Source organism: Cucumis melo, chromosome 7, assembly GCF_025177605.1.
Source record: "Cucumis melo cultivar AY chromosome 7, USDA_Cmelo_AY_1.0, whole genome shotgun sequence".
Classification (NCBI taxonomy): Eukaryota; Viridiplantae; Streptophyta; class Magnoliopsida; order Cucurbitales; family Cucurbitaceae; genus Cucumis; species Cucumis melo.
Window position 1 is genome coordinate 16,609,055 of NC_066863.1, and position 72,089 is coordinate 16,681,143.

The 72,089-nt window shown below is 35.8% G+C and overlaps 2 long non-coding RNA genes across 6 annotated transcripts; both read left to right on the forward strand.

The window, feature by feature from the left end:
- Positions 1 to 11,792: 11,792 nt before the first annotated feature.
- On the forward strand, positions 11,793 to 55,730 carry LOC127150283 (uncharacterized). Of its 5 annotated transcripts, none has more exons than XR_007822518.1 (6): positions 11,793 to 11,807; positions 12,099 to 12,265; positions 12,371 to 12,455; positions 12,542 to 12,641; positions 12,888 to 12,937; positions 13,743 to 13,970. It is a non-coding gene; the product is annotated as an uncharacterized LOC127150283 (long non-coding RNA). The 5 variants fall into 5 exon arrangements; XR_007822517.1 differs by lacking the exon at positions 11,793 to 11,807 and adding an exon at positions 55,626 to 55,730 and having other exon boundaries at positions 12,058 to 12,265; positions 13,743 to 13,985; XR_007822516.1 differs by lacking the exon at positions 11,793 to 11,807 and having other exon boundaries at positions 12,020 to 12,265.
- Positions 55,731 to 61,006: 5,276 nt separating this feature from the next.
- LOC127150284 (uncharacterized) lies at positions 61,007 to 62,940 on the forward strand. The gene is made up of 3 exons (XR_007822521.1): positions 61,007 to 61,243; positions 61,868 to 61,917; positions 62,722 to 62,940. It is a non-coding gene; the product is annotated as an uncharacterized LOC127150284 (long non-coding RNA).
- Positions 62,941 to 72,089: the final 9,149 nt, after the last annotated feature.

A 72,089-nucleotide genomic window follows, 5' to 3' on the forward strand; every position in this document is an offset into this window, starting at 1 on the left:
CTTTAATTCAAAATTAATTTATTTTAGAACAATATTTATTATTTGATGGGTATACCTAAATCAAATAAAAAAACTCATGGAAGGTGGCTCGAATCGACTAGAAAAAGTTGAAAAGTGTCTTGATGGCTTGGTTAAGCAAAAGAGAAGAGCAGACGCACTTAGCTAGGAAAAAAGAGGCATGACTAAGTCGGCTAACGTTTGGGAAGGTCGACTCGCAAAAGAAGGGGATACGCCTCGACATGGTTCGGACAAAGGTGGTGGCTCGAGAAAACTTCGAACGACTCATGTATGGAAGCTCCACGTGGAAAAGGCTCAGACATGAATGAAAATAAAAGAGAAACCAAACTCGACACGCAGCTTCGTAGAGGCTACGACTTAGACAAAGAACAACTTGCGATCGACGCTGACACAGAGGAGAAGCTCGAACAAAGGGAAGTCAATGTAGGATGCACGACGCAGATTGATGCTTGATTTCACGATGATTGAGATAGCGACTCGTCTTTGTTTCAGATAATGGCAGACGACAAAGCAACCAAAGGAGACAACTAGACGAACGGCAGTGGTGAGTACAGGTGGCAACTAGGGTTTGGGTTGAGGAGATGGGTCACGCACACAGATCGAGGGTCCCTTTTATAAAAATTATATTTTCTCTCTCTTTCTCTTTTTTCTTTCCTTTTACCTTTTCCTTCAAATAAATAAATTCCAATTTCTCTCCTTCCTCATTATCTCCTATCAAATCAACTTTTTCTCTTTCCAAAAATATAAATATCTTTCACCATAATTATATATTTTTTTTACCAATAATCTAATTATTATCTACCCTTCAACTTAATTAAATTCTCAATAACACCAAAAATTAAATCTTCTAAGTAATTAAATAATCATCGAATAAATATTTAATTTATTCTAACTTCCACACAACCAAACACTTCTCAATCAATTATCTCAAAATAACCCCCAATAAATTCATCATAAATAAATAAAAATTAAGATTACTAAATCCAAAATTACCTTAATTTTTGGGGCATTGTAGTTATCCATAGTGATAAAGTATTTTTTGGAAGGCGGGTGAAAACATTTAAAACCACGCTAATGAAGGGTATACCCAATAAACACACAGGTTTGAGCCCTAGAGGTAAATTTGGTCTGATTAGTGCCGAAATTATGGATATATGTGGTAAACCCAAACACATGAAGGGGAACCTTAGAAATTAAATTTGTAGAAGGGTAGGACTCCTTAAGATAATCTATGACAGTCTGAAGATGGAGTATACGAGAAGGCATTCTATTGATTATATAAGCTGTTTTAAGAATGACATCTTCCCACAGTTATGAAGGAAGGGAAGTAGATAACATAAGAGAACGAAATACTTTCAAAAGATGACGGTTTATTTGCTCGACCACTCCATTTTTTTGTGGTGTGTAGGTACACGAGCTTTGATGAACAATCCTCTTGGAGGCTACGAACTACTAAGGTTATGCTCCGCCCATTATCACTCAAAAGAGTTGCAATTTTTATATTGAATTGTGTTTCAATGGTGTGGTAGAAGTTTTGGAAAACAGAGGAAACCTTAGATTTATCTGTAAGAAAGATTAAGGTAAGACAGGTATGATGATAAATGAAAATTACAAACCACCATTTCCCAAAGGAGGTAGTGACTTTGGATGAACCTCAAACTTCCTTATAGATAAGGGTTAAAAGTTGTGTGGGTTTATATGGTTGTTAGGGAAAGGAAAATAGATGTTGTTTTGCTCGAATACATACATCACAAGTTAAAGTTAGGGGTGTGTTCACACGAGATTTCCGAAGAAATTTGATTCGTGGAGTTGAACTTGTGTTGATGTTGTATTTACGTTGATTTGATGCGATGTGGTTCGATCTCTAGAATTTGATCCTCTGATTCTCTCTCGACTGGATGCTTATGCTTGATTTGAGGAAGCGAAGCACGTGATATTCTTGAAGTTTGAGTCTCAGAAGAAATCTTGTATCTTCAAAGGAGCTTCAACGTTCGAGGGTGTTCTTATAGTTGGAGACTTGGAAGAAAGCTTGTATCTTCAAAGGAGCTTCGATCTTCGAAGGTGTTCTTGAAGTTGGAGACTTGGAAGAAAGCTTGTATCTTCAAAGGAGCTTCAATCTTCGAGGGTGTTCTTGAAGTTGGAGACTTGGAAGAGAGCTTGTATCTTCAAAGGAGCTTCAATCTTCGAAGGTGTTCTTGAAGTTGGAGACTTGGAAGAAATCTTGTATCTTCAAAGGAGCTTCAACGATCGAGGGTGTTTTTATAGTTGGAGACTTGGAAGAAAGCTTGTATCTTCAAAGGAGCTTCGATCTTCGAAGGTGTTCTTGAAGTTGGAGACTTGGAAGAAAGCTTGTATCTTCAAAGGAGCTTCAATCTTCGAGGGTGTTCTTGAAGTTGGAGACTTGGAAGAAAGCTTGTATCTTCAAAGGAGCTTCAATCTTCGAAGGGTGTTCTTAAAGTTGGAGTCTTCAAAGAAAGTTTGGATCTTCAGAGGAGCTTCAATCTTTGAGGGTGTTCTTAAAGTTGAAGTCTTCGAAGAAAGCTTGTATCTTCGAGGGTGGTCGACTTCAAGAGTTGAGGAGGCTTCTATTTTTTGGGAGAATTCTCTAAAGACCTTCTGGAGTCAAAAATTTCCAACCCCTGCAAATGAAGAGAACTCTTCTATTTATAGAGTTCCCTGGTGGGCTTTTATGGACTTGGGTTGGTCTGGTCCATGGACCATACCCATGCACTTAAAATCACATGGATTTGGGTCATATTTAATTTGGGTTAAATTAAGCTTATTTTTGGGCTCAATTGATTTTTAGCCCAACTAAATAATATTTAATTGAACAAAAATAATTAATTTGACCCAATTGTCATAATAAAGACACGTGACATCATTAGAATTGTCAAATTTGTCTTTAAATTTAATTTAGGACACATGCCAATTTTTAGTTAATCCCAAATATAATTAAATTAGAAAATGTTGTGGCAATTTGTGATTGGTTCCAAAATTTCTTATTCAACAAATGCCCCTTTTCGAGATTTATGCACGTGTATGAGTGGGTCAATCTCGAAAAGATAAATTTAAAGTCCAAATATGAGTATTTTTTTTTGCTCAATTTGGCATATCCAATTAATCAAACTATGAATTTAGTACATGAGTTTGATTTAAATTTGAAATAATAGTTGGGATACGACCGATCCTTAATTTAGAAAAATTTAAGGTTTTATCCAGAATTTACTTTAATTTGAGGATAAAAATTTGAGTTTGATGATGGTTTGATTTGATTTTAAGAATTTGGAACGACCAATTTTAAGATAAGATAATTGAATTTTAATTTCATTTTAAAATTTAAAATATTAAAATATGTTTGAATATTTTAAAACTGGAATCCGAGATTTTATTCCAAAATAAAATATCATAAGATAATTGGATTTTAATTGGATTTTAATTTTATTTATTATTAAAAATAAAATTAAAACCTTTCAAAATTCTATTAGGAATTGGACTTGTTAGCCTTATAAATAGACTCATACCATGATCATTCTTTTCTCATCAAGGAGAACAAAGGTATGAAAGAAAAAAGAAAAAAAATTTCTCTTCTCCCTTTTTTTTTTTAATAATAATATTTTTTTAACTCTCCATTTTCTTTAAGAACTAGAGTTATTGTCAAATGGTAAGGATTTTTTTATTTTTATTTTTTATTGTTTTATTGTTTTGTTTTTTTAAATCATTTGTAGAAGTAACTCCATCGTCAGCGATCTAACTTCTACTGGGGGACGATCGGGCTTTTGCCGTCAGATCCACCGCCCTGGTAGGAGCGATCAGACACCTTCGTCCTTTGGAGGGGTGATATTGCCGTCAGCGATCCAACTTTTATGGGGGACGATCGGGCTTTTGTCGTTAGATCCACCGCCCTGGTAGGAGCGATCGGGCACCATCGACGTTTGGAGAGGTGATACTGCAGTCAGCGATCCAACTTCTATTGAGGGACGATCAAGCTTTTGCCGTCGGATCCACCGCCCTAGTAGGAGCGATCAGGCATCTTCGTTGTTTGGAGAGGTGGTACTGCCGTCAGTGATCCAACTTCTATCGAGGGACGATCGGGCTTTTGCCGTCAGACCCACCGCTCTGGTAGGAGCGATCGGGCACCTTTGTCCTTTAGAGGGGTGATATTGCCGTCAACGATCCAACTTCTATCGGGGGACGATCGGGCTTTTGTCGTCAGATCCACCGCCCTGGTAGGAGCGATCGGGCACCATCGTCGTTTGGAGAGGTGATACTGCCGTCAGCGATCCAACTTCTATCGGGAGACGATCGGGCTTTTGCCGTCAGATCCACCGCCCTGGTAGGAGCAATCGGACACCTTCGTCGTTTGGAGAGGTGGTACTGTCGTCAGTGATCCAACTTCTATCGGGGGATGATTGGGCTTTTGCTATCAGATCCAACGCCCTGGTAGGAGCGATCGGACACCGTCGTCATTTAGAGAGGTGGTACTGCCGTCAGCGATCCAACTTCTATCGGGAGACGATCAGGATTTTGTCGTCAGATCCACCGCCCTAGTAAGAGCGATCGGGCACCTTCGTCGTTTAGAGATGTGATACTGCCGTCAACGATCCAACTTCTATCGGGGGACGATCGAGCTTTTGCCATCAGATCCACCGTTCTGGTAGAAGCGATCGGGCACCTTCGTCGTTTGGAGAGGTGGTACTGCCGTCAGCAACCCAACTTCTATCGGGAGACGATCGGGCTTTTGCTATCAGATCCACCGCCCTGGTAGGAGCGATCAGGCACCTTCGTCCTTTAGAGAGGTGGAGGCAAAATTGTACCATCGACGTCTTCTTGGAGAAGCAAAGGTGGAGTTGCACCATTGTCGTCCTCTCAATGCTACAACAGATTAGAATTGAGGTAGAATTTTTTTTTTAATTTTATTTATTATTTTTTTGTGCTGACATTTCTTTTAGAGGAGGCAAAGCCACCTCTACACCAATGAAGCCTATGGTCTTCAAACTTGCTTGAAAAGGCAATGATGAAGTCTTTATTTTATTTTATTTTATTTATTTTTGCTTGAAGAAGACAATACTTTTAAATTTAAATATGAGAAATCATCAATAATCCTTTGAGCTTGAATGTGAGGATACATCGATGAAACCTTTGATCTTGTACATGGAAAAATAACAGTACAATCCTTAAAGTCGGTGGAGCACTGGTGAAGTCTTCAGTCTTACATTTGAATGATCCTTTATGAAATTTTTGAACTCGAATTTAAAGAAATATCAACAAAGCCTCAAAATTTGATTTTGAGGAACTTCTAAACTTGGCGATGGAGTGCTGAACTTCAAAAGAATGATGCCACCTTATAAGTATCAACATCTTGCTCCTTGTGTCACACCTTTTTTTTTTAAATTTTGTTATATTGCCCTCAGTAAGGTATCTTCAACTTTAAGTTGATATTCTTTGATGAGAACGAAAACCATCAATTGCTAGTGCCATGCTTTATGTGATCATGACACTACTCTTGCTTTCCATTCTTCTCAATTGAGTTCTTTTTTTTTTTTACTAGACTGAACTTAAAGTTTCCCTTAAGCTGCCTACGTACCCTTTATAATATAGGGATCAAGTCATAACGTAGTTCAATTTTTTTTTCTACCATTCACCTTTTAAGCTCTTGTGGGCTAGGAGCACCATGCAGTTTAGGCTCCTGCGATAAGGAGATTTGCATATTTAGCAACTTTTATTTTCATCAAGAATTTTCTCATCTCCTTCGTTTATGGGATTGGTGAAGATAATGAATCTTGGTTTCACGGTCAAGGAACCTTCTGTATTTATGTCAACAGACAATTTCCTCTTCATGTGTGATGGGACACAACTGTGAATCTTATCGTCATCATTTTCTTCATGAAATGGTTTTGCCTTCAAAGATTTCATCTCTCTTTGTTGTTGATCGTTTGTCATCTTTAGACGATCAAAAGCAGATGTTGAAGGTCGATGTTTCTTCGATGTGGAGATGCTTAGCCTTTTGAAAGCTGAAGTTCGAGCGTAAGTAGACGTTGGACATTGGTTTTCTTCTTCTTTCGTGGCCATACTCAATCTTTGAAAGACTGAAGATCGAGTAGTTAAAGGCTTGATACGATCAAAGATAGAAGTCCTTTGCTTAATTTCATTTGAATTGTCTACTTCTTCATAAGAATCATAATTGTTGTCGACTTCAACTATGCTGGTAGTATGACATGCAGTGACTTCTAGTACTTCTTCTGGAAGATCCTCAAGGAAACTTCTTAGGAGGAATTCTGTCAAAGTTATCGACCGTCGAGGTTGGAGGAAGTCCTCGTCTTTTCCTTTGATGGGCTTAGGCTTCCACATCTTCTTGTTCCTTCTTCCCTTCTTTTTATGGGAGATGTTTCCTTTTGAATGCTTTTGATGGAAGTGGGACTTCATTTGAACAAAACTTGTTTGTCTCTCTTTTTTATGAGCCACGACTATCCATTCTTCGCCCTCATCCTCAATTGGCTCTTCTTTGTTTTGAGAGTTCAACGTCATGATCTTTTGTTGGAATCGAACAAGTATAGGTTCGAAAGTCCCAAATTGAATCAAACTTTCCCTTTGATCATAAAGCAGTATTGATGGCGAAACACTTGAAGTCATATTGACTGCAACATGATTTGTTTGAGCTACTTCATCAATATCCAGCTCAATCTTATTTTCACGAGCCAATTTTAGAATTAGCTCCTTCGACACGAAGCACTTTTCAACAGGGTGACTAATGATCCGATGATACTTGCAGTAGTTAGGATCATCTACTTTTTCTGCTTGCTCCGGTCGTTTACATTCTGGCAACTGAATAAGTTGCTTCTCTATTAATTGCTCCAACATGTCTGCAACATCAGAGTCAGGAAAGGGATAAACTTTTTTCTGTCTTTCTCTAAGAGTTGGGTGTCGCTTTTCATCGCCATCATGATTTCTTTCATGTTTTGTTTCTTTTCTTTTAGAGAGAGATTTCGATGGAGTCTCCTGAACAAGCATAGACTCGTTTAGAACATTATTTGCAATCTTTTTAGTGTAATTGATTTCATTCTTGTCACTCCTTGTTCTTTGAACCAAGAAATCTTTTGCTCCTCTGTTGGCTATACTCAACTCCATATCATGGGCGCGAGTTGCCAATTCTTTAAATGTGTGAGGTTTTATTCCCTGTAAAATATAGAGAAGTTCCCAATGCATACCTTGGGTGCACATCTCTACTATAGACAGTTCTGTGAGCTTGTCTTTGCAATCCAGGCTTAGAGCTCTCCATCGATTTATATAGTCGATGACTGGCTCTCCCTTCTGCTATTTTGTATTTGTTAACTCCATCATGCTGACGACACACCTAGTGCTATAAAAGCAGTTGAGAAACTCTATTGCCAGCTGCTCCCAACTATCAATTACTTCTGGCTCTAGATCAGTATACCACTCGAAAACATTTTCTTTTAAGCTTCGAACGAACTGCCTGACTAGTTGGTCTCCTCTTAATCCTGCATTTTCTCATGTTTCGACAAAGTGGGCGATATGCTGCTTTGGGTTGCCCTTTCCATCAAATTGCTGGAATTTTGGAGGTTGGTACCCAAGTGGCATTCTCAAGTTGTCGATTCTCTTGGTGTATGACTTAGAGTACATGAAAGAAGTATGTGGCGGTCCTCCATACTGAGCTCTAATGGAATTCGCGATCATATTCTGTAGCTGCTGAACTGAGAGAGAAGCAATAGAGACTGATTGTTGTTGTGGTAGGTTTTCCTGCACCACATTTTTCCATTTATCAGTAGGTTTGACAACAAAAGTTTGACTTGACTCAGCAGTTTCACAAGCCTTCATTTGATCTTTCAAGGCAGCGATTCATGATCTCGCTCCTCAACAACTTTCATTAGAAAATTTATTTTTCTCTCTATCTCTGCCATGGTTGCCTCAGCTGTCACATCTACCATCATGACAGACACTACTTCAAGGTGTGATTCTTTGTATGATAGATTAGAAGCAGGCGTAGAGTTGTTGAATAAAGGATTATCTCTGATGATGATCCCGCCTTTAGGAGATTCTATCAGTTGTTCCAAACTCTTCTTCTTGAGGACAAAACCTTGTTCTTGTTCTTGTATGCTTCTCTTTAAGTGACTTTGGGTGACAAGTCCAATGTAAGAGTCACTTGCAGCAGAAGATTTGGATGCAACCTTATTTGTTCTATTGATTTTCTTGTAATTGGATGATGAGAGAGAGATGAGAGGTTGAGAGGTCCTATTGGGCATGCCAATTTGTTCACACAAGATTTCCGAAGAAATTTGATTCGTGGAGTTGAACTTGTGTTGATGTTGTATTTACGTTGATTTGATGCGATGTGGTTTGATGTCTAGAATTTGATCCTCTGATTCTCTCTCGACTGGATGCTTATGCTTGATTTGAGGAAGCAAAGCACGTGATGTTCTTGAAGTTCGAGTCTTGGAAGAAATCTTGTATCTTCAAAGGAGCTTCAACCTTCGAAGGTGTTCTTGAAGTTGGAGACTTGGAAGAAAGCTTGTATCTTCAAAGGAGCTTCAATCTTCGAAGGTGTTCTTGAAGTTGGAGACTTGGAAGAAAGTTTGTATCTTCAAAGGAGCTTCAATCTTCGAGGGTGTTCTTGAAGTTGAAGACTTGGAAGAAAGCTTGGATCTTCAAAGGAGCTTCAATCTTCAAAGATTTTCTTGAAATTGGAGACTTGGAAGAAATCTTGTATCTTCAAAGGAGCATCAATCTTCAAAGGTGTTCTTGAAGTTGGAGATTTGGAAGAAAGCTTGTATCTTCAAAGGAGCTTCAACCTTTGGGGGTGTTCTTGAAGTTGGAGACTTGGAAGAAAGCTTGTATCTTCAAAGGAGCTTCAATCTTTGAGGGTGTTCTTAAAGTTGGAGTCTTTGAAGAAAGCTTGGATCTTCAAAGGAGCTTCAAACTTTGAGGGTGTTCTTAAAGTTGGAGTCTTCGAAGAAAGCTTGGATCTTCAAATGAGCTTCAATCTTTGATGGTGTTCTTAAAGTTGGAGTCTTCGAAGAAAGCTTGGATCTTCAAAGGAGCTTAAATCTTGAGGGTGTTCTTAAAGTTGGAGTCTTCGAAGAAACCTTGTATCTTCGAGGGTGGTCGACTTCAGAAGTTGAGGAGGCTTCTATTTCTTGGGAGAATTCTCTTTAGACCTTCTAGAGTCAAATTTCCAACCCCTGCAAATGAAGAGAACTCCTCTATTTATAGAGTTCCCTTGTAGGCTTTTATGGACTTGGGTTGGTCTGGTCCATGGACCATACCTATGCACTTAAAATAACATGGATTTGGGTCATATTTAATTTTGGGCTAAATTAAGCTTATTTTTGGGCTCAATTGATTTTTAGCCCAACTAAATAATATTTAATTGAACTAAAATAATTAATTTGACCCAATTGTCATAATAAAGACACGTGACATCATTAGAATTGTCCAATTTGTCTTTAAATTTAATTTGGGACACATGCCAATTTTTAGTTAATCCCAAATATAATTATTTTAGTAAATGATGTGGCAATTTGTGATTGGTTCCAAAATTTCTTATTCAACAGGGTGTTCAAAAAACCTGGTAACCGACCAACCTGGATTACCCATGTAAACCCGATATTTTCTTGGTTTAATTTCTTTAAATGTGGAAAGAAAAAAAAAAGAAAAAGAAAATGGAAATTAAGTGTAAATATATATATATATATATATATATATATATATATATATTAAATAGTTTTATTAAATAAAGTAAAGAAAAGAAAGAAAAGAAAGGATAAAAAGAAGAAAAGGAGAAGAAAATTTCATTTTTTCTTTTCTTTTTTTTCTTCTCTTCCCTTCACCGCCAAGATTTTGAAGACATCCAAGTTCCATTTTTTTTTTCTTTTTCCTTCTTCAATTTGCAGAGAACTTCTAAGAGAGAGTTTGGAAGAAGAAGAGAAATTTTACTAGAATTTTTAGGTTGAAGAAGAGGAGGAGAACTCAAGCAAAGTCTGGAGACACTATTTGTTCGGGGAAAAGTGCCATATTTTCACAGATCATAAAAGTCTGAAGTATATTTTTGATCAAAAAGAGCTAAATCTGAGACAAAGGCGATGGCTAGAACTGATTAAAGATTATGATTGTACTATAGAGTATCATCCAGGTAAGGCCAACGTAGTAGCAGATGCATTAAGTAGGAAGTTAAGACTTCCGAAGAGTGCCTTGTGTGGTATTCGAGTAGCTTTGTTGAATGAGTTAAGAGGTTCCAAGGCAGTAGTAACTACAGAGGATTCAGGAAGTCTCTTAGCTCAATTTCAGGTTCGGTCTTCTCTAGTAACTGAGATTGTAAGAAGACAGTCAGAAGACAGTAATTTACAGAAGAAGTTTGAGAAATCCAAGAAAGGCTTAGAGGTGGAGTTTGAGCTGAGAACAGATGGAGCCATTGTTAAACAAGGAAGATTATGTGTTCCGAATATCAGTGAGCTTAAGAATGCTATTCTAGAAGAAGCTCACAGTTCAGCTTACGCTATGCATCCAGGTAGCACCAAGATGTACAGAACTTTAAAGAAGACTTATTGGTGGTCTGGAATGAAGCAAGAGATAGCTGAATATGTTGATTGATGTTTGATTTGTCAACAGGTTAAACCAGTAAGACAGAGGCCAGGAGGATTTCTTAATCCTTTGCCAGTGCCAGAGTGGAAATGGGAGCATAATACTATGGATTTTCTATTTGGATTACCTCGTACATCCAGTGGACATGATGGTATATGGGTAATAGTAGACAGACTCACCAAGACGACACGATTTATACCGATTAAAATGACATCTACGTTTGACCAGCTAGCGAGATTTTTTTCTTCCCCTTTAAGGAAGATTGTGAGTCAGTATGGAGTACCAGTGTCCATAGTTTCAGATAGGGATCCGAGGTTTACTTCTAAATTTTGGCCTAGTTTACAGAAAGCAATGGGAACAGGGCTAAAGTTTAGTACATCATTTCATCCCCAAACAGATGGTCAGTCTGAGAGGACCATCCAAACTTTAGAGGACATGTTGAGAGCATGTGTCCTACAACTTAAAGGAAGTTGGGATACCCACTTGCCACTTATGGAGTTTGCTTATAATAATATCTATCAGTCTAGTATCGGCATGACACCATATGAAGCCTTATACGGGAGACCATGCAGAACTCCTGTGTGCTGGAATGAAGTGGGAGAGCGGAAGTTAGTAGGTCCTGAGTTGGTTCAGATTACGACAAACAATATTAAGTTGATCAGAGAAAATCTGAGGAAAGCCTAAGATCGACAAAAAAGTTATGCGGATAAGCGACGAAGAAACCTAGAATTCCAAGTTGGAGATCAAGTTTTCTTGAAATTATCTCCATGGCGAGGTGTTATTCGTTTCGGAAGAAAAGGTAAGTTAAGTCCTAGATATATTGGGCCATATCAGATAACGGAACGAGTGGGACCAGCAGCGTATAGACTTGAGTTGCCAATAGAACTTGCACGAATACATGATGTTTTCCATGTATCCATGTTAAGAAAATATATACCAAATCCATCACATGTGTTGCAAGAGCAACCCGTTGAATTAAAAGAAGATTTGAGTTATGTTGAAGAACCAGTTCAGATTCTTGACAGAAAGGAACAAGTTTTGAGAAACAAAACGATTCCACTCATAAAGGTTTTGTGGAGACATCATGGAGCGGAGGAGACAACTTGGGAACCAGAATATCAGATGAAGAAGAGATATCCGATACTTTTCAATTAAGGACATTCTAAATTTCGAGGACGAAATTTTCTAAAGGGAAGGTAAGTTGTAAACCCGATATTTTCTTGGTTTAATTTCTTTAAATGTGGAAAGAAAAAAAAAAGAAAAAGAAAATGTAAATTAAGTGTAAATATATATATATATATATATATATATAAAATAATTTTATTAAATAAAGTAAAGAAAAGAAAGAAAAGAAAGGATAAAAAGAAGAAAAGGAGAAGAAAATTTCATTTTTTCTTTTCTTCTTTTTCTTCTCTTCCCTTCACCGCCAAGATTTTGAAGACATCCAAGTTCCATTTTTTTTTCCTTTTTCCTTCTTCAATTTGCAGAGAACTTCTAAGAGAGAGTTTGGAAGAAGAAGAGAAATTTTACTAGAATTTTTAGGTTGAAGAAGAGGAGGAGAACTCAAGCAAAGTGTATCAATGGCTGAATTTTAGTTCATTCTGCACATCACTGGTATTTAATTCGGTTTGAACTCTTCAAAAGGAATTAAGAGGTGAGATTTACATTTACTGAAAGTTACTCATTTTTAAACAAACTTTATGAAGAACGTTGGAGCAAATTCGGATATTCATTTGGTGCTTTTTGATGAAGAAAACAGGGCAGTTGGTCTTCACTCGAAATCAGGAGGTCTCTGGTTTTTCTTGTATTTCAGAGTGTATCGGTGGAGTTAGAATCTCTATTTGGTATGGTTGGAAAGCTTATTCAATTTACTACAACTTTCATGAAGAAATTGTAAACCAAAAACGACTAAAAATCAGTTAAATTGTAGGGACAAGTTAAAGAGGTCGTGTGCGCGCGTTTCTGGAAGTGGTTCTGTTTTGAGGGTTATATGTGTTTATGCACGGGGAATCAGATTTATATGTCTTCAGGTAAGTTTTAGAGGATCTCAAAATGAAGATTTTGATATAAAGAACACTCATTTTGGTTAAGTATTCAGAAAGTTATAGTCCTTTGAAGTTTATGTTAGAAATCTGTAAATTTTAGAGAATTGTTGAAATAGGACTTTATTTCTTAAGCTTTGTTTTCGTGAGCGTCATCTTTGGTGCAACATGTTATGTATATCTTTAGGAAACCAGAATTTGTAGAGTTTTAATACTCGGTTGGGTTGTTGGCAGGCCGAGAAGAATTAAACCGAGCTTATAGACCAAGGATCTAGCCCAAGACTGTAAGTGACAAAACCAACTTTGAAATATTTTCCATAATTGTTATTATGATTGAATGCGATAAATGTTTATTTACGAAGCCATGAAAAGTATTTGAATTTCATGACTATTTTCAAGTATACATTTGGAGACTAGATTTCTTAAAGAAATTTATGCTAGCACGTAGATATTAAATGTTTGGAAAGTATTTAAACCACAATATTTTAAGCAAAGCATGAATTAGTATGAAGTTTTGTTTTAAGAACTACAATTTTCCACGAAAGAGCTGAGTAAAGTTCGAGCTTTGTGTAAAATTTATAAGCAGGCATGTTTTAATATTTAAAGATGATTTATGAAATTTTCATTAACTACATGACTGAGATCTTGAGCCTGAGGCTAGAGATTACCGTGTGCACACTGGTTAGATTCCGTTGTTGACATTGAGTGTACTCCGTAACAACGATGCTGTCGTGAGTGCTGGGCGGGTCCCACTACGACAAAGATGATGGGAGTGCTGGGCGGGCCCCACTACATCGTAGTGCTTGTAAAACGTTGTTGTACTAGGTGTACCCTACACAACGTAGATTCGTCATGTTAGTTAAAATGCTTCGATATACTTGATATGCCTTGCTAGATTTCAATGATGAACATGTTGAGTATTTAAGGAAGCTATTCTTACTACTACACCTTTACATTTGCGACTTGTATAAACAGATTTATATGTGTAAAGTTTTCACGTGCTCTTATCTTTAAATTCATAGTTTTAAACTGAGTCACTCACTGAGCTTCATAGCTCACCCTTTCCAAAATTTTTTACCCATTTTCCAGGTAAAGATCGACTTCCCGGTGCCTGATAGACTGCCTTAGTCTGCGGAAGCTTCATTATCGATTGCCAGTACGTGTTTTGAGTTGGGCATAGAGTCTGTTGTGTTGTGGTGTATATACACCCTTGTATGTTATAGATACTCCACAGTTTGTATAAGCTTTAGGAGCTGTAGTTGTGTAAATTTTGTTGGTTATATTTTGATTAAGGTGTCTTTAGGTTTACTCGTGAAATCGGTAAATTTTGAGGTACACTTCATGTATGTGTTTGACTAGCCGTGTTTGACTAGCCTAGGATCCACTGTGTTTTGTGGCATGTACAATAGTTTATATACTAGATTGGCAAGTTCATCACATGAAAGTTTTAAGCAGAGTCGACAGATACAGGTACAGAAAAGCGTTGTTCGTCGGCTTCACGCCATCTTTCGGTCTAAGGTAGCAGGTAGTCCGGGAGGGGGTGTGACAACCCAACCATGGTTAAATTTTGTGTTGTGCAGGTAGTCGAGTTGTGCAAGTAAGGGATCTCAATATATATATATATAAGCCTAAAACCTAAAAGTAAACCTCCTTTCGAATAGACGTCAGTTTTATATATTTAGAGAGGAGACGTCAGTTTTAGAAAATAGATGGGGAATCAAATATTTCATATAATTAATGTTTGGGTAGTCCAACTACAAAAGCCACAACATATAATCATGTCCAGAAGTGCGAAAATAGGAAGACAGTAAACTGGCCCTTGAGATACTAAAACCAGATGTATCATCATCAAGGATGTAAAGTTTCCAACTATGTCGGGCAGTGCCAATCGTCCTCCGTAACCTCATGTCCTAAAAACAAGTAGAGTCAGGTAAGAAGATAGCTTTACACTACAGCTTACAAGTGATCTTGCTGATAGATAGAAAATTGTAAACAAGTTTAGGCACAGGCAAAACATTCTATAAAGCAAGTCTGTCGAAGGGAACTATTTGTACTTTGCAAGGAATCGGGGCTAAGGAGACATCGACTATTTAAATTTTCTCATTATCAGCACATGGGGTATAAGAGATAAAATGCTCCAAAGAATCTGTCAAGTGATCTATGGCCCCAGAGTCTAAAATCTAGAGATTCTTTTCGTCAATACTAATAAGACCAAGAGACTGAGACATACCTGACTGAGTAAGGGCACACAGAGTAGGAGTCTTGGTCTGGCTTGCAGTGGAGCTAGTTGACTAAGAGGTACTAGCAGTGGTAGTCTCACTAATGTGGGAACACTCTAAGTTATGTTTCTCATTGGAGGATCGTTTCTTACCTCTTGGAGACATCCAGGGAGTTTCCAACACTGGTTCTTGGTGTGCCATTGTTTCTTATAGTGCTCACAAACAGATATTGGTTTCACACTATTCTTGTCATTATCATTGGTTAAGAATCGAACAGTAAAGGCGGCGGAGCCAGTGGCAAGGGTAGTCAGTACACCCAAGGCATTTTTACAGTCTTCTTCAGGACGAACTTCAAAACTTACTTCCATTAGAGAGGAAAGAGGTATTTTTTCAAGTATGTGGCCAAAAACAGTATCAAATTTGAGATTAGCATATTGTAAATCGTCATTTGGTGTGTCCCAAACTATTTCCCTACACAAACCAATCTCTTTCCAGAGAAGGGAGAGCTTATTGAAATAGGAAGTCACGTCCAAGGTCCCTTGTTTAAAATCGTGGACCTATTTTCTCAATGTATACAATCCATAGGCATTCTGACGCTTCGAGTAAAGGGTCTAAGTTGTATCCTACAAATCTTTTGCAGTGGTTGTGTATTGTAGAGGTTTACTGATTTGTTGTTTCATACCATTTATCAGCATGAACCGAAGGAGTGAGTCCTCATCTTTTCAGAGTCATTCCATGTAAGTTCAAGTTTTTCTTATTTGTTTAAGAAGCCTAAGAGCAAAGTTTTCTAGTTAGGGCTTTTGATTTAAACTCTAAATCTTGTACAGGAACTTGATTTTGAGCTAAGGCAAGCCTTATAAAAGTGTTTGGGGGCAAGCCGTAGTGAGCAAGACTCTAAAGAGATTAAGGTGAGCTGCAAAGGATTCCCTTGGTTAGAAACCCAAGTTTGTCTCAAGTTTTCTTGTTGTTTTCAAGTAAGAGGAGATAGGGCAAATCTATAGATCAAGGAACTAGTTGAAAGTTTGAGAATGACAAAAATTAGTTTCAAATAAATTTCTAAACTTGTTTTATTAAGTTATATTTATAGTATGCTTATTGAGTTAAAGCATTCGAGTTGAATATGTTCTTTTGAGCATGAGATTTCTGATCAAAATATTTTAATACCGAGTTTATGAAAATATCTAAGTTAAAGATATGTTTAAGCAAGCATGATGCAAGAGTGGCATCGAGTTAAAGAGCTTTAGTAGCTAAGTACAAGTTAAGTTAAGTTGAGATTTAAGCAAGTATACTTAAAAGAAAAGCATGATTAAATGTTCTCATATTTCTAAAATTGATACTAGATGCATGACAGAGATTTGAGACTGAACTATGATGATATTATGTGCACAGAGAAGATTATTCTGTTATCAATGTTGAGTGTATTCCATGACAACGATGTTGTCGTAAGTGTTGTGCGTGCCCCTCTACGACAAGGAGGATGGGAGTACTAGGTGTGTCCTGCTATATCATAGAGTTAAAGTTAAAAAGGAGACATTAGGGGTACTAGGCTGATAGATACGAAACATGTGCAACGGATAAAGGATCGAGATTTTACCCTAAATGCAAATAACTAATTAGAGATTATACAACCCTAATTACACTAAATTAGGGTTAAAAGAAACACTTACTTTTGAAGCACCCGATGCTTCAAATATTCTCACGATCTCAAATCCGGGCCACCATTAGAATTGGCCCGCTATACTCCTGATTTAGAACCGGGTTGTGGGACCCGCTCAATGAAGAAAATAAAGAAAGATGGATGGAAATTAGAGAAGGAATTTTTTAAGGTTTGAGATTTGGTAGAGAAAAACTTTAGGTTAATTTGTAATTCAAAGTTACAAAATGGCAAAAATCTTCTTCAATTTGAAAATTGCCCCTTAAATAGATTAATTACATGCAAAATTTGCACGTAATTGAATCACCAAAGCCCAACACCTCACAATCCACTAACCATTAGTGGATTTATTCACCATTCCATTTTCTCTTAGTAGGCATGGTGTCATCACCATGAGTTTCCACTTAGCCCATTAAGAGTTAGTGGAATTATCCAACAAAATGTTGGATTTTCCCACTAACTTTGGTCAAGGGGCAAAATAGTCATTTGACCATTCTAGTCAAAGTCAAAAGTCAACATTTTGACGTTTTACCATTTTGTCCCTCTTGACTAATTCCAGTCTCCCGAGCATGAATCTGCATTCATTTTCCTAAAATTCAAATTACATTTGAATATAAAGCCAGTCAAAGTTTGACTTTTCAAAGTAAAAAGTCAACATTTTGACTTTACACAACTTTGACCATTTCCATCAATTTTGAGCTTCCAAATATGAATCCATATTCATATTTTTAACATTTAAATCACATTTAAACATAAAATCTTATAACCGACGGCTATATCACATGTCAGTTTCTCTCTCTCTACCTTATTCGAACAATTCGAATTATTCCAACATGTTGTTCTAAGTTAATTTCGTATGAGCTAGCAAGGGAACCTAATGGAGCTATAGATCATGAGCTCCAACGATCCAAGATTAACTAGCTAAACCCTTTTAGATCGAGCTAATTAACATTCGTCAACTAACGGGTCATTCCACTAAAGTCCCATAGTTGCACTCCCCTCACTATAGATATATTTGTGTCCATTTGATATAACCATGATCAGTAAGTTAATCCTTCACAGGTTGTTCGTAACCTCGATTGGGTCAAAATATCGTTTTACCCCCGGTACTACATTTTGTTCCTTAAGTCTCACTGATCCACTATTGAACATTTGGTTGAAGGTCCAACCTATAAACCGAATCCCTCTCGGGCCAATGAGAGGGCGAGATCCCTTGTTCAAGACTTGGATTCAGTCCTTAAGGGAACAACCTATCTACAAGCTTTAAAGCGGATAGGAGTGAGATCCATTTTACACCCTATGTCCCTAGCCATCTATCTGGTCTTACCCTTGAAATTGGAGGCTTATTGGGCTAGCGCCATTGAGCTGCCCTCACCTATGCAGATTTAAGAATAATACCGATTGAACAAAAGTTCATACTTAGCTCAAGATTAAGATTAAGTTACCTAGGTCATCATAAACGAAATAGTCAGTTTATATAGTCAACGGTGTTATAACTTAAAAGTAACTATTTCATGGTTCCAGTCTGATGCAAAGTCTTTACATAGGATGCCCCCCTCATGTCTCAACATGAACGATTTAGGATCACATCGTTTGTACTAACTATAGAGCAGACAACATCCATATTGTTCCCAGAATAATGCGCCCAACCTTATTCATACACTATAGACCGTTTGGGCTATAAACTCGAACTTGATCCACATTTATGTCTCTACATAAAATTCAAGTTTCCACTAGATAGCCTCGGGACCTTAGTTAATTGATTCAAGATTAAGTATTCTGTTTTCACTAATAAGTCCTCAATAACCACTTTATTGAATAGAATATTATTTTAACTACAAACTACGAGTTTTAGGACATAAATTCCAACATGGGCATGCCCTACCATAATGTAGTAATGTCAGGCTAGTTGATTCTAAGCCATGAGTAATTGCTTTGCTAAAAATAACTTCCTAAAGAAAGTGTTACGTAAAGTTTTCTTTCTAAGTGTTTGCATACTTGTCTTAGTAAGCATGTTTTTTTTTTTAAAAAAAGTTATCACTCATGGGGCTTTATATGTAAGGCCCAGATTCGAAATAGAAGGGTCATGTTGAGGATAAAGTTTCGATGAAAAGGATTATTTTCGCTAGGTGTAAAGAAGAAGCATTTTGAGTAGTAGTTGGCTTTGAAGCCAACGTGGTGAAAAGAAGTACGCGTTCAACGATAAGAATTAGGCATTCTAATGTTGTATCGCGAGTTGATGACTAGGCAAGGAAGAGTTTAGTATTTTAAGAAGATAAGTTAAGCATTTCAAAGAAATGTCTAATCTTGAGTTGACAGTTGGCTACATGTTGAGCTTAAGATGGTAGCATGGTCTGATGAGTTATAAGCCAACACGTGTAAAATGTTATGTAGGAGGTGGCAAGCTAAGAGAGGCTTGGTGATGACTAATCAGATTGAAGGACTAGTATAAATAAGAGTGAAAAGATTAAAGAAGGTGTTCTTATTCTAAGAATTTCCTGAGTACTGAGCTGCTAAGGGAAGTACTATGCGAGAAGACAAAGTTGAAGTTAGGTGTTTTAAAAGGAAGAAAACCAAAGTATTTCGTGAGTGATTTTCTAAAAGAAAGAAGTATTTTGAAAGCTTTCTTTCTAAGTCTTGTGTTGTACGCGTACATTATTATATGTTATTGTTATGGATGATTTATGAGTTATTATATGTTATTTGAAAAGAAAGTTTCTAAGCTTATATTTCTTGATTGATGAATGTGTTGCTTGTATGTGAGTATACCATTAGCCTTATTCCAATAAATGAGTTAACTATTATGTGGTGTGCATACAATGAGTAAAGTCATTGAGTGAACGACCTGAACAACAAGAAATGAACAAGTAAAATTCTCCAAAGGATTCTGGTGAAAGGAATCCTAGGTCTAAGCATTAGATGCTGGTGAAGTGAATCCCGAGTCTAATCAGTGTCTATGCGGATTGATGCTGGTGAAATGAATCCTAGGTCTATGAAGGAATGGTTCATGTTCTTGGTGGAAATGAATAAGTAGAAGCTAATGTGTGATTTATATGTTTTATTGAAATGAGGCATTGAGAGCTTGTTTATGAAAATGAAAATGAATTTATTAAATGAATTGTATTCCCCAAAAGGATTTCTAAAAGCATCACTCACTAAGTATTTGACTTACGTGTTAAAGTTTCCATTCCCTAGGTCCAAGGCGTTAAGACCAAGATAAGAAGGGTAAAGCGAGTTGCTACACGTTAAGGTGAGCAAGCTAGGCGTTAGAAGTCGTGCTCGACATGGAAGGCCTAATATTTATGTTTTAAGCTTTGTTGTAAAGAGAGCACGTTCATTATATTATAGAACGCTTGTTGTTAAGTAAATAAAGAGAAGTTTATTGTTATATTCCACTGTATTTTGTTTATCAAAGTTAAGTTGGACTAAGCATTAAAGATAAGTTTCAAGTGGAGTTAAGATTGGTTGTTAAAGTAATTTCTTACTAAGGCGTTCAGCATGCTATCTCGCAGGGAGATACGCGTTGAGTGTCTAGACAGCAAGTCTCCACTGAGTCGTGTAGAATGACTTTGGGGCTGGGTGTGACATTATAGCTCACCCTTAAACACTTCATTTCCCTTACAGGTACATATCGTAGTTCTGGTGCCTGACGAAAATTTGCGTACTCTACTAGAAATTGGATTTAAGATTTTTTAGTACTACTCATTTTGTTTTGTACATGATGGTCTGTAATTAAAATTAGTATTGAACTTAGTTGTTGTGTCAATACTAAACTAGTAAGAAATACTTGCGTTGAGTTTGCAAAGCTATAGTTTTGTGTTATGTTGTTGAGACTCTTATTTCATTTATGTCTATATAAGACTTGTTTAAACAAGTCGTCCATTAGTTGGATGCCTTAACGATGTTATAAAGTTCTATATTTTCAAGTTTTAGATGTTTTTCGTAATGTGTAATTTACAAAGAATAATTTTAAGTGAGGTTATGTAGGGTTGACAAATATCATTAGAAGTAAAACAATGTAAGTTGGCTTCATGCCGTTTCTCGAGCCTAATGAGGAGGTGCTTCAAGATGGGGTGTGACAACTTGGTGTCGGAGCATTAAGCTCCATAGGAACTAGAAAGAGTGTAGTTCATAGTAGTTAACTCCAAGGAAACTTGGGAGTAGTAATTTAAAGTTGAGTTAGTTCATGGGTAACTAACTAAGAGTTAACTTTCAGTAGCACTAGTAAAGTAGAGTTCTAGCATGAGTCTTAGGTTTCACCCAGGGGAGTTAAGGGAATGAACTAAGAATAAGAAAAGTCAGCCAAGTTAAAGTTATAGTTTGATAAGTAAAACATCATACATTGAGTTTGAAGCATGTATAAGATGCCTAATAGTTTGATATGTTATAGGAGTCAAGCCTCCGCATGTTAGCAGATGACCTAGGCAGAAGCAAGATGAAACGCAAGATCCTACCCAAGGGTTGTTTAAGGGAAAAACCATGATCCTTAAGGCTCAAGCTGAGTCGAAAAAGGATCAGTTCACTAGATTCGCTCGATAATTATTTTAGTTTGTAGGATATGTGCCTAAGGATCTAGAAAAGAAATATGACGTAGAGCAGCTTAAGACTCTAAGTGCCCAAGTTTTTGAGGGTTTGATAGATCCGACAGATGTCGAGGCATGGTTGAGCATCCTAGAGAAGTGCTTTGATGTAATGGATTGTCTTGAAGAGATGAAGGTTAGGTTAACCACTTCTCTACTTTAGAAATAGGTAGAGGAATGGTGGAAGTCCATCCTAGTTAGATGTAGTGACGCTAAGTCACTAGTTTAGCAGACCTTTCGAGGCATATTCAAGGACAAGTACTATATGCGTACCTATTGTAAGGCTAAAAGAGATGAGTTTTTTATACTAGAACATGGATCTCTTTCAGCGACCATGTATGAGAGAAAGTATACCGAGCTCTCTTGGTATGCTAACGTTATAGTGGCATTTGAGAGCAACAGATGTAGGAGATTTGCGAGGGGTTTACGGCAGAAGATCCATACCCAATGACGACAATAACAAAAGGGACCAACCTCTCTCAGTTGGTGGAGATAACTTTGCACGTAGAGTAGAGCTTAGAGGGATCAAGGCAGATGAGAGAGCCAAGAATAGAGATTCCTTCAGCGAGCCGCTTCAGAGGCCAAGATTAGAAAAGGTACACACTTGGTGTATTTGGTAAGCAAAATTTTAAGGGCAATTCTAGTGGTCCATCTTCAAGGCAGTACACTACAGGGAGTGCCTTTCAGAGGCCATGTTAGAGGACTTATAGTCAGTAGGCCAAGTCGACGGTTGTGTCCCTAGTGAGATAAGGGTCCATGACTAGCACAACGAGACAGACGACATGTGCTAGCTATAGCCGGATCCATCGAGGGCACTGTCTTATTGGAATAGATGTATGCTACCTTGTAAATAGATAGGCTAGTTTAAGAGAGCTTGCCCGCAGCTGGGGGTAAAGTTACAGAGTCATGAGAGGGTTGAGTCCCAGGCAGTTGAGTAGAAGAGAGCTACAGCGGCTGGAGGCGAGTGGACTAGCGGCACAAAGAAAAGGGGTTGTTGGGAGACATTGCCAATAAGGCAAAGTGTATGGCCTGACTAAACAGGAGGTAGAGGATGCACCAAATGTCATAATGGTGGATTTAATACACGCACCACGGAAATTGGATCAAAATTCTACCCTAATCGCACTTAATTAACATGTAATAACCATGAATAATAAATTAGGATTTTTGGGAAGGTTACGTTTATAGCTCTAACTTCCTAAAATTCTTATGCGTACTCGACCCAAACCACCACTAGAGTTGGTCTATGATCCTCAGGACTTAAAACTAGGTTGTAGGACCCCATGAATGAAGAAAGCAAAAGAGAGAAAAATAAGGAAAATAAGAAAGGTGGATTTTCTTGTCAGATTAGGTTTTAGGGCTTTTGAGAAATTCTTTTAGGTATAAATTCAGCAGTCCAAAATTCATTCACAAAATCAAAAACTCTTTTCATGTAAATGAAAGCCCATGTTTATAATGAAAATCGATGCAAAATTGTATGTTCATGTAATGCCTTGATCCAACAACTCATAATCCACTTTCTCAAGTAGGCTTTTTGTCTTCATCAAATGGTAACATCTAGCCCACTAGAGTTAAACTTTGGTCAAAAGGCAAAATGATCATTTGGTTAAAGTCAAAATTTGACTTTTCAAACCAAAAGTAAACATTTTGATTCTTTACAATTGTGTTCGTCTTGACTAATGTCAACCAAAGTTTAACTTTTTAAAGTTAAAAGTCAACCTTTTAACTTTTTTCAACTTTGACCATTTTATTCATTTCCAAACTTTCAAGTATGAATCCACATTCATATTTTTTTTTATATTTATATCATATTTAAACATAAATCTTTATCTCTATACTGATAACCAACGATTATATCACATATAATTGTTGGTTTCTCTCTCCTTACCTAATTCAAACAATTTGAAACGTTTTATCATACTATTCTAAGTTTATTCCATCTGAGCTAGTAGAGGAACCTAATGGACCTATAGGTCATGGGCTCCAAGGATTCGAGATTAACTAATTAAACTCTTTTAGATAGAGCTAATCAACATTCGTTAACTAACGGATCATTCCACTAAAGTCTCGTAGTTGTGCTCCCTTCACCATAGATATATTTATGTCCATTTTAAATAACCATGATTAGTAAGTTAATCATTCACAACTTGTTAGTAACCCTGACTAGGTTAAAATACCGTTTTTCCTTTCAGATTACATCTTGCTTCTTAAGTCCCACTAATCCACTATTGAACAATTGGTTTAAGGTCCAACTTAAAAACTAAATCACTCTTTGACTAATGAGAGGGTAGGGCCCCTAACTCAAGACTTGGATTCATATCTTAAGGGAACAACCAATCTACTAACCCTAAAGCGAGTAGGAGTGAATTTCGTCCTATATCTAATGTCCCCAACTATCCATTCGATCTTACCTCTGAAATGGGAGGCTTATTTGGCCAATGCCGATAAGTTGCCCTCACCTATGTTGATCTACGTATAATTTCGTGTAAACAGAAGTTCATAGTTAGCTTAGGATTAAGAGTAAGTTACCGCCATAAATAAATGAAAATAATGAATTTTATACATTAAACAGTTTTATAAAGTCAAAATAACTATTTAATGGTCCAATCTCATGTAAACTTTATAAATCAGATGCCCCCATTTTCATGTCTCCACATGAACGATTAAGGATCACATCGTTTTTTCTAACTACAAAGCAGGCTGCTGGTACTTGTGGATTCTGCATGCAAAATTGAATACAAATAGTGCCAAAAACTTCTTGGTTGGTTTTGGTTTTGTCTTATGCAAAACTTAATCGTAAATAAATCATGTTGGGTTCTAACTATGCAACTAAACAAGCAACTACGTTAGGATTACGCGATAAAAGGTACACTTGTACCTATCAGTGGCTTCATGCATGACTAACAAGTATAAGTTTTCTTAACGTTTTCCCAAGTGTATGCAAAATGAGAGGTTTCCTGGGTAAGCTGTAAGGCCCTGATTCGAAAAAGACATCATGTTGGGAAAAATGTTATTGGAAAGTTGTTTGAGTAAGTGTTTAGACATCCAGCAGGGAAGGATGTGAAAAAAAAGCAGGTGATGTGAAGAGAAAAGCGTTAGCCAAAGGACTCTATAGCATGAAGGTGAGTAACGTGATAGGAATAGATGGCGAGAAAGGCAATGCGCTGAGCAAGGCATTGGCAGAATACCATGAAAAGTATCGATACCCTAGAGGTTGAGGCATGGAAGTAAACTTCTTGTCAAGCGACATGAAAACTTTTTGTGGGAAAAGAAATAATGGTAGCTTCTTCGGAAAGAGAACAAGAACAGTTGGACAATTAAGAGTTTCGCTTCCCAATGAGATAAGGTGTGTGTCTCAAGGGAAAGTCAAATCACCACTGACGGACGAGCAATGCGTCAAGTTCGAATTGGTAGCATAACGCGGTGTGTGCTAAGACGACACGTGTAAAGCATAGTAGGGACCCTTGGATTTGCAAGGTCTTTATAAATAAGGCTGATAAGCCAAAGAAAAGGGCATCTTTTCAAAAAAGAAAAGGTGTAGATTTTTCAGGTGAGGGAAAAAGGAGAAACTTTTGAATGCTGAACGAACGAACCCTCCAGCCGTTGAACGAAAAGAGAAAGCTGGAAGCCGAGAAGGGAGAAGTCAAGACTAAGTATTTTTTGTGAGTGACACCTTGTTTTAAAAACTGTTATTTAAGCATAGTTTTCAGTTACTCAAGCAATAGCTTGTGAGTGAAAAAAATGATTTACATATGTATTGTCAATAACGTTACGATGTTTTGTTTTACGAGCATTATTCGAAAGAAATGAATGTCGTTTTATTACCTTTCTTTGAGTGATCAAGTATATTTTATGGATCCTATTTCTATGACTGTTAAGATCCATATTTGTGAACGTTTTCTAAAAGTAAAGTGAAAGAGGTAAATGTTTCCACAAACTTGAGTATTCTTTGAAAGATGAAAAACATGTTTTATAAGTAGTGGTAAAAGGTTTCGAATATGATTTCTAAACCACTGATTGATTTTTGTTTTGAGAAGTAGTGTTTATACATGATGCATGTTGAGTATTCTTTCTTCGTATTGATGATTACGAAATACATTATTGACTATGTGATATGTGCTATGAGTAGGTAGTGAGTGTTGTATGGTTGTGGCTCGATATATCACACGATGTTGAACGGGATCCCAGCTAACTCACATGATGCTGGCAAGAGCGAATCCCAAGTCAACAAGAGAAGAATATGTAGGTCAGGCTATAATGACCCAACTCTATATACTAAGTTGAGGTCATTACTTAGAAAACCAATAACAAAAGACACTTTCTTGAAAAGAGGAAGACTAAATTTTCATTAAAAACAGAATACTAAAACACTTATACATTGACGCAGAAGTAGAACTAAGTCCCCATATGGCATGTCACAAGATCCTTCTCTATCGCTCGCCAGCTTTCCTTCACCTTTATCTTTGTCTGAAATATTAAACATAGAAAAGGGTGAGTATAAACATATACTCAGTAAGGGGCACACTACTAGTCCCGCTAGGTGTCTATTAACTTCCCATTAGGGTCTTGTAAAGAAGTATCCCTAAATTGGTGTATTTTCGAACACACGCAATCTAATAATCCTGTAGGAAACATCTAGTCTTCGATGAACCCAAAGGAACACCTAGGACAGAACTAGTCTTCGGTGACCTGAAGGAACACCTAAGACAATGAGGGCTGTAAGTAACCCCGTCGGACCACTCATAAACATAACATATCATGACAGATTTGTAATCCGTCAAATCACATAGTCATAAAAAGGTGGTGATCTCGAGGGACACCCACATAGGTACAACTCTAATAGACAAAGTTAACAGAATACCCATCCATAGCATGTAGCATATCATAACATCATAAACATGGCATGAATATTAATCTTAACTTCCTTAATCATGATTAATATACCATGCACCATCATCAACGTAAATCAATTATCAACATAATATTAGTCATCATCATCTGTCATCAATATCAACACATTATGCATCTTAGTTACATTAATGCATAATAGAAAATTGCATGCAAGCTGTAAACCCGATATTTTCTTGGTTTATTTTCTTTAAATGTGAAAAGAATAAAAGAAAAATGGAAATTATATATATGTATATTATATGTATTTAATGCTTTTTTATTAAATAAGATAAAGGGAAGGAAGGAAAAGAGAAAGTAATAAGAAAAGAAGAGAAAAAGGAAGGTGTGAGTTTTGTTTTTGGTGTTTTAAAACCCACCACCGCTACATCATTTTCTTCATCATTTTGTTCAATTTCTGCATCAAAATTTCAGAGGGCTTCCAGGGAAGAAGGTTGAGAAAATAAGAAGAAGAAGTTCAAGAATTTTTGTTGAAGAAAGACAAGGGAATTGCAAGCAAAGCTTCATCCTTGGAAGAAATTGATTCACACACCACACCTCTAATGTTCTGTTGTTTCTGAGGTTCAAAAAAAGAGTTAAGAGGTGAGGTTTATATTTACTGAAAGCTAATTCATTTTCAAACAAAGTTTAAGAAGAAAGCTTGAGCAAATTCTGATGTTCATTTGGTGAATTTGGACGAAGAAAACAGGGCAGCTGGTTTTCATGTGACTTTAGGAGGTCTCTTGTTTTTCTTGTATTGCTGAGAGTACCTGTGGAGTTAGGATCTCTATTTGGTATGGTTGGAAAGCTTATTCAATTGACTACAACTTTAATGAAGAAAGCGTGAACCAAAAACGACTAAAAATAAGCTAAATTGTAGGGACAAGATAATGGGGTTGTGTGCATGCGATTATTGAAGTCGTTCTGTTTCGAAGGATATATGAAATTATTCACAGAAAATCAGATTTACATGTTCTGAGATAAGTTTCAAAGGACCTCAAAATGAATATTTGGATATAAAGAAATTTCATATTGGTTAAGTATTGGAAGAGTTGTGATCATTTGAATTTCATGCTGCGAATGTGGAAAATTCTGAGAAGTGTGTGGAGTGTGGTTTATTGTTTTAAAGATGGACTTCTTTAGCATTATCCTTAGTGAGCCATGTTAAGCATAAAATTTGAAGATCGTAATATTTAGGTTTTTAATACTCGGTTCTGGTTGTTTGACAGGCCAAGAGGAAATAGGTCGAATATACACATTGGAAAACTGTGTTTCAAACAAAGTATGAGTTACCAAGTTTTGTTTTAAGAACTACAGCTTTTCACGAATAATCTAAGTAAGTTTAAGCTTTACGAAAGAAAAGGATCGCAGGCATGCTTTAATCTTTTCATACGATTTTTCTGATGTTTCTATTAACTACATGACTGAGGTGTTGAACCCGAGGCTATATGGTACCGTGTGCACACAGGTTAGATTCCATTGTTGAAGTTGAGTGTACTTCGTAACAACGATGCTGTCGTGAGTGCTGGACAGGCCCCACTACGACAAAGACGATGAGAGTGCTGGACAGGCCCCACTACATCATAGAGCTTGTAAACGTTGTTGTATTGGGTGTATCCTACACAATGTAGATTTGTCATGTTAGTTAAAATATTTTGATATACTTGATAGGCCTTGTTTGATTTCAATGACGTATACACTGAGTATTTAAGAAATCTATTCTTACTATTATACGTCTATGTTTATGACTTGTATAAACAGACTTATAAGTGTAAGCTTCCACGTGCTCCTACTTTTAAATTTCTAGTTTTAAACTGAGTCACTCACTGAGCTTTATAGTTTACCCATCCAATATGTTTTACACACTTTCCAGGTAAAGATCGAGTTTCCGGTGCCTGATAGACTGCCTTAGTCTGCTGAAGCTCCATTATCGATTACCAGTACATGTTTAGAGTTGGGCATAAAGTCTGTTGTGTTATAATGTATATACATCCTTGTATGTTATATATACTCCACAATTTGCATAAGCTTTAGGAGCTGCGGTTGCGTAAACCTTTGTTGGTTATGTTTTGGTTAAGGTGTCTCTAGGTTTACTTGTGAAATTAGTTATTTCCGAGATACATTTCATGCATGTATATGATTAGTCTAGGATTCACTGCGTTGTATGCATGTATAATAGTTTATATACTAGGTTGGCAAGTTCATCACATTAAAGTTTTAAGCAGAGTGGACAGATACAGGTAAAGAAAAGCGTTGTCCGTCGGCTTCACGCCATCTTTCGGTCTAAGCTAGCAGGTAGTCCGGGAGGAGGTGTGACACAAGCTCTTTACTTCAGTTTGAAGGTCTAGTAAGAGAATCTCTTACTTTGAGATTTTAGCCAAACAAAATACTCCCTATCTGACAGTAAAAATTCTCAAATTAATTTGATCCTAATAAAAAAGGAACTATTAGTATCTTAATTAATAAAATTAGCAATTGGCTATCATCCAAAAATTCTTCCAAATTAATTAACTTTCTAAAAATTGGGGTTGAAACCAATTCAATCATAATTGTGAAAAATCCAAGATTAAATCTTAAAAAATTAGCCAATTGAACTTTTAAAGAAACCCCAATTAAATCCAAAATTAAATTAACAAATTATTAATTTAATTACCTTAGCTTACCAAAGTTACTCAAATGGAGGTTGAAAAATTCACTTAACCTTGATGGGAAAATTCATGACTTAAATCTTCAAGCTTTGCCAAATGAACCAATCATAACTAAAACTGGTGACGCAGCATTGGTAGAGGGTTATCTTAGTGAAAAAGATAAAGAACCTTTTTCTTTGGGATCTTTTCAAAAATATAAAAAAACGGCCAAATATTTACACTCTAATATTAATACCCAATACTAATAATATAATTAATATTATTTGCGATCGTTTAGATTTGGTTATTGTTTGATATGTGATCATTTAGATATCGCTACAATTTATACGCGATCGTTCAGATATGGCTACAATTTATGCATGATCGTTTAGATATGGTTCAATTTATACGCGATCGTTTAAATATGGCTACAATTTATACGTGATCGTTTAGATATGGCTACAATTTACCTTTTCAATTCCATTGTTTAATTTGGTTACACGATCATTTAATTTGGTTACGCTCAAATTTGGTTACACAATCGTTTATATTTGGGGACCTAAATCTAAATGATTCTTTTTCGAAATTTTGTACACGATGTTTTTAATTCTTTTGGTACACGATTGTTTAGATTTCTTTACACGATCGTTTACTTATTTTACACGATCGTCTACATTTGGCTACTCTAATCCAAATGATTTTTTTTCAAGATTCTTTATACACGATCTTTTTTTTTACACGATCGTTTACTTTTATTTTTAAAATGATTGTTTACATTTGGCTACTCCAATCTAAATGATTTTTTTCAAGATTCTTTATACACAATCTTTTAATTTTTTAAAACAATCGTTTATATTTGGCTACTCCAATCTAAATGAATTTTTTTTCAAGATTCTTTATAAATGTTCTTTTATTTTTTTACACGATTGTTTATTTTTTTACACGATAGTTTACATTTGGCTACTCCAATCTAAATGATTTTTTTCAAGATTCTTTAGACAAGATTTTTGAGATTTTGCTATTTTTTCTACACGACGTAAAAAAAAGGAAAAGAAGAAAGGCGATGGAAAGAAGTCGCAACAAAAAGAAGAGTAGAAAGACGATGGAAAAGTGAAAAAAAAGAGAGAAGAAAAACGAAGAAAGATTAAATGACGTAAATAAAGAATTAAAAAATAAGAAAGATGATGGAAAGAAATTGCAGAAAAAAATAGGAAAGAAGAAAGACGAAATCGCAGGAGGAAGACGATGAAAGAAATAGCGGAGGAAGACGAATCGCAAAAGAAAGATGGAAGAGCAAACCTGGAATATTTAAAAAATGACTAACTTTATGGGCTTTGTTATACGGGCTATAAATAGTTTGGTGTTTTGTTACATTTATGTAAGTTTGCCTTTTTCTTTTTTCTTTTCTTTCCAACTTAAGCATTCCAATGCTATTTATAAACCCAAATAATAACAATAATATTTATTATTGTTATTTTCTTTTCCTTTTAGGATATATATATATATATATATATATATATATATATATGTAATACCAAAATACATATATTTTTTTACTCCCATTATCTTTCGCCAATAAATTCTTTAAATGCACAAAATCTTATACATTTATAACCATTAATAATAATAATAATACTTCTTTATTATTATTATTATTCTGTCACCAAAATATATATTAAACATATATATTTATTTAAACCATCATTCTCTCTTCTAATTAAATATATCATCTTTCCTCGTCCAATCAAATCAACAATCTCTCTCCTCATGGGTTATCTTATTTTCTAAACAATTATAATTATATTTCGTCATATAATTAACTTTACATTTCCATATTAATTATTTATACAAAACAAAATAATTAATATCATATACCACCAAATATCATATAATTAACTTCTTGGTGGTTACGCGATATGTATTAACTATTCGCTACGACGAACTTCATGTATTAAGACTTAATGCTTATTTTATTGTGGATTCCTTGTGATTTCCCCAAAAAGATTTTCTTAAAACATGTTGCTCACTAAGTTCGTTTGACTTACGTTTTAAGTATTTCTCCTCCCCAAGTTGTTAGGTGTTAAGGTCATGCAAAGGTTAGTTCTGAGGCTGTGTAGCCAAGCTAAGGATGAAAGATAGAGTGTCTCTGTAGTCTTACATAGCGTGCTAATCATGGCATCTCGTCGTGCGTTCAAGGAGTCGATTGGTAAGGTTGTCACTCCTTAATGCCCGAACCTCAACTATATATGTAAGGGAGGCGTGAGTATACTGAAAAGCTAAGGAAGGGTAAGGAAGCACTGACGATTGTCATCCAGCTCGAGGTTGCAGGGCAAACGAGGTAAGGAAGAGAAAAAGAAGCTTCACACCTCTAAGCACCTGCCTCGGGGAGGCAATTGAAGAGGTAAAGAAGGAAAAGGAGCAGTAATTAAAGCGAATGTCGAGTATTAGGGCCAAGAGAGTTCCACCAAGTCTCTTCCACCACATCACGAAAGACTGCACCTTGGTGGAAGAAGGACGCTAGAAGACCAGAGGGTTTAGTTTGTACAAAGTAAAGTGTAGTTTGTAATCTATAAATTGTAAGCCTTAAGTTAATAAAGGAAGGAGTTCAAGTTTTCCACTATGTTATGTTCTTAAGTTGTTTCCGCTCTAAAAGAAGGGAAAGTCTCAAGGCTCAAGTGGAAGAGCTTCGCTAAGAGACAAGAGAAAAGAGTTGTTACGCTTACTAGGCATTTAGCGCATTACTCGCGAGAAGTACAAATGGTAAAGATAAATCAAGCGATATACATCTAGGCTTCTTTACTTATAGATATCATATTGACTCTCTATTTAAGGTGAGCAACATCTTGACACCTAAACACCACACTTGTTTTCCTTTCGGGACACAAATGATTAGAGTCAAAACGCCAGAATGGAGCGTGTTTCCTCATTGCCTTCTATGCATGTTTACCTATGTCCTTGCTACTTATTATCTCGCGTAGTTGACAACGAACGCTAGCCAAGTGATGGAGTCATGCTCAGTTAAACACGATGAGACTAATAAACAAAGAATTCTTACCAAGTACATAACATACACTTAAACTACATAAAACATGTCAACAAAGTGGAAAGTAAAAAAATGGAAAGAAAGAAAATATGCCGAGCTGCAGAATGCTTTTGCATTCTTTGACTCTTGTAAAAGTTAGGGGAAATGTTGGAAGAAGCTTTTCTCTCTTTAAGCTCTCACTCATATATTGGCTGAGGAAGATGATGGAGAAAGAGCAATGTTATAAATGGTGAAGGACTCTAAAATTCATCTTTCACCAACCTCCTTAAGCGAGGGCCTCCTCTATATCTTTCTTCAAGGTGGAGTTGGACTTCTTTTATAAGCACACTTTTTGTGGAAAATTAAATGTTCAAGCTGCATATTCATCCTTGCCTACACTGGCAATTGTCCTTGCCTACAAATGTTAGTATAGAAAGTAGTTGTTTCTTGTCACATCATTCGTAACTACCATCCTTGTCTTCTAGCGAATCATCTCACAGAAAGTTGTACTGGCATCTCACCTTGTGACTCGTGAATCGTCGGTTTTCTTCTTCTTACTGAGTTAACATGTGTGATCCTCGCTTCATTTCTTCTTTTTCGCCAAACCTACATGAAAAATTACTTGAAAGCACAATTAATCAGGCGTGATGACTTATGTAAGGTGCATTCTCTTGATATTACAATTTTGTATTAAAAGCTACATGTTTTGATCATTTATCTCGCGTTTTGACTTCAGTGTTTACCTAAAAGGCCATAATAACTTGTATTCCTACAAGTTATCAGTTGCATCCATAGTGTCTCTAGAATAAGGCGCCCAACCTTATTTATATACTATAGACCATTTAGGTTAGATACTCGAACTTGATCATATTTATGTCTCTACATAAAGTTCATGTTTAGTTAAGATAGCCTTGGGACCATAGTTTATTGGATTCAAGATTCAAGTATTCAATTTCACTAATAATTTATCAATATCAACTTTAATGAATAGATTATGATTTTCAGTTATAAACTACGAGTCTTAGGACATAAATTCTAACAAACACACACTTAGACTAAAACTCCTAGTGGGATAAAACAACGTTGAATTTAAGTGAGAAAAATACATATGAATACAATAAATTAGGGCATATATCCAATAAGCCTCTCACTTGTCCTAGTTTACAAATATCATAGACCTAATTAAACTCTGTAGGTGACCCTCAAACACTTTAGTCATGAGGGCTTTTGTAAAAGGATCAACAATGTTTTTCTCAGAAGATATTTGAGTCAACACAACGTCACCAAGATATACAATTTCACTGTATATAAGATGGTACTTATGTTCGATATACTTTCCCTTTTTATGGCTTCTACATTCTCTTGAATTTGCAACTGCACCACTCTATTCATAATATAAAGTGATTGGTAAATGCATATTTTAAACAACTTTCAAGTCTGTCAAGAATTTCCTCAGCCATATGGCTTCCTTTCATGCATCGCAAGCAGTTACATATTCAACTTTCATTGGAGTCAACTATACAAGTTTTCTAATTTATGCTTCTTCACACTACTGCTCCTCCATTTAAAGTAAATACTGATCCCGATGTAGGACTTTTTAGCATCTTTATCAGTTTAGAAATTAGAATCAGTGTATCTAGTAAAGATCAGATCCTTAGCACCATACACAAACATGTAATCTTTTGTTCTTGTAAGATATTTTAGGATATTATTAACGTTGTCTAGTGATCATGTCTAGGATTGGACTAATACCTACTGACGATCCCTACTAAGTAGCATATATTAGGTCTAGTACAACTTGTCACGCCTGCTCTAATCCACTCTATGCGATGAAATGAGGATGCGACTACCTAGACATTCTACAAGAGATTCTCCACGAAGTAACCTGTCAGACACCTAGTAAGCTTAATTAAAAGATAATCACAAGGAAATATAACGCAGAATGTGAACAGATGAAATGTGGAAATTTCATTGATACTTTGAATATAAGTACATTTAGTACGTTTTCAACAGTCATCACAAAACTACAAATCATGACCAAAACCATACTTGTAATTCTCTCGCGTAGCTACTATATGTTATGTGAGTTGACAGTGGCCATTACCAAAATGATGTGATTAAGGAGGCATGGTAGGCGATCAAGGTTGCAAATCCAACACTGGATGTCCTTTGCTATCTCGGAGAGGTGGGGGGAATAAACAAAATATTTGAAAGGTTTGACGAAAACGTCTAGTGAGTGGGATCTTTTATTAATCATCATAAATCATTCACATTAGTCTTAAAGCTCCAAATCCGTTTCAATAAATCATAGGGTATGAATAATATACAGTATCATAAATAAAACTTTGAGTTTAAATCAAACTAAATCTTATTTGTTAGGCGATTCACAATATCTCAATATCATCAACTATTTTCATAAAGCACTTTGAAAACTATTCCCTTGTTAAAATCTTTCATCATAATTCATATTGCATAGCTTGTATATAGCATATGACATAATCATCTCGCAGAATCATTCTATATGTTTAATTACATCTTTGTAACCTTTCCTCAGCTCAAGCGTTTACCACTCTTTTACCAAGTTGCAACTATACAGTAATCTCAACGCATTTAGCAAGTTCCATCAATTGCACTACGCATAACATGTCTTCTGATAACTTGTAGAAATACAAGTTATTATAGCCTTTTAGATAGAATAATGAAACAAAAAAACAATAGAAATGTGCCAAAACGCGTAGGGAAATACACTTTACATAAGCACTTATGCTTATTTCACCCTGTTTTTAATGTCTTAATGCAAGATTATGAATAAAAGAATAAGCTAGCGAATCGTAGAGGAACTCGCGTTTTGGTAGTTGGAGTTGATGTGACTTAACACAAAAGCAGCTTTCGGCACGAACATGTTTAGAAGTTTAGATTTCTCGCCTAAATCTACATAAAGATGTCTATCACCAACAAGAAAATAGGCTCGTATAGGCCAGAGAGGAGGTCTGAATGGATCCACGGTCTGTGCTTGAAGGGGCTTGACCCTAGAGAAAGGTGGGAAGGAGTAGCCTTTCCATTTTATATAAAGTTTTTCTTCATCTTCTCCAATCAGTCAACGAGTAAAGCTTGAGGTTTGAGTGAAGAAGATCTTATCCTCATTTACCCCAACTTGTAATGTCATTTCTATTCTTTCCATTTTTGTATATCTCTTTGTTATGTATTTTTTGTTGGTTTTTTTTTATTGTGCTCTATAATAACTTTATGGATAATTGATTTATTTTTTAATTATTTAATAAAGTTATTATTTCCATTATTATTCAATTGCATGTTATTGTGGAATAATATCCATGAATATCTTATTATATTATAAATATCCCTAATCGATTATTATTGTAGGAACAATAATAAATTAAGATTGATATAAGTCATAATTGATAATCATAGGATGATTATATATGCATAGACATAAATTGTAATCATATTTTCTTATTAGTGAATATGAATTAGACCGACCCTTTTTTAGATTATTACATAGACATGTGTCATAAATAATCTCAAATAATCGATTCTTTTGATCCTTAGACCTGAGATTATCGTAGTGTCAAACATACGAATTAATCTATTTTTATGCCATCAAATGTTATCTTTAACCAGATAATTATAAAGGTTGTACTCGAATACATTATGAATTATGTAGTTGACAATGATTAATCAAGATGGAATTTATCCCTCACGTTATGGAGAGATATCTCTGGGTCCCTCGATTAAGCGTCACTATAGAAATGCATGGTTTTGCTATAAATGAATTAATAAGGGTGTTAATATCATTTATTATTTCAATATGCTTATTGGTCGATAAAGCAATTAAATTAGATAAGGTGCCTTTGTACATGCCTTATATTCAATTATAGATAATCGCATGATAAAAGGATTAGATCAATAATTATATTAGGTTATGTTGGATCATCGACTTAATTTAATATGAGTAGCCATAATGTCTTGCTAGAGACCAATTATGACTTATGAGCCATAAAACGAGTTAGGGGCCCATTGCCATATTAAATTGTCCTAATGGGTCGCACATGAAAGAACTGGGTCGAATTTTTCTTTAGGCTGGCTAATTAATAAGCCCAATTGGAGAATTTGAAACTTATTAGAAATCCTAAGCTTATTAGGAAACCGTAGGAAGCCTATAAATAAGACCTTAGGGGTCTTATTTTACATACAAGCAAAGATAGTTGAAATTCTCACTTTATGAGGTTCTAGTAGACCCAAATTCAAGGAGCCAAATTTTCAATTCATGTATGGATACTGTCACAGAACACTAGTGATTTCACATCATTTTGGTGAATAATTTCGGAGGATCATCCTTATCAGTATAGTGGTAATTCAAACTTGTAGAGTTACTAACATCGGTGCAAAGGTATGTCTATTCATGATTTAATTGTTTATGCACAATCTGTTGATGTTCTAAGGGTTATAGAAAAACATTATCTTAATTTTGCTGCATCAAGCGCTAGTTCGTTTTTCAACATTTGTCCATATTGTACAATGACCGAAGGCTTATATTCTTTAATACATTGCATATTTATATCAGTTTCAATCTTTCATCTCTTTACTGTTCATCCATCTATGTGTTATTTGTAGTTTAAGATCTATGATAAGTATTTGATAAGAAGGTTAGCTTATATTTCTTATCGTATTAGCAGAGCTATTTTCATCACCTGGACAGTGTACATCACCAACTACTCAAGAGGGTAAGTAGCAATGATATGGCTAACGGGAAAAAAGTGTGGGTATTAGGCGCCAAGTGGTTGTCACCCTTAAACGAAAAGCTTTATAAGTCTTGTAAGTAAAGTGCTATAGATATAGCTTGCTTAATGCAGCTTGATCATTTGATCCCGAGAGGTGAGCAACTGTGGCGTTTAAAGACACCGAGAGGTACTCGCCTTAATCATATGCTCGTTAACAAAGTTATATCGCATAAGGGATATTTTATTGCTTAATCATATGGTAATGCACAGACTTTCCATCACTCTTTCTTTTAGGCAAGTTAGTCCACAACTCCATCTCGCATGCATCTTAATTCCCCTTACACTCTTTCTTTTGTGCAAGCTTCCCTATTGCTTACCCAAGCCTAAGTAAAACAATAGGTTTATCCGGGTCACAATAGGTTTATCTGGGTTATCCAGAGTTGAACATAGGGAATTGATATCAAAACATAGTTCTAAAGTTCGCTATGCTTTTAGGCAGTATAAAAGAATATACAATGTAATTAGTGTAGGTTTAAACTATATCTACTTATCTACACTGGAGTGTTTGTAAATGGGGATAAGATGGATGCGAGATGAATAGTGAACTAATTTTCATAAAAGAAAGGGTGAAGGAAATCTATGCATTACTAGGTGATTATACAATAAACAATCCTTAATGCGATATAACTTAATTAACGTGCTTACCATTAAGACGCGCTCCTCTCAGAGTCTTTAAACGCCACACGTGGTCACTTTTTGGAATCCAAATGACCAAAATGCATTAATTAAGCAAGTGATATTTAGAATATTTCACTTATAAGACTTATAGAGCTTCACATTTAAGGGTGGCAACCTCTCGTTGCCTAATACCTACACTTTTTCTCCTTTCGAAAAACAAATTATGGAAGTTATCTCACTAAGGTGGAGTTTGTTTCCAAATTCCTTCTTGCACGCATTAGTTATATTCTTGCTACTTACCCTTTTGGGTAGTTGGCGATATACACTGGCCAAGTGATGAAATTAGCTCAGCTAACACGATAAGAAATATATGCTAACTTTCTTATCAATAACTTATCATAAGACTTAAACTACAAACAACATAAAAATGGGTGGACAATAAGAAGATGAATGGATTGAAGAGGTATAAATGTACATTGTATTAAAGAATATAGGCCTTCGACCACTGTACAGTATAAAAAAATATAATGTAAAGAAATACAAAAATGGAAAGAATAGGAATGCTATTATAAGTTAGGAGGAAGATGGGAATGAGATCTTCTTCACTCAACCTCAAGCTCTCAATCATAAACTGGCCGAAAAAGAGGAAGAAAGACTTTACAGACAGTGGAAAGCCTACTCCTTCCCATAACTCTTTAGGGTCGGGCCCTTGTAGGCACGAACACTTTTCTTGATGGTGATGGAGTCTAAAATATAGGCAGAATGAGACAAGAAATCTAATCTTCTTAGCATGTCAGGGCTGAAAGCTGCTTTTATGTTGAGCCACATCAACTCTATCTGCCACTTTAGTCTTCTAGTGAACCTCTTCTCGCCTACTAATATAGCCTTCTCGCCTAATCTTCATGCGAGTTCCTCTACAATTCGCTAGCTTCTTCTTTTATTCATAATTCTGTGTTTAGACACTAAAAACAGGGTTAAACATAAATAAAAGCTTATGTAAAGTGTATTTCCAAATATTTATGAATTTACAACATAAGCTATGAGTTTTGACACATTTCTTATGCATTTTGGTCACATTATTCTAACTAAAAGGCTACAATAACTTGTATTTTTACAAGTTATTACACCCCCAAATTTAGAATAATGCATGTCCTCAAGCATATCTCCATATTATGCATGTTCTCAAGCACAATTCTTCCTAAAAGACTCACCTTCCTCCTTGCATTTCTAAACTTCTCAAAATGCGATTAAGTTTTATTCGCTATTTAGAGTTTACTCTCTTTGCATACTTCTTGCTATGAAAACACTTCTAGGTTCAAAACACAGTAAGCTTAATACTCAAAATACCCTTGTTCATTCCCCACAAAAAAAATTATTTTCTAACTTTTAGAAATGTCTAAAAGTTTCAAAAAGTTTTCAATCCTTTTGCTTGGTGAAAGAATTCTTTTTATTCACTTATATACTTGCAATTTGGCATTAAGTGGGAAGTCATAGGCACTCTATAAGTCTATTCCTCTCCTCAACTATAACTCTTATCGCCTCTTATTACTCAACTCTTTACTTTTTTTTTACTTTTGAAGCTTTGCTTCTTATTTTTGGCAAGAGGAGGCAACATAGGAGTTGTTATTTTTAATTGAATGAAAGAATGACAAAAACTTTAAAACTTTAAAACTTTTACACTTTTTCGCTTTTTTGCTTTAACTTTTGTTAAAATGCTTTATTTTAAAACGCCTTGAAAGGATATTCAAAAAGTTTCAAAAGCTTTAGCTCAGACGTCTCACACCTCTAAATTTAGAAGTTAGCGATGTCCTCATTGCAAAAAATGAATGTTAAGATTATTCGCAGAAAAATCTTTAAAAAGAGGTTTGAAGTAAAGCTTGCTCGCCTAGTAAACTTTAAAATTGTTTCATAAGTAAGTTTCCTTAACAAGTTAAACGCCTAAATAACAAATGAAGCTTTATTTCGCATGGTTTATTTCACTGAACTTATAATTGAGATGCAAGGAAATCTTGAACTACTAAACAGGCGATAAACTAAGCTTGCGATAGGAAAAACTAAATGCATAATAATTGTGTCAGTGTATGTACTTGTATTGGAAATGTCATAAATATAAAAAAAATATAATTTATATAAGTCAAAATTAAAAATTTACAAAAAGAAAAGATAACAAAAATACAGAACATCCCATTTTAAGGTTCTGGTGGTGGAGGTGGTTGTTGTGGTTCTTCTGGTGGTGGTGGAGACTGTTGATTCCTCCTAGCTCCAATCGTCGAATCAAAAACACGTCAAGGGTCTAGCTATGTTCTGCAAAACCTAAGGCACTGGAATGTTACTACAAAACAAAAGGTGTTAATATTGTAACAATGCATTGAATTGTGTATCGCACCTCTCAGACAGTTGCTCTATCAAACCAAACAGCGTTTCAGTTTGCTCCCTCATTGCCTAACTTTGCTCCCTCATTGCAAGAAGTTACTTTTGGAACTCCTGATTCTACGTTTTGAGTTCCATCATTTTCTCTTTAAATTGATGTAATTTTGTCTCATTGTTTACATTTGCGTTGTCCATCTTCAACTTTAAATTGCTTAATTTTCATTGACTTCACAAATGTATCTCTTGTAGGTTGCTTTAGCAGTAGATTATATCTTCAATTCCATTCTCCAAAGGCTTGCATATGAAATTTTCCATGAACTTGAAGAGATAATCCTCATCAACTTCGTCTTCTCTCCCTCTCATTGCTTCCTTCCTTTGTTCTACTTGTGTTGAGGCTTCTTAAGCTGACTTTGGTGAAGAAGGGAGGTGTGTCTTGCCATTAACGTCATCCTCTACAATTTCTTTTCTTGTAATGGATAAAATTGGACTTCCCACCCCATCTTCTTGCTTCTCGTTGAACGCATCATCACTAAACGTCGAGGGGTCTACAATAGAATCCAGGAAAACTTCCTGATTTGAGTCTTCTGGGCTCAAGGGTTTATTTTAGTTGGTTTGGTTGGCGACAAGAAGCAGATGAATTTTCTTTTGTCATGGGATTAAGGTTCCTTCTTTGTCCTATACAACCAGGACAAGGTTTTCATTCAACTCTTGTCCAAAGAGGAGAGAGTTTGAGAACTGGTGGCCTTGGAGGATTTGGATTTATGGGGTAAGAAGGATTCTGTGAGCTTCTTTTTCTTCAAACTTTTGATGGACGCAAGTGGCAAGGTTTTCATAGATTCCTTGGCCTTGAGGATTTTGCTCTCTTTGATCTAGAGGTCTCCTCTTCGCCTTGCCATTTTCGTTTTAGTGGGACTTCTTCTTCCTCTTTCTCTTCATCAACTTCCTCATCAACTTTTTCAACCTCAGATTTACCATCTTGTTTGATTTTGAGGCGTTTCAACTTTGTCTTGTTCTTATGGATGACAACTATGCAGTGAACGGTTGCTGCAGTCCGAACCTCATCCTTCACCTCCATTTAAGAAAGTTGCTTTAACGTCGGGCATGCCTTCAAGCTTAATCTTTCAATTAAGTACGAGAAGGGTCTTGATCCACATGGATGATTGAACTAGGATATTATGTGCTTGCTTATTATCTCATCTATGTTCACTGGAAGATGCTTCATTATGCAATAAACCAACATAATTCGCTCCATGGAGATGGTGTTGTCATGGCGAGTAGACATCATTTCTTCTTTACAGAAACCAACCAAATCTTGCTTCTATATTGAGGTTATGTGGGAAGAGCTGATACTTCCCAGTTGCTTTATGTCCCATATTGTTTTAGATCATGCTACTCTCTTCAGCGCGTCTTCTAAATCTCACTCTTTTGTGTCTTTAAAAATGGCATGTTCCATCTCATTCACTTCTAAGCGAAAGAGTTCATTGAATGTGTTTGACCCAAAATAAACTTTCTACCTTTTGACCATGGCGTAGCGTTCTTCTTCATTGATGTATCATTTGTAGAACATCTTCACTATGTGAAGTCTTATTGCGGTCACCCTTGAAAAAATTGTTTCCATCTGAACGCTTGAATGGGTGCTGCAAGGAACCCTGACATGGCTCCTTGATATGGATAGAGCCCCTTCTTTATCATGAATCTTTACTAACTTCGGCATAGGAGAGTGGTCCTTCTGAGTCATTTTCCTCGCCCTCTTCCCCTTCATTATTTTGAGGCTTTCTTTTCGTCTTCTCAACTCGCCTCTTTTCAAATTGCACCTTGAAGGTCTTCTTTTCATTGTGACCTTTCTCTTTTTCTTTCATCTTGGTGCTTCCTCCTCCAAAGGACTTAGATTTTCTATCTCCTTCTCAAACTTCTCGCAATGCTCTTTATGTGACTTTTCCTTGCCCTTGTCATTTTTCACAAACTGGGCCACCTTCTCCACCTCGTTTAGGAGTTCTTCTTGCCCCTTTTCTTTGATTCTTTATTTTATTCCACCAAGGCCTTAATGCCTTGTGCTTTTATTTTTATTTTTATTTTTATTTTTAAAAGCCCAGACTTTACCTTCTTAGTCTTCTCCTGGGTCTTTTTTGCCAACCTCTCAAACTCGATTTTAGTAATACGCGAGGAGGTGCTTTATATTGCGTTTTGTGTCTGTCTCATCACCTCGCCTTCCTTTCTCGCCTCTTCTTCTCTCTTTTTATTTTCTTCTTCTTTCGTCTTTTTCTCAGCTTCTTTCTTCTTCTTCTCATCCTCTTCCTTCTTCTTTTCTTCCTTCTCCTTTTCTACACTTTCTCTCTCAGCTTTTTCCTCTCTTTCTTTTTTTCCCTCTCTTATTTTTCCTTCTGTTCTTTCTCAGCCCTCTCTTTTCTGACTTTTTCAAATCTCTCTCGCTCATCTTGCTCTTTTCACTCTTCTTCTTTTCTTGAAGTCTCCCCGAAGACGATGACGAGTAGTTCTCCTAATTTATCCTCTGGTAGTCAAACTTTCACTCTATTGATCACAATTGTTTTAAGTTCTGTTTCTCCTTTTCCTTGTTCCAACACAGGGCCCTCGAATAGAGAATGCTCAGCTGCTGCATTGGACGGGCTTGCTTTTTCAACATAGGCTTGGTATCTTTTTAGGGCTTCGGTAAGGGATTGTTCTCCAGACATGATTAGTAAGAGATAAAAGAAATATGATCTTAAGGTTTGAAATGGGAGAAGAGAAGGAAAAATACAACGTAAAACGATGATGGTCGAAAAAGAAGGATGCTTGCAACTCAGTGAAGAACTTGCTTGAAGCTTGAGTAAAGAAAGCATTGGGCTAAAAATTTTGAAATTAGGGTTTTTGGTGGGTTTAAATAGGTGTTATTAACCGTAATTAGGGCTTAGGTTACCGATTGTCACGCATCAATAAATGCGAAGTGACTGCCTGACACGGACGGTTCGTTTCTTAATGACCGTGTAATCATTACTTTTAAATTTTGAATTTTAAAAGCGATGAGATGGTTGAAATTCCCTAGAAACCCTATTTATTTCAAATGAAATCCTAAGCTCAACCATCTCGTGAGAAGATTGTAAAGCTAATGCATTTTGACACGAGCCTCCTTGCGGGATGGTTTCATCACGCAAAAACCAAAATCTTAGTAGCCTAATGGTTCCACGAGATGACTCCTCTCTAACTTGAAAATAATAGAAAAGTAAAACTAAAAAATAAAAAATACAATATAATTTCCAAGTATAAAGAATAATCACAAGTATAAATGCACATGAAAGAATACAAAAATGTTTAAGATGCAAATGTCAAGTAAAAAGATGAAAATCTCAAGGTCTTTTAGCGAGAAAGAGTTGTGTCTCATCGTGTGTTGCTCCTCATAGGTTTCCTTGTCACATTACCCTCTCATAAACTTCCTTTGATCATTTGCTATATGGCTTTTTGCGTTGTGATTGCTCATCGCAATAAGCCTCTGCTTCCAATCAATCATCGGAATGTTCAAATGATCTTTCTTGGTTATCGCATAGTTAGTAAAGACACAAATCTTACTAATCTAATTGCGTACACTTTCTTTGGTGCCTTCCTTTGGGTTCTTAAATTTCAACAGATTAAGCATTTGATCTCAGGCATTGAGGATTTCAGTAGTATGCATGAATTTAATTTATTTTGACTTTTATGTTTGCTAAATCGCTCATTGTTCGAAAGATACACTTAACCTTAGGGTCGATTCAAGCAATCACAGATTACTCTAGTACCTTAAACCTCTTCACGTGTTCTTCGGTTGAATGCGTGATTCATGAATGTTAAGTGTTTTTCCTAAAATCAAAGTCAAACCCTACCCTAGTATTTGAAAAATCAATTTCCTTGGTAATAGCACCAAAATCTTGTTTGTTGAACTGTGTTTGTTCCGGACTTAGTTGGGTGTAAACTCTATATTTCACTCTTCATAATGTGTCATTGATACAAGATCATTGCATGCAAAATGCTCCGTATCAATCTCTTCATTACATATATCTGAGCCCTTATCGTGTGCAAGCTCTCTTATTTCTTAGCCAAGTGTAAGTGAAACAATAGGTTTATCTAGGTCATCTAAAGTCGAACACAGGAATTGATAACAAAACATAGTTCTAAGGTTCACTACGCTTTTAGACAATATAAAAGAATAGCTACACAGTGTAATGAGTGTAAGTTTAAACTATATCTACTTATCTACACTGGAGAGTCTGTAAAGGGGGTTAAGATGGATGCGAGATGGAATAGTGAACTAACTTGCATAAAAGAAGAGGTGAAGGAAAACTATGCATTACCAAGCAATTAAGCAATAAACGACCCTTAATGCGATATAACTTAATTAACGTGCTTTTGATTAAAACGCACTCCTCTCGGAGTTGTTAAATGCTACACATTGTCACCTTTCGGAATCCTAATGACCAAATTGCGTTAAGCAAGTGATATCTAGAGTGTTTTACTTATAAGACTTGTAGAGCTTCATGTTTAAGGGTGGCAACCTCTCAGCGCCTAATACCCACACTTATTCTCCTTTTGGAATATAAATGATGGAAGTTATCTTGCTAAGGTGGAATTTTTTTCCAAACTCCTCCTTACACGCGTTAGCTATATCCTTACTACTTGCCTTCTCAGGTAGTTGGCGATATACACTAGTCAAGTGATGAAAATAGTTCAACTAACGTGATAAGAAATATATGCTAACTTTCTTATCAATAACTTATCATTAGACTTAAACTACAACTAACACAAAAATGGGTGAACAATAAGGAGATGAAAGGATTGAAGAGATATAAATGTACATTGTATTAAAGAATATAGGCATGCGGCCACTGTGCAATATAAATAAATACAATGTAAAGAAATACAAAAATGAAAAGAATAGGAATGCAAGATCTTCTTCACTCAGCCTCAAGATTTCACTCATAGATTGACCGGAAAAGAGGAAGAAAGACTTTACAGATGGTAGGCTACTCCTTTCCACCACTCGTTAGGGTCGGGCCCTTATACGCACGAACACTATTCTTGATGGTGATGGAGTTCTTTATATATGCAGATTTAGGCGGAAAATCTAATCTTCTGAGCATGTCAGTGCTAAAAGCTACTTTTATGTAGTCACATCAACTCCATCTGTCACTTTTATCTTCTAACGAACCTCTTCTCGCCTACTTATATAGTCTTCTCGCCTAATCTTGTCGCGAGTTACTCTGTGTTTAGACATTAAATATAGGGTGAAATAGGCATGAAAGCTTATGTAAAGTGTATTTACAAATATTTATGAATTTACAACATAAGCTACGCGTTTTAACACATTTCTTATGCATTTTGGTCACACTATTCTACCTAAAAGTACAATAACTTGTATTTTTATAAGTTATTAGAAACACTTTTATAAGAATGAGAACCACTCACAGTTTACAATCAACTAGCTCTTTCGCCTAGCCTTCTCGACCAAGAGTTTCCTTGCACTTACTTGCAATCCTCATCGAGATCAAGCTCGTTTTAAGTCACTGAAAGTCTTAGATGTTTCCTTAGTTCTTTCTTAAGGAATCTCAGGTATAAGCAACTTCAAAATGGCCGCAATTTCTCTATTTATAGGTTTCTCCGATGAATTTTCCCATGTTGGAATATTGCCTTTGTTGATACTGAGAAGTGGTCCAATCTTAGAGTGTCATGTGTTTCTTTCCATTCCTTATCCTTACTTTGCATTGGGTGACAAGGTAATAGCAGTCATCTACTTTCTAACATAAGAGTCACGTCATTGCCTCTAGGTGAGGTAGCTCAAATTGCCCAATTGTTTGCCACGTAACCCCTTCGCATAAAGACTTTCCATCGCATAACCCTTATACGTATCTGCCAAATCTTGTCTTGACATCCATCTACCAAATCTCATAGTCATAAAAAGTGGCAATGGATTTATTCTGATCGACTTAAGTATGGCAACAGGAGAGAGTTTCTTTATAGTCTATTTCCTCTGTTTGGGTATAACCCTTTGCATAAGTCGAACTTTAAAAGTCCGTACTTTACCTACTTGATCTCATTTTCTCTTGTAGATCCATTTCAACCAATTGATTTTACATCACTTTGTTGATCTACAAGATTCTAGATAAAATTGAAGTACATAGACTCCATTTCGAGGTTGACGGCTTTGATCCATTAATCACGGTCTACATCATTTATTGTTTGTTTATAGGTTAATGGATGCTCTACGCCATCATCGGGTATGATGACTCCAGTTTCAGTTAAATTCAAGTAGCTAGTAGATTGATGAACAAACCTCCCACTAGTCGAGGCACTCTCAACTCTTGAGAAGCATGTGATTGAGCAGATTTTCTAGTTTTATCAACTACTTTAGTAGATGAACTAGGTTTATCTTAAGGGTCTTTGGAAATCTCATTTAATACTAGTTTACTGAAAGGTTGATGATCCATGTTGTGGTCTTCCTCTAAGAATGTGGCATTTATCGATACAAATACTTTATTTTCTTGAGGATCGTAAAATAGACCATCTCTTGTTTCCTTTTGATAACTTGTGAATAGGCATAATTTTGAACAGCGTTCCAATTTATTAGGATTTTGCACCAAATCATGTGTTGGGCATCCTCAAATCCCAAAGTGATGTAAACTTCCTTTACACCGTTTCCATTGCTCATAAGGTGACTTTGAAACACTTTTGGAGGGAACGTTATTCAAAATATAGATAGTAATTGTCACTACAACATATCCCCAAAAGGAATCTGGCAACTAAACAAAGCTCATCATAGAATGAATCATGCCCAACAAGGTTCGATTTCTTCTTTTCGGCACATTGTTCTGTTAAGGCATACTAGGTGCATAGGTTTGTGACTGGATTCCATGTCCTATCAAATAGTCTTAGAATTGTAAGTCCATATACTCTCCACCTCAATCTGATCGAAGTATCTTTATTGTTTTACCTAATTAATTTTCAACTTAAGCCTTATATTCTTTGAACTTTTCAAGTTTATTAGACTTGTGATGCATTAGGTAAACATGACCAATTCTTGAATAATCATCAATGAAATTGATGAAACATTCAAACCCTCCTCGAGCTTTGACATTCATTGGTCTATAGAGGCTGGAGTGTACGAGCTCTAAAGGTACTTTGGCTTTAAGACCTTTTCCAGTAAAAGATCTTTTGGTCATTTTTTCTTCAAGATAAGATTCACATGTGATGAAAAAACGAGACATGTACAGAGGAAGTACGAATCAAAAATTACTCTAGATGCATCTAAACTAATTTAGAAGTTAACATGCATAATAATCTGTAGTTAAAATAAATTAGGATTAAGAGAAATACATACCTTTGAAGCATCTCAATCCTTGATATCTCCTCACAAACACAAACTAGGACCACCATTAGTGTTAGCCTGCTATTCTTCAGACTTAGAACCGAGTCGTGTGACACATTAAGTGAAGAAAAACATGAGTGAGATGGAAAATGGAGGATGAAACCAACAACTTGGTTAAGTGAGAGAGGAGAGAAAATTTAAATAATTTCTCAAAATTATCAAAAGTCTCAAAACAAATTTTATATAAAATTTACATGCAAAATGCATTAAAATATTTCATAAAAAAACAGCACCTCATTCTCCACTTAAACTTAATGGGCAATATGTTTACATCTTATGTAAACACTTGTTCCACTAAGTGTTAGTGGGATTATCCAACAAAATATTGAATTTTCCCACTAACTTTAGTCCAAGGGCAATATGGTCATTTGACAAATTAAGTCAAAGTCAAAAGTCAACATTTTGACCTTTTACCATTTTATCGATCTTAAATAATTTTGACCTCCCGAGCAAGAATCCACATTCTTTTTTCAAAAAAATTCAAATCACATTTGAATATAATGTCAGTCAATGTTTGACTTTTCAAACTCAAAAGTCAACCTTTTGATTTTTCACAACTTTGACCATTTCCATCAATTTCGAGCTTCCGAATATGAATCCATATTCATATTTTTAATATTTAAATCATATTTAAACATAAAGCTCTATAATTGGTGGCTATATCACATATATTCATTAGTTTCTCTCTTTACCTAATTCGAACAATTCGAATTGTTCCAACATATTGTTATAAGTTAATTCCATATGAGCTAGTAAGGAAACCTAATAGACCTATTGATCACGGACTCCAACGATCCGTGTCACACCCCCTTTCGGACTACCTGCTACCTTAGACTGAAAGATGGCGTAAAGTCGACGAACAATACTTTTCTGTACCTGTATCTGTCGACTCTGTTTAAAACTTTCATGTGATGAACTTGCCAATCTAGTATATAAACTATTATACATGCAACAAAACACAGCGGATCCTAGGGTAGTCAAACACACACATGAAGTGTACCTCGAAATTTACTGATTTCACGAGTAAACCTAAAGACACCTTAATCAAAATATAACCAACAAAAATTTACACAACTGCAGCTCCTAAAGCTTATACAAACTGTGGAGTATCTATAACATACAAGGATGATATACATCATAACACAACATACTCTATGCCCAACTCAAAACACATACTGGCAATCGATGACAGAGCTTCAATAGACTAAGGCAGTCTATCAGGTACCGGGAACTCGATCTCTACCTGGAAAATGGGTAAAACGTTTTGAAAAGGGTGAGCTATGAAGCTCAGTGAGTGACTCAGTTTAAAACTATGCATTTAAAGATAAGAGCACGTGAAAACTTTACACATATAAATCTGTTTATACAAGTCGTAAATGTAAACGTGTAGTAGTAAGAATAGCTTCCTCAAATACTCAGCATGTTCCTCATTGAAATCTAGCAAGGCATATCAAGTATATCGAAGCATTTTAACTAACATGAAAAATCTACGTTGTGTAGGGTACACCCAGTACAACAATGTTTACAAGCTCTACGATGTAATGGGGCCCGCCTAGCACTCCCATTGTCTTTGTCGTAGTGAGGCCCGCTCAGCACTCACGACAACATCGTTGTTACGGAGTACACTCAACGTCAACAAGGGAATCTAACCAGTGTGCACACGGTAATCTCTAGCCTCAGGCTCAAGATCTCAGTCATGTAGTTAATGAAAATTTCATAAATCATCTAAAAATATTAAAACATGCCTGCTTATAAATTTTACACAAAGCTCGAACTTTACTCATCTCTTTCGTGGAAAACTATAGTTGTTTTACATTTAATATCTACGTGCTAGCATAAATTTCTTTAAGAAATCTAGTCTCCAAATGTATACTTGAAAATAGTCATGAAATTCAAATACCTTTCATGGCTTCGTAAATAAACATTTATCGCATTCAATAATAATAACAGTTATGGAAATATTTCAAAGTTGGTTTTCTCAATCACCGTCCTGGGCTAGATCCTTGGTCTATAAGCTCGGTTTAATTCTTCTTAGCCTACCAACAACTCAACCGAGTATTAGAACTCAAAAAATTCTGGTTTTCTAAAGAAATACATAACATGTCGCACTAAAGATGACGCTCATGAAAATAAAACTTAAGAAATAAAATCCTATTTCAACAACTCTCTGAAATTTCAAAATTTCTAACATAAACTTCAAATGACTATAACTTCCTCAATACTTAACCAAAATGAGTGTTCTTTATATCAAAATCTTCATTTTGAGATCCTTTAAAACTTACTTAAAGATATGTACATCTGATTCTCTGTGAATAAACTCAGATAACCCTCGAAACAAAACAACTTCAAGAATCATGCGCACACGACCTCTTTAACTTGTCCCTACAATTTAACTGATTTTTAGTCGTTTTTGGTTTACGATTTCTGCATGAAAGTTGTAGTAAATTGAATAAGATTTCCAACCATATCAAATAGAGATCCTAACTCCATCGGTACACTCTAAAATAAAGGAAAAACCAAAGACCTCCTGATTTTGGGTGAAAACCAACTTCCCTATTTTCTTCATCAAAAAGCACCCAATGAATATCCGAATTTGCTCCAACTTTCTTCATAAAATTTGTTTGAAAATGAGTTAAATTTCAGTAAATGTAAACTTCACCTCTTAATTCCTTTTGAAGAGTTCAAACCAAATTAAAAACTAGTGATGTGCAGAATGAACCAAGATTCAGCCATGGATACACTTTGCTTGAGTTCTCCTTCTCTTCTTCAACCTCAAAATTCTAGTAAAATTTCTCTTCTTCTTTCTTTCAAACTCTCTCTTAAATGTTCTCTGTAAATTGAAGAAGGAAAAAAATGGATGTTGGATGAGAATTTTTCTTCAAAATGTTCGGCAGTGAAGGGAAGAGAAGAAGAAGAAAAGAAAAAATGAAATTTTCTTCTCTTTTTTTTTTGTTTTATCCTTTCTTTTCTTTCTTCTCTTTAATTTAATCAATAAAACCATTTAATATAAATATATATATATATATATTTACACTTAATTTCCATTTTCTTTTCTTTTCTTTTTCCACATTTAAAGAAATTAAACCAAGAAAATATCGGCTTTACAATCCGAGATTAACTGGCTAAATCCTTTTAGATCGAGTTAATCAACATTCGTTAACTAACCGATCATTCCATTATATTTTCACAGTTGCACTCCCACACTATAGATATATTTCTATCTATCTGATATAACCATGATCAGTAAGTTAATTCTTCACAAGTTGTTCGTAACCTCGGTTGGGTCAAAAATACAGTTTTACCCCCGAGACTACATCTTTTCCTTAAGTCTCACCGATCCACTATTGAACAATTGATTTAAGGTCCAACCTATAAACCGAGTTCCACTCGGGCCAATGAGAGGGTGGGATCCATTGTTGAAGACTTGAAGTTAGTCCTTAAGGGAACTACCCATCAACTACCCCTAAAATGGGTAGGAGTGATTTTCGTCTTGTATCCTATGTCCCTAGTCATCCACCCGGTCATACCCCAGAGGCTTATTGGGCCAGTGTCGTTGAGCTATCCTCATCTATGCAGATCTAAGGATAATACCATTTGAACAGAAGTTCATGTTGGCTCAGAATTAAGATTAAGTTACCTAGATCATCATAATCGAAATAGTCAGTCTATATAGTCAACAGTGTTATAACTTAAAAGTGACTATTTCATGGTTCTAGTCTTATGTAAACTCTTTACATAGGATGCCCTCACTCCCATGTCTCTACATGAACGATTCAGGATCACATCGTTTGTACTAACTACAGAGCGAGTCGTATCCATAGTGTTCCCGAAATAAGGCGCCCAACCTTATTCATACACTATAGACCTTTTGGGCTATATATTCGAACTTAATCCACATTTATGTCTCTACATAAAGTTCAAGTCTACACTAGATAGCCTTGGGACCTTAGTTTATTGGATTGAAAATTATAGTATTCTATTTTCACTAATAAGTCTTAATAACCATTTTATTGAATATGATATAATTTTGAACAACAAACTACGAGTTTTAAGACATAAATTCCAACAACATGGAGGTAAAGAGTGATCTTCTAACTGATTTAGAAGTCCACTCTTAACCAATCTTCGAATCCCATTGAAAATTATGTGAACAAGTCTTAAGTGCCATAAATAAGCATTAGAAGAAACTTTTCATCTTCTATTCTGAGTTACAACTATTTTAAACATTTAAGTATTAAATACAGAGTTTGTGCTAGTTGATCTTCACTTATATAAGTTGTTTTCAAGTATTACAGAACAAATTTGAATACCGTTACTGAAAATGATCACTTTATTAATTTCAAAAGATACTTTATACATTTATTTCAAAATACAAGAGATAGATATTAAATTTCTTTTCATTTGAGGTACATACAAAGCCTTCTTAAGTATGATATATCTTTCTCCAAAATACAACTTTAAGACCACTACTACTTCTGCTAAGACCACCTCTTTTGCTCAAACCATTAGAGTGATCTCACCTTCTGAAAGCCTTTTCCAAGAACTATTCTCCTGAAATGAGAAGCAAATATGGATAGTGGCTATTAAATCTAGTATTTAGGTTGAACTTTCATATTCCACTAAACATGTTTCAACAACTAGTAAATCATATTTACCTTGTGCTTCCTTCTCCGTTTTTTCCTTAGCAAGGTATTTTGTACAGTTCCTTTTCTAGTGCATGTTTAGGCCACAGTGGTAACATTTACCTTTTACTGCAGCTTTCTTCTCCTTTCTCGTCTTGGGAGTCTTCCTCTTACCCTTCTTCAATTAAGTGTTTGGTTTTGATGGTCTAGCTTTAGCTTTAAAAGACGATCCTCTTATAAACGTTTTTTTAGTGGTTGCAACATTTGCTTCCACTTCTTTTCCCTTACTCAAGTGAGAGTTTGGAACCATTGAAGCTCATTTAGAAGGATAGTCATATTGAACTCTATCTTGTCTAAAGATGCATTTGTCTAAAACGCTACAATACTCTTCAAAAGAGATTGTAATATAAAGCTAACCTGACTAGCCTCATCAATGGGTCCACCATTTAATTATTTTAACGATGTTGAAGTGTATCATCATGTCCAGCACATGTTCTCTAATAGAGATCTCTTCCTTCATTAGCTTTGTGTAAATGTGTTTAATTGCTTCATGTCTTAAGGAGTATGACGACTACCCGAGCATCTCCCTTAATGAATCCATAATCAATTTAGTCGTGGTTAAGGATTCATGTTTCTTTGCTAAAACATTAGTCATGCTGACAAGAATCTAGACATGAGCTAAAAGTTAAGACTAGTATTATGCTTGTGTTTGATTTCCATGTCGTATAATAGTTGTCATTTAGTTTCCCAAAAGCCAAAAGTTAAACTATTGAGTTATTCATGCTAAAAAGATAAACATAATCCTTTTTAGGTATAAAACGATAATCATATAGAAACCAATCTATTTTAGCAATTACTGATAATGTACCCTTCATTATTTGTATTTTGCAACGATATTTCATAGTTTTTAAAATAACCTCCATTGTACGATAGTCAATTACTCCTTCTTTGAACCAAGACAATTTTTACTACATGCTAACTCTACAATAACTTTTTATTCCTTATAGCACTTAGTTATCGTTAATTTCGTCGAGAATGTACTAATTAACAACTTAGTAATTCTTGTAAGTGTAACCTGTCATTTTCAGATCTTTGGGATCGAAATCAATATGCTCCTAAAAGTAGAAAGTCAATATGAAAATCGATCTAAGAAAGTCTATCTATATTTTGGAGTTTGTTGTGCTTCGATTCCTATAATACAACCCTCTGAAGGAAAGGTTGCTCCAGGGCAGACAAGCAAGCGTATTATAGGAATCTCAAAGTGTAACCTAATGAAAGAGACCGTGGGATGTGTTGTCACATATCCCTCACCTACTCACTATGAACTACTTCCCCTATTCACCTTGATGGACTTGGTTGATTCTTTTACTTTAGTGTTGGGCTTAGGTTTAAGTGCTGCTTTGAATTGCATCTTCGTTGAGTACAAGTTTTCCTATCGCTTGCCCAAAGTGTAAGCGAAACGATAGGTTTCCTAGGTAAGCCAGGATCAAACATAGGGAATTGATATCAAATCTTAGTTATAAAGCTCACTTCTTCATCTAAGCAGTATAAAGCCTAAACTATATAGTATAAAGTAAATGTATGTCTACCTATCTTAATGTTTACACTAGAGATTCTGTAAAAGTTGATACCAATAATGGAGAGATAGGGATGACTAACTTGTATTTAAGGAAAGATGAAGGGATATATCTGCACTACTAGGCGGTTAAGCTCGACAGCAATCCTTAATGCAATGGAAACCAATTAACTATCTTCCAACTAATTAGGCGAGCACCTCTCAGTGCCTTAAACGTCATAGTTGCTTGCCTCTCAGGATGTAAATGATAAAGCCTAGTTAATTGACATCTATCTAGAAGTTGTCACTTATAAATTCATATTGCATCTCTTTTAAGGGTGACAACTTCTCAATGCCAAGCCACCACACTTGTTCTCCTTTCGAGATACAAATGATGGAGGTTTAATCGCCAAGGTGGGGGCTTGTCTCCAAACTCCGTCTTGCGTGTGTTAGCTATGTCCTTCCTACTTACTCTCTCGAGTATTTGGCAACAACGAAATACAAAAATGGAAAGTAAAAAGAGTGAAGGATGCTACAAGTTAGGGGAAAGAAATGGTGGACTCTTTCTCTATTCTCTCTCTAAGCTCTCACTTACAAGATTGGCTGTAGAAGAGGATGAACTCCTACTTACTCTCTCGAGTATTTCATTTTTTCTTTTCTTCTTCTTCTTCTCTTCCTTTCACCGCCAAGATTTTTGAAGACATCCAAGTTCCATTTTTTTTCTTTTTCCTTCTTCAATTTGTAGAGAACTTCTAAGAGAGAGTTTGGAAGAAGAAGAGAAATTTTACTAGAATTTTTAGGTTGAAGAAGAGGTGGAGAACTCAAGCAAAGTGTATCCATGGCTGAATTTAAGTTCATTCTGCACATCACTGGTTTTTAATTCGGTTTGAACTCTTCAAAAGGAATTAAGAGGTGAGATTTACATTTACTGAAATTTAACTCATTTTTAAACAAACTTTATGCAGAATGTGGGAGCAAATTCGGATATTCATTTGGTGCTTTTTGATGAAGAAAACAGGGCAGTTGGTTTTCAATCGAAATCAGGAGGTCTCTGGTTTTTCTTGTATTTCAGAGTGTATCGGCGAAGTTAGAATCTCTATTTGGTATGGTTGGAAAGCTTATTCAATTTACTACAACTTTCATGAAGAAATTGTAAACCAAAAACGACTAACAATCAGTTAAATAGTAGGGACAAGTTAAAGAGGTCGCGTGCGCGCGATTCTGGAAGTGGTTCTGTTTTGAGGGTTATATGTGTTTATGCACGGGGAATCAGATTTATATGTCTTCAGGTAAGTTTTAGAGGATCTCAAAATGAAGATTTTGATATAAATAACACTCATTTTGGTTAAGTATTGAGAAAGTTATAGTCCTTTGAAGTTTATGTTAGAAATCTGGAAATTTTAGAGAATTGTTGAAATAGGATTTTATTTCTTAAGCTTTGTTTTCGTGAGCGTCATCTTTGGTGCGACATGTTATGTATATCTTTAGGAAACCAGAATGTTTAGAGTTTTAATACTCGGTTGGGTTGTTGGCAGGCCGAGAAGAATTAAACTGAGCTTATAGACCAAGGATCTAGCCCAAGATTGTGAGTGACAAAACCAACTTTGAAATATTTTCCATAATTGTTATTATGATTGAATGCGATAAATGTTTATTTACGAAGCCATGAAAGGTATTTCAATTTCATGACTATTTTCAAGTATACATTTGGAGACTAGATTTCTTAAGGAAATTTATGCTAGCACGTAGATATTAAATGTTTGGAAAGTATTTAAACCACAATATTTTAAGCAAAGCATGAATTAGTATGAAGTTTTGTTTTAAGAACTACAATTTTCCACGGAAGAGCTGAGTAAAGTTCGAGCTTTGTGTAAAATTTATAAGCAGACATGTTTTAATATTTAAAGATGATTTATGAAATTTTCATTAACTACATGACTGAGATCTTGAGCCTGAGGCTAGAGATTACCGTGTGCACACTGGTTAGATTCCGTTGTTGACGTTGAGTGTACTCCGTAACAACGATGTTGTCGTGAGTGCTGGACGGGTCCCACTACGACAAAGATGATGGGAGTGCTGGGCAGGCCCCACTACATCGTAGTGCTTGTAAACGTTGTTGTACTAGGTGTACCCTACACAACGTAGATTCGTCATGTTAGTTAAAATGCTTCGATATACTTGATATGCCTTGCTAGATTTCAATGATGAACATGCTGAGTATTTAAGGAAGCTATTCTTACTACTACACATTTACATTTACGACTTGTATAAACAGATTTATATGTGTAAAGTTTTCACGTGCTCTTATCTTTAAATTCATAGTTTTAAACCGAGTCACTCACTGAGCTTCATAGCTCACCCTTTCCAAAATGTTTTACCCATTTTCCAGGTAGAGATCGAGTTCCCGGTGCCTGATAGACTGCCTTAGTCTGCAGAAGCTTCATTATCGATTGCCAGTACGTGTTTTGAGTTGGGCATAGAGTCTGTTGGGTTGTGATGTATATACACCCTTGTATGTTATAGATACTCCACAGTTTGTATAAGCTTTAGGAGCTGTAGTTGTGTAAATTTTGTTGGTTATATTTTGATTAAGGTGTCTTTAGGTTTACTCGTGAAATTGGTAAATTTTGAGGTACACTTCATGTATGTGTTTGACTAGCTGTGTTTGACTAGCCTAGGATCCGCTGTGTTTTGTGGCATGTACAATAGTTTATATACTAGATTGGCAAGTTCATCACATGAAAGTTTTAAGCAGAGTCGACAGATACAGGTACAGAAAAGCATTGTTCGTCGGCTTCACGCCATCTTTCGGTCTAAGGTAGCAGGTAGTCCGGGAGGGGGTGCGACAACTTGGTATCAGAGCAGTTTGCTCCATGGGAATTAAGGTAGAGCGGTTAGCTCTCATAAGAAACTGGAAAGTAAATAATTGAAAGTCAAGTTAGCTTAAAGGGAACTAGTGGAGTATTGTCTAGGTAAGGGTAGAAGTGAGTCCAATTATTATTAATATGTGAGTAGACATTTAGTATCATGCATTTGAGTTAAGTATTTATAGTATGTCTAATGTGTTGACATATTATAGGAGTCATGCCACCACGTACTGGTAGACGACGCCGGCAGAATCAGGACGGGATGCAAGGTCCTACCCAAGGTCCATCTGTAGGGGAATCTAGTACCCTAAGAGTTCGAGGTGGGGCAGGAAACGAGCAGTTTGCGAGAACTACACAGGAAATAGGAAGGCCAGATAGAGTAGAGCCTAGTGATCCAGAAAAGGCATATGGAATTGAACGGCTGAAGAAGTTAGGGGCTACAGTGTTTGAGGGTTCCACAGATCCAGCTGATGCAGAGAACTGGTTGAATATGCTTGAAAAGTGTTTTGATGTGATGAATTGTCCTGAGGAGCGAAAGGTTAGATTGGCCACATTTTTGTTGCAAAAAGAGGCTGAAGGATGGTGGAAATCTATATTAGCAAGGTGCAATGATGCACGTGCTTTAGACTGTCAGACTTTTAGAGGCATATTCGAAGATAAGTATTATCCCAGCACATACTGCGAAGCCAAGAGGGATGAATTTTTGGGGTTGAAACAAGGATCACTTTCAGTGGCTGAGTATGAGAGGAAGTATACCGAGCTTTCACGGTATGCTGACGTTATTGTAGCTTCTGAGAGTGACAGGTGCCGAAGGTTTGAAAAAGGGTTGCGTTTTGAAATACGTACCCCAGTTACAGCCATTGCTAAGTGGACGAATTTCTCTCAGTTAGTGGAGACTGCCCTTTGTGTGGAGCAGAGTATAACAGAAGAGAAATCGACAGTGGAGCTTAGTCGTGGGACTTCAACAGCTAGTGGATTTAGAGGCCGTGAGCAGCGGAGGTTCACGCCTGGGATAAATATTTCAAGCCGTCAAGATTTTAAGAATCGCTCTGGAGGCCAAGCATCGAGAAACGTGAGTTATGGTAGTGTTTTTCAGAGATAGAGTTAGAGAACACCTAGTCAACCCATTAGATCAACAGTAAGATCGCAACCAGGTCAGGAGTCCATTGCTAGTACCGTCAGGCGAACACCGTGCACGAGTTGTGGCAGGAACCATCAGGTTCAGTGTTTGGTAGGTGCCGGTGTATGTTACCAGTGCGAACAGCCAGGACATTTCAAGAAAGATTGTCCGCGGTTGAACATGACAGTTCAGAGAGATCAGGGAGTTGGGTCCTAGATAGTTGAGCAAGCGAGAGTTTCAGTGGTTCCAACAGAGGGCACCAGTGGTGCAAGGAAAAAGGGAGTTGTTGGAAGACCGAGGCAACAGGGAAAAGTCTATGCTATGACTCAACAAGAAGCGGAGGACGCACGAGACGTTATTACTAGTACAATTCTTATTTGTAATGTACCTGCAGATGTTTTATTTGATCCAGGTGCTACGCATTCCTTTGTTTCTAGTATATTTCTGACTAAGTTGAATAGGATGCTAGAGCCTTTATCTGAGGGGTTAGCTATATACACTCCAGTTGGTGACGTTTTACTTGTTAATGAGGTGTTACGTAATTATGAAGTTTTAGTAGAAGGTATCAGTTTGCTAGTGGACTTGCTACCACTAAAGTTGCAGAGGTTAGATGTAATTTTGGGAATGGATTTCTTATTTGCTCACTATGCATCTATGGATTTCCATAGGAAGGAAGTGGTTTTCAGAAAACCAGGCTTTGCTGAAGTGGTTTTTAGAGGTATGAGGAAGGCCGTTTCTAGAAGTTTAATCTCAGTTTTGAAAGCTGAGAAATTACTGAGGAAGGGTTGCACAGCGTTTCTTGCACACATCGTAGTAGTGCAGAGAGAAAAGCTAAAGCCAGAAGATGTTCCTGTGGTGAAAGAGTTTCTTGATGTATTTCCATATGATCTGTCAGGTTTGCCACCTGATAGAGAGATTGAGTTCACCATTGAACTATTACCAGGAACAGCACCTCTTTCACAGGCCCCGTATAGAATGGCTCCAAGCGAGCTAAAAGAATTGAAGATGCAGTAACAAGAACTAGTTGACAAGGGATACATCAGGCTTAGTGTTTCGCCGTAGGGAGCACCAGTGCTTTTTGTGAAAAAGAAAGATGGTACCCTCAGATTATGTATTGACTATAGACAGTTAAACAAGGTTACAATACGTAACAAGTATCCTTTACCACGCATCGATGACTTATTTGATCAACTAAGGGGAGCAGCGTTGTTCTCTAAGATTGACTTAAGGTCAGGATACCACCAGTTGAAGGTTAGAGAATCAGATATTGCTAAGACAGCATTTAGAACGAGGTATGGGCATTATGAGTTTCGAGTTATGCCATTCGGTTTAACGAATGCGCCAGCGGTTTTCATGGATCTTATGAACAGGATCTTCCATCGGTATTTAGATCAGTTTGTGATTTTGTTCATTGATGATATATTAGTTTACTCGGTTGACAGAGAATCTCATGAGGAACATCTGAGGATTGTTCTACAGACTCTACGTGAAAAATAGTTATACGCTAAGTTCAGCAAATGTGAGTTCTGGTTGGAACAAGTAGTATTTTTGGGGCATGTAGTTTCAGCAAAAGGAGTTAGTGTCGATCCACAAAAAGTAGAAGCAATTGTCAATTGGGAAAGACCAATTAGTGCCACAGAAGTACGTAGTTTCCTGGGTTTGGCATGATACTATAGGCGTTTTATTGAGGATTTCTCTCAATTGGCATTGCCTTTGACCGCTTTGACAAGGAAGAATGTTAAGTTTGAGCGGTCAGATAAATGCGACCAAAGTTTTCAGGAATTGAAGAAAAGCCTAGTTACAGCACCTATTTTGGCACTTCCTGTAACAGGGAAGGACTATGTGATTTATTGTAATGCTTCAAGGCTAGGATTAGGTTGTGTGCTTATGCAAGATGGGAATGTAATAGCTTATGCTTCAAGGCAGTTGAAGGAGCATGAGTGCAATTACCCTACCCATGATCTTGAGCTAGCAGCAGTTGTTTTAGCACTAAAAATTTGGAGACACTATTTGTTCGGGGAAAAGTGCCATATTTTCACAGATCATAAAAGTCTGAAGTATATTTTTGATCAAAAAGAGCTAAATCTGAGACAAAGGCGATGGCTAGAACTGATTAAAGATTATGATTGTACTATAGAGTATCATCCAGGTAAAGCCAACGTAGTAGCAGATGCATTAAGTAGGAAGTCAAGACTTCCGAAGAGTGCCTTGTGTGGTATTCGAGTAGCTTTGTTGAATGAGTTAAGAGGTTCCAAAGCAGTAGTAACTACAGAGGATTCAGGAAGTCTCTTAGCTCAATTTCAGGTTCGGTCTTCTCTAGTAACTGAGATTGTAAGAAGACAGTCAGAAGACAGTAATTTACAGAAGAAGTTTGAGAAATCCAAGAAAGGCTTAGAGGTGGAGTTTGAGCTGAGAACAGATGAAGCCATTGTTAAACAAGGAAGATTATGTGTTCCGAATATCAGTGAGCTTAAGAATGCTATTCTAGAAGAAGCTCACAGTTCAGCTTACGCTATGCATCCAGGTAGCACCAAGATGTACAGAACTTTAAAGAAGACTTATTGGTGGTCTGGAATGAAGCAAGAGATAGCTGAATATGTTGATAAATGTTTGATTTGTCAACAGGTTAAACCAGTAAGACAGAGGCCAGGAGGATTTCTTAATCCTTTGCCAGTGCCAGAGTGGAAATGGGAGCATATTACTATGGATTTTCTATTTGGATTACCTCGTACATCCAGTGGACATGATGGTCTATGGGTAATAGTAGACAGACTTACCAAGACGACACGATTTATACCGATTAAAATGACATCTACGTTAGACCAACTAGCGAGATTATATGTTGATAAGATTGTGAGTCAGTATGGAGTACCAGTGTCCATAGTTTCAGATAGGGATCCGAGGTTTACTTCTAAATTTTGGCCTAGTTTACAGAAAGCAATGGGAATAGGGCTAAAGTTTAGTACATCATTTCATCCCCAAACAGATGGTCAGTCCGAGAGGACCATCCAAACTTTAGAGGACATGTTGAGAGCATGTGTCCTACAACTTAAAGGAAGTTGGGATACCCACTTGCCACTTATGGAGTTTGCTTATAATAATAACTATCAATCTAGTATCGGTATGGCACCATATGAAGCCTTATACGGAAGACCATGCAGAACTCCTGTGTGCTGGAATGAAGTGGGAGAGCGGAAGTTAGTAGGTCCTGAGTTGGTTTAGATTACGACAAACAATATTAAGTTGATCAGAGAAAATCTGAGGAAAGCCCAAGATCGACAGAAAAGTTATGCGGATAAGCGACGAAGAAACCTAGAATTCCAAGTTAGAGATCAAGTTTTTTTGAAATTATCTCCATGGCGAGGTGTTATTCGTTTCGGAAGAAAAGGTAAGTTAAGTCCTAGATATATTGGGCCATATCAGATAACGGGAACGAGTGGGACCAGCAGCATATAGACTTGAGTTGCCAATAGAACTTGCACGAATACATGATGTTTTCCATGTATCCATGTTAAGAAAATATATACCAGATCCATCACATGTGTTCCAAGAGCAACCCGTTGAATTAAAAGAAGATTTGAGTTATGTTGAAGAACCAGTTCACATTCTTGACAGAAAGGAACAAGTTTTGAGAAACAAAACGATTCCACTCATAAAGGTTTTGTGGAGACATCATGGAGCGGAGGATGCAACTTGGGAACCAGAATATCAGATGAAGAAGAGATATCTGATACTTTTCAGTTAAGGACATTCTAAATTTCGAGGACGAAATTTTCTAAAGGGAAGGTAAGTTGTAAACCCGATATTTTCTTGGTTTAATTTCTTTAAATGTGGAAAGAAAAAAAAAGAAAAAGAAAATGGAAATTAAGTGTAAATATATATATATATATATATATATATATATATATATATATATATATTAAATAGTTTTATTAAATAAAGTAAAGAAAAGAAAGAAAAGAAAGGATAAAAAGAAGAAAAGGAGAAGAAAATTTCATTTTTTCTTTTCTTCTTCTTCTTCTCTTCCCTTCACCGCCAAGATTTTTGAAGACATCCAAGTTCCATTTTTTTTTCTTTTTCCTTCTTCAATTTGCAGAGAACTTCTAAGAGAGAGTTTGGAAGAAGAAGAGAAATTTTACTAGAATTTTTAGGTTGAAGAAGAGGAGGAGAACTCAAGCAAAGTGTATCCATGGCTGAATTTTAGTTCATTCTGCACATCACTGGTTTTTAATTCGGTTTGAACTCTTCAAAAGGAATTAAGAGGTGAGATTTACATTTACTGAAAGTTAACTCATTTTTAAACAAACTTTATGAAGAACGTTGGAGCAAATTCGGATATTCATTTGGTGCTTTTTGATGAAGAAAACAGGGCAGTTGGTTTTCAATCGAAATCAGGAGGTCTCTGGTTTTTCTTGTAATTCAGAGTGTATCGGTGGAGTTAGAATCTCTATTTGGTATGGTTGGAAAGCTTATTCAATTTACTACAACTTTCATGAAGAAATTGTAAACCAAAAACGACTATAAATCAGTTAAATTGTAGGGACAAGTTAAAGAGGTCGTGTGCGCGCGATTCTGGAAGTGGTTCTATTTTGAGGGTTATATGTGTTTATGCACGGGGAATCAGATTTATACGTCTTCAGATAAGTTTTAGAGGATCTCAAAATGAAGATTTTGATATAAAGAACACTCATTTTGGTTAAGTATTGAGAAAGTTATAGTCCTTTGAAGTTTATGTTAGAAATCTGGAAATTTTAGAGAATTGTTGAAATACGATTTTATTTCTTAAGCTTTGTTTTCGTGAGCGTCATCTTTGGTGCGACATGTTATGTATATCTTTTAGGAAACCAGAATGTTTAGAGTTTTAATACTCGGTTGGGTTGTTGGCAGGCCGAGAAGAATTAAACCGAGCTTATAGACCAAGGATCTAGCCCAAGACTGTGAGTGACAAAACCAACTTTGAAATATTTTCCATAATTGTTATTATGATTGAATGCGATAAATGTTTATTTACGAAGCCATGAAAGGTATTTGAATTTCATGACTATTTTCAAGTATACATTTGGAGACTAGATTTCTTAAAGAAATTTATGCTAGCACGTAGATATTAAATGTTTGGAAAGTATTTAAACCACAATATTTTAAGCAAAGCATGAATTAGTATGAAGTTTTGTTTTAAGAACTACAATTTTCCACGAAAGAGCTGAGTAAAGTTCGAGCTTTGTGTAAAATTTATAAGCAGGCATGTTTTAATATTTAAAGATGATTTATGAAATTTTCATTAACTACATGACTGAGATCTTGAGCCTGAGGCTAGAGATTATCGTGTGCACACTGGTTAGATTCCGTTGTTGACGTTGAGTGTACTCCGTAACAACGATGCTGTCGTGAGTGCTGGGCGGGCCCCACTACGACAAAGATGATGGGAGTGCTGGGCGGGCCCCACTACATCGTAGTGCTTGTAAATGTTGTTGTACTAGGTGTACCCTACACAACGTAGATTCGTCATGTTAGTTAAAATGCTTCGATATACTTGATATGCCTTGCTAGATTTCAATGATGAACATGCTGAGTATTTAAGGAAGCTATTCTTACTACTACACATTTACATTTACAACTTGTATAAACAGATTTATATGTGTAAAGTTTTCACGTGCTCTTATCTTTAAATTCATAGTTTTAAACCGAGTCACTCACTGAGCTTCATAGCTTACCCTTTCCAAAATGTTTTACCCATTTTCCAGGTAGAGATCGAGTTCCCGGTGCCTGATAGACTGCCTTAGTCTGCGGAAGCTTCATTATCGATTGCCAGTACGTGTTTTGAGTTGGGCATAGAGTCTGTTGTGTTGTGATGTATATACACCCTTGTATGTTATAGATACTCCACAGTTTGTATAAGCTTTAGGAGCTGTAGTTGTGTAAATTTTGTTGGTTATATTTTGATTAAGGTGTCTTTAGGTTTACTCGTGAAATCGATAAATTTTGAGGTACACTTCATGTATGTGTTTGACTAGCTGTGTTTGACTAGCCTAGGATCCGCTGTGTTTTGTGGCATGTACAATAGTTTATATACTAGATTGGCAAGTTCATCACATGAAAGTTTTAAGCAGAGTCGACAGATACAGGTACAGAAAAGCGTTGTTCGTCGGCTTCACGCCATCTTTCGGTCTAAGGTAGCAGGTAGTCCGGGAGGGGGTGTGACAAAGTGACACTTTGCTTAGTGTAGAAGGAGGCTTTATATAGGCAACTTCTGGCGAGAAACTTCTATTCTTTCTGTGCATGTCGGCATCGGCTGCAGTTTTCTCATCATTCCTCTGATTTAGTCAGCGTCGATTGTCAGTGCCGCTTGTAGCCTTGTCAAGTCAGATTAGTTCCAACTACCATTCTTGTCTGCGAGTGAATCTTCATCGTGTGATGATATGGTTCCTCCCCTAGGGATTTTAATTTCCAAACAAGATTTCTATGGCATAGCCTTTGCACACGCTCCTCTACGATTCACTGTCTCTTCTTTTCTTCATAATCCTGCAATAAAACACTGGGAAACAAGGTAAAACAGGCATTGAGACTTATATAACTTATACTCTTTTATTTTTATGAATTTGAGATAGAAGTTATGAGTTTTGACACATTACCATGTGTTTTGGTTCCATTGTTTTATCTAAAAAACCACCATAACTTGTATTTCCACAAGTTATCAATTGATCCATGCAAAAACTCTCCAAAAGGAGTTCGCTCCTATGCTAGGCCTAAAGCTCTGCATGGACCTTGTGGTATGAACTCTTAAAGATGCTAGAGCTAAAAGTACACTACTTTTCTCTAGCTGAAGTGTTCTATAACGGTTTTAAGGATATTCGTTTACTTCAGGATTATACTTAGGTTAACACAAACAAATCCTATGTCTAGGTGAAACATCCAAGAGCATAACCTTTATACCAGATTTTAACCTATGGTGTCTAACTGATAAATCAATTTTATTACCTCACAGCTCTCGTGTATGCTCATAAAACTGTGTTTACTAGGCTCAAGAACTAATTACTGTCTCCAAATAGTAGGTGTTCTATAAATTGTCAACATAAGAACCTCCAACCTTAGTCATCTTATCTTACTTGTTGAAAAGATCGAACCACGTGAGCCTTTTGTAAACAGTTTTACAAGATTTAAACTTATTTCTATGAAAAAATTCGGTTGGTACTATTTAACCTAGGTGAGCATGTAACTTATCTTTGTTAAAGATTTTAAATGTTTAATTTATTTTATAACTTTTATAAAATTATAGACAATCCTATAACATTTATCTAAACATTTCATTATATAACAATTATATAAAGAAATAATTAATATGGATTTTAATTTATTTAATATTTAATTAAATCATATTTTATTAAATTAAATAAAAGGTTTTTTTTTCTTAAATAGAACAATTTACTAAAATAGTTACATTCTATATAACATTTTAGAAGCCTAACAAAAGTTGAGGCCCAATCACGTATAATTATAAAAATTCCCTTGCAATTCCATGCTATTAACCTTCACACTTTTCATTTTTATCTGTGCTCCTTCTTTCCTCTTGGATGGTCAAAGATAGTTATCACTATCTATCTGATTCCATTCTAACAAAGATTCCATTCTAACAAATAATTTCAAACAATACAATAGAAGTTTAACACGTACATTTGTATGTCTATCCCAAATAGACAGTGATAGACCACTATCTCTGTGGAAACCTGAGATTCTCTTTTGATTCTTTGTTATTGTCATATAATATAAGAAGTTGAATTTGAGTTGTTGAAAAAAAAATGCCAAAACTTTTGGTTCAAGTTATGCTAATCAATTTGGAATGAAAAAAAATGAAAAGAAAGAAAAGGAAAAAGAAAACAAAGATGAAATTATATAATTTTTTTTAAAAAAAAGAGAATAAATAATAGAAAGAAGGAAAGTGGGAAAATATCATTTGGTATTTTGTTTTCTCATTCATCTTCTCCACCACCAAGCTCTCTTCCCCCATTTCTCTTCACTTTTGATTCTTGAACTTCAGCTCTATGTTGAGAGAACATTTGTCAAGATTGAAAGCAAATATTCTGCAATTTGAAGGTTGAAGAGGATGGGGAACATCAAGCTCAATTCAATTTCTGGACAAATTAAATTCACAAAGACATCTTCCAGTTTTTGCATCGGTTTGAACTCCTCAGAAAGAATTAGAAGTTAAGGTTTATTGTTTTGGAAAGTTCATTTAATTTATAACAAGTTTTGTGAAGGAAGTATGAATAAATTCTGATTTTAGATTGGTGTTTTTCGAAGAGGTATTCAGGTCTTAAATTTATGTGCGAATTCGTGAATGCTTTGGTTTTTCAATTTTTTCAGATCTTACAGAGAGAGTTAGAAGCTATATTAGGTATGGTTGAAAAGCTTTAGAAATTTCCTACAACGTTTATGAAGAAAGTGTGAGCTAGAAATGACTGAAAATAAGCTTAATTTCAAGAGCAACTTGGAGGATAACAGAAGACTCGATTTTTCTCTCTCTCTGTTTCGAGCCATTTCTGTAGCACTCTATTGGGAATCTCATTTTCCTTCCTTCACATAAGTTGTAGAGGAGTTAAAAACGAAGAGTTTGATATAAAGTATATACTGAAGTATTGAAAAAGTTATGAATGTTTGAAGTTAAGCTATTAAATCTGGAAGATTATGGGGAAATAGAAGAAATACTCTTTATGCCTAAGGTTAGAATAGTTGAATGTCATCGTTTGTGCATCATCAAAAGTTAGTACAAAATACTAGACTATATAAGGTTTTGACGCTTAGTTTTGGTTTGTTTGACAGACAAAGAGGAAATAAGTCAATCTACACCCCATGGAACTAACCTAAGGCTGTAAGTGACAAAACAGATTTATAAATTGTTATATATGATTATATTCTATGAATAGTACATGATTTTGATGAACGGTTTCTAAACTATTATCTATGATTATATTTCTATGAATAGTACATGATTTCTATGAATGGTTTCTAACATAGTACAAGCGAAAAGTTTTGTGATGAAATTTATATATGAGCATGTTATCATCGACTTTCTGAAAAGTAGTTGAAACCTTATCATTTTAAGCAATTATTTTTTCTTTTAGATTTTCAATTTTCCACGAACAATCTAAGTAAGCTTGAGCTTTACAATAGATAAAGATAGTAGGCATGTTTTAATGTTTTCGTATGATTTTTTGATGTTTCTGTTAACTACATGACTGAGATGTTGAGCCTGGGGTTATATGGTACCGTGTGCACACAGGTTAGATTTCATTGTTGACATTGAGTGTACTCCATAACAATGATGCTATCATGAGTGTTGGACGGGCCCCACTACGACAACGACGATGGGAATGTTAGGTGGACCCCAGTACATCGGAGAGCTTGTAAACGTTTGTTATACTGGGCGTGCCTTACACAATATAGAATTGTCATGTTAGTTAAAATGTTTTGATAAACTTAATATGTCTTGCTAGATTTCAATGACGTGCCCTACCCAAGGGAGTTATTCTACGTGGGAAAGAGGGAGGAAGTTATTTTGATAACTTCCCCCTCCATATCAATATCAATGGTTAAGATTTGATATAAAAGATAAAGAGAAAGATTATTTTGAGTGCTCTCTTATTGATCTCTCTGTATTCCAAAAAGAAACAGAATTCTCTCAAAAAAATTTCTCTCACCAACATTACAGAAACCCACAACTCTCTGTGATTCTTTACCTGGATAAAAACAAGGAAGACTTTGTGGTGCTCTTGAAAGCTTGGAAGAAGAGTTCTTTAAGGTTCTACAAAGGTTATTTTCTTCACATTTTCCTCCATAAGAAGCATACTTAAGGTTTTTTTTTGTTTGTTTTTCTTTGAATTTATTGGTTTTACAAATTGAATTTCACTTTGAGGGCGTTCATACGCTTCTGCTTTGGGAATTCTATTCGAGTTTTAGATCGTGTAGATTTCCGTTTTTCTTTTTTTGTTTTATTAATTAAATTAATATAACTTGATTATATTAAGTTGATTATTTTCTGTAAGGGTGCCAAATTCGATCTATTTTGCTATTTAATCTTTTATTGCATGTGATGTTTGATTAAACCAATTATATGCATAATGTATGTCATATAGTTTAAAATCACACCTTAGGATTATAATTATCATGCATCATTGTTAAATATAAGTGTTATATTTTAGTTGCATGATTTTCTATGCATGCTCATGCATCAAATATAATTGTTATATTATATGATAGCATGTATAACTAATATATCAATGGATCATCCTATATTTTAAAATGTTGTATTATATAGTTTGATTGATGGATGTGTTTAGTTTCATTGCATTATTATAATTGTTGTATTGTGTGATGAAAATGAAAATGCATTGAGCATGTCATTACTTAGTGAATATAATCGTTATATTTATTAAATGACATTAGAAATGCATGTTTATAGGTTTTAATTATTTTATTTTCTTATAAGTGTTATAAGTTTATGGATTTAGAATTAAAATCTATAATAAAGAGTTGCATGCTAATATAAGGTCACACTTAGTTTTAAATAGTTTAAAATTAATTCACCTAGACTTTAATGAATAATATTTCTAATGAGATTAGAAATAGGATTAATCTTTTCTCGTTTTAATAGGATTAAAATGATATCAATAAAAGATTAAATTTATTAAATATTTGTCTATAAGAGACCCTTGTCTAAGGAAGGTTCTATCTAAGCTTGGGTACTTAAGTTGACAGTAACGGAATACCCCTACTTGGGAACTAACCTAGAAGGTGAATTAGTCAAACATTTTATAAGCATGCAATACATGATTATATTTATCAAAGTGTTTGATGAACATTAATCATATATTGTTAGACTATCCAATATAAGATTTATATTAGGCCAATTTAACAATGGACTTAGATAAATAATTAGTCGTATTTTCTAAGTTAATTAATTTTTAAGTAAAACACTAAGTGGGAGGAAATGAGGTATGTGATACTTCATTTTTCTTTTCATGTTTCTCCTTAAACATTCATACCGTGAGACTTATCCTCAGCCTCGAGCACCTTTGCTTGTGTCCCCCTACGAGTGGTGTGTTTGTGTAAGTCAATAAAAAGGTGAATAGAGATAATGTTTATAGTAAGTGGGAGAGGGATGTGTGTCAACACATCCTGCGGTTTCTTTCATTAGTTTCTAGTAAACTCTCATGGTCGGCCTCGAGGCACCATTGCTTGTGTCCCCCTACGGAAGGTGTTTGCATTAGATTTTACTCAAACTCTAGAAATGAATAAGATTTCTTTAGTTTTTGCTCCAATCGGTTTTTTTCCTACGGATTACTTATTGGGGCAGAACTCTAGAATCTAAAATGAAGGGTTACACTTACAAGAAATTTTTAAGTAAGTTAATCATTTCTTGACTAAACAATCATGACTAACTATTATAGGAATAAGAGTTATTCTTGTGTAATATTTAGTTGAGATTGTCTCAATTTAGAGAAGGGATAATTAATCACCCTATGGAGTTTTTTATCCTACCTCACTGAAGAATCATTGCAAAATAGATATCACTTAGGATATATTAAAATTTTGTTAAATTGATTGGTTTTATATATGGAAAATGCTAGTATAACTAATATAAATAAATTGTATGTTTTCAGCAATTTGATAATGACGAGTGCTACTTTGAATATGCTAGCTGCTGATAACTTAATGGCAATAATTATAAATCTTGGAAAAATACTATCAACTCGAACTATTCGAGAAGCATATGAGCACTGGGCCAAGGCAAGTGAAAAAGTCTGAGCATACATCTTGGCAAACTTATCTGAAGTATTGGCCAAGAAACATGAATCAATGCTCACTACTCGTGAGATTATGGACTCCTTGCAAGAGATGTTTGGTCAGGCCTCTTATCAAATCAAGCATGATGCTCTAAAATACATTTATAATGCCTGTATGAATGAGGGAGCCTCAATGCGAGAACATATTCTCAATATGATTGTTCATTTTAATGTGGGATAAATGAATGAGTTTGTCATCAATAAAGTCAGTCAGGTTAGCTTTATTTTGGAATCTCTGCCAGAGAGTTTCCTATAATTTAGAAGCAATGTTGTTATGAATAAGATTGTTATGAATACCCTTACCACTCTTCTCAACGAGCTATAGACTTTCGAGTCTCTGATGAAAATCAAGGGACAGAAAGGAGAGGCAAATGTTACTACTTCCACAAGAAAGTTCCATAGAGGTTTGACCTCTGGAACTAAGTATGTGCCTTCTTCATCTGGAACTAAGAAGTGGAAGAAGAAGAAGGGTGGTCAAGTAAATAAAGCTAACCCCGTTGCTGCTAAAACGAGCAAGAAAGTCAAGGCTGCAAAGAGAATATATTTCCATTGCAACCAAGAGGGACATTGGAAGAGAAACTGTCCCAAGTACTTGGCAGAAAAGAAGGCCAAACAAGGTAAATATGATTTACTAGTGCTAGATACTTGTTTAGTGGAAAATAATGATTCAGCCTTGATAATAGATTCAGGTGCCACTAATCATGTTTGTTCTTCATTTTAGGGACTTAGTTCCTGGTGAAAGTTGGAGACTGAGAGATGACGATGCGGGTTGCAACTGGACATGTCGTCTCAGCGATTGCAATGGGAGGGCTTCGACTTTGTTTACAGAAATCTTTTCTTTTATTAGAAAATGTATATGTTGTTCCTGATTTAAAAAGGAACTTGATTTCTGTAAAGTGCTTACTATAACAATCTTACTCGTTAACTTTTAATATAAATAAAGTGTTTATTTATAAAAATGGTGTTGAGATGTGTTCTGCAAAGTTAGAAAGTAATCTTTATGTGTTAAGATCATTAACATCTAAAGCCCTCCTTAATACTGAAATGTTCAAAATTGCAATGACTCAAAATAAAAGACTTAAAATTTCTCCAAAAGAAAATGCTCATCTTTGGCACCTAAGATTAGGGCACATAAATCTCAATAGGATTGAGAGATTAGTAAAGAATGGACTTCTAAGTGAGTTAGAAGAAAATTCTTTACCTGTATGTGAGTATGCCTTGAAGGTAAGATGACCAAAAGACCTTTTACTTGAAAAGGTCATAGGGCTAAAGAACTCCTAGAACTTGTACATTCAGATCTATGTGGTCCTATGAATGTTAAAGCAAGAGGAGGATTTGAATATTTCATCACTTTTACTAATGATTGTTCAAGATATGGGTATGTTTATTTAATGCAACATAAGTCTGAAGCCCTTGAAAAGTTCAAGTAATACAAGGCTGAAGTTGAAAACGAATTAAGTAAAACTATTAAAACATTTCGATCGGATCGAGGTGGAGAGTATACGGATTTGAAATTCTAAAACTATTTGATGGAATATGGAATTGTATCCCAACTCTCAGCACCTGGTACACCTTAACAGAATGGTGTATCAGAAAGGAGAAATTGAACCTTGTTGGACATGGTTCGATCTATGATGAGTTATGCTCACTTACCTAATTCGTTTTGGGGTTATGCAGTACAAACTGCGGTCTATATTTTAAATTGTGTTCCATCTAAAAGTGTTTCTAAAACTTGAAACTATGAAATGGTCGTAAAGGTAATTTACGTCATTTCAGAATCTGGGGTTGTCCAGCACACGTGCTTGAGACTAATCCTAAGAAATTAGAACCTCGTTCAAAATTATGTTTATTTGTAGGCTACCCCAAAGAAACTAGAGGTTGTTACTTCTATGATCCTAAAGATAAGAAAGTGTTTGTATCGAGAAATGCTACATTTTTAGAAGAGAACCACATAAGGCAGTACAAACTGCGTAGTAAGATAGTATTAAATGAACTTTCCAATGAAACTACTGAACCTTCAATAAAGTTGTTGAAGAGCCTAGTACATTAACAAAAGTTGTTCATGTCAGTTCATCTACTAGGACACATCAACCTCAATCGTTGAGGGAACCTCGACGAAGTGGGAGGGTTACAAACTTACCCATTCGTTATATGAGTTTAACCGAAACCTTAACTGTCATGTCTAATGGCAACATTGAGGATCCATTGACTTTTAAGAAGGCAATGGAGGATGTGGATAAAGATGAATGGATCAAAGCTATGAATATTGAATTTGAGTCTATGTACTTCAATTCAATTTGGGATCTTGTAGATCAATTTGATGGGGTAAAACCTATAGATTGTAAATGGATCTACAAGAGAAAAAGAGGTTGTAACGCCCCAAAATTTTCGAGGTAAATTTTATCTTTTTATGTAAATTTTTGGGAATTTAAAAACTTTGGTGTTAATTTTTTTGGCTGGTTTTGAAGAGGTAAGAAAAAGAAATCGAAGGGTATAATTTTTTTTTTATATAATATAGTATATTATAATAATATAATATAAATTATATTATTATTATTATTACTTATATTATTATTAATATTCTAATTTAATTTAAATATATATATATATATAATATTTTTAAAAACAATGAAAAACCCTAAACCCAACCCTCACCCGCGCGCCGCCCCCTCCCCCCCCCCCGGTCCTCCTTCTTCCTCTTCCCGTGCGTCTTCTCCTTTTTTCATTCTCCTTCTTCAGTCGACGCAACTCTTGTCTCTTCTTCTCCTTCTTTTTTGATCAACACGGACCTGCAGCCGCCGTAAGTTGAAGCTTCTCATCGTCGTCGCCTCGCCGCCAGTCCCTTCGCTTCCGTTCGGTTTCACCGTCGGCCCTCCCAATCTCTACTTCGTATCCAGCCAACGCCACCGCCGTCACTGCCCGTTCATTTTCACCTTCGTGCGTCCCCTCCGTTGGTCGTCCACCGCATTGAAGTAGAGTCGATCGTTGAACTTCTGCAAGCCGCGAAATGCCACTATCGTCGAGCGCCCGAAGACCTGTCACTCGTGGTTGCCCCGGCTTCAAGCTGACCCGACCCGAGCCACCCTCTTCCAATCTGACCTGCAACTCAAGCCGCGAATCCAAGTCGTGCCCGCGCTGCAAGCCGAAGACTGAGTCGAGCCGCGAGCCGAGTCAAGCTGAGGACTGAGCCGAGAGTCAAGCTGAGCTGAGCTGTGAGTCGCGAGCCGCGAGCTGAGAGTTAAGCCAAGCCGAGCCTGGCCACCTAAGCCATT